Genomic DNA, 72,089 nt, shown 5'->3' on the forward strand with positions numbered 1-72,089 from the left:
GAAAATTACGTTAAATAAATTTATATTTATTCAACTTTTTAACTTAACTTAAATTAAGATAAGTTATAAAAAATAATTACAACTGTAGAAATTCGTTAATAAAGTAGTAATTTTTTAAACAATAAAATTATGTTACATTTATATTTATTGATTTATTCTGTTTTTTACATATATCTAAATATTAGTTTAGTATTGATATATTATTAGTTTAACTTAAATTAAGACAAGTTTAGAATGAGTTGCAGAACAAAAGAAGCTTTTTTCTAAATAAATTATATGAGTGTATAGTAGGGATATATATATATATATATATATATATATATATATATATATTCTGATTTTTTAATGTGTGATTTATATAATATTTGCTTAGTGTTACTGTTATGATATTAGTTTAAGTTAAATTGAGTTAAGATTGACTTATAAAACATAATAACTTTGTTAAGTGCATCAATAGAAATTCATTAAAATAGTCGTAATTATTTTAAACTACAAATTATATTAACTAATAGTAATAAAGGCTTGTTGATTTATTCTTGTTTTTAATGTGTGATATATACATAAACTTATGAAATAAAATAAGCTTTTTTCTAACTGTAACTGTAGAAATTTATTAATATAGTCGTAGTTGAACTAATAAAACTATGTCAAATAAATTATTATTCATTGATTTATTTTGTTTATTTAATACGTGACCCAAACATTACTTTAATATTACTATTTGTTATTAGTTGGTTAAATTAAAAGCTTCTTTCAGTTTTAAAACGTAGTTTGTTTACTCTTATATATTATAAAATATAACCTTTTGTCTAAATATTATATAATACTGATTTCGTAATGTTTATTAAAGAAATTGGGGATCATCATTAATCTTACTTACAAATTTATTACAGATATTAATTTTATTAAATACAAATTTCAAAAACTAATTATATAAAAATCCACAGTTATACGTCATCGAGGGAAAAATGTTAATGCCAGTGTTAACACGACGCAGGAAGTTTTTATTTGGTTCGAGAGCTCCTCTGGCCGCGGACAGATTTATGCGGTAGAAATTTTCAATTTATGGGCGAACGAAAAACTTTTTAGGCGGTTTTAATTCCGGCGTAGCCAGAGCCATATTTTAAATCCGCCAGAACACCATTCACAATTCGTTATGTTTTTGGTTGGAATTGAGTTATGAGCTTTTAAGAATATTATATCCCGTATAAATTCATTACCTCAAAGAAAAAAAAGAGAATTTTCGCTGTATTATCATAAAATGGATGAGGTTACTGTGGTATAAGGGGGGTGTTACCTCCTTTGTGAGTTATTGTACGGAGTAGCTTGTTTTATTATATTAATGGATTTGTACATGTCTAGGAATGGCTGTAAATATGTCGAGGCTGATTTGTGTTACGAAATTGCACAATTCCGTTTATTGCATTGCCAATTTTGCGTTAGATACTCTCTGTTAAATGCAGATTTTTGTCTCACATCATTAGATCTGTAGGTTAGAATCATATCTGAAATAAATAGATAACGGATTTAGTCACTATTAAAGGCAAATCAATGATATTGATAGATGTCCATTTAATGTATATAAAGGAGAAGATATTTTTGAGTTTCCCGTCTTTGGAGGAGATCTTCAAACAGTATTAACCATAAGCCATCCAAAAAAATGCCTGGGCAAATAAATTAGTCACAGCACAAATCCATGTGAACGGTAAAGGAAATTTTCGAGGTTCCGTGTTCCTTTCCGCTGGAAGAGACGGGTCTTTTCGCGGAAAATCAATTGTCGGAAAGTGGCGGACCGTAACCAAGGTGTGTCCAGTGTGGATTTGAGTGCAGCGCGTATACGTTCCGACGGTGGAACGAAACGGTCGACTCGAAAGGCTCAGACACACACACACACACACACACATACACACACCAGGCCGCCAGTTTTGTGAATCGATTGTTTCCCTCAGCTGAGCTATGCAAATCAGCCTAAGCCGTGCTCTGTATTTTATGCAGCGCCTATGCCTCGCCGCCACGGCCTCTCCTCTCCTCTCCTCTCCTCTCCTCTCCTCTCTTCTCCCTTTTTGTACATGGCGTAACACACGAACGCAGGAACGAACGAACGGACGAACGAACGAACCGCCGCCGCCGCTCACTCTCACGGTTACGGTTTCGCTTTTTATTTCGGAATCGACATATACCCCCCATTGATTGTGTTTCGATTCTAATTAGTGGGCGTCCTATTTGTTTTCGATTAGTTTATGTTCATTCGAAAAAATGCACTCTTTAACCGCTTTATTTACGTTACCAGTTCTGTGATTTATGTTCTTATATTTTAAATTGTTATTTGTGAAAATGTTTATTTATGTTTATATTTGGTTCTTATTAACTTGAATTAATTTTCTTGACGTATATTTAATCTATATTTTGTTAGAAAATAGAATTTACTATAATTGACAGTATTACGTCTTAAGGTTATTTGCTACATACAATGTATATGATTTTTTTATAAAACTGTAAGAGGAAATACAAAATTAATTATAAAATTATAATAAATAACTTTAATAATAGAAATTGTAATAATAAATGTTATTTATATATTTATAAGAATATATTATAATGATAGAAGTAGAATTTATTTATTTATTTTTGAAATATAAGATTTGTTCTATTTTAGACAGTTTATTTCATAGACTACTTTATTAAAATAATAAATTCAGAAGAAGAATATGATTTTTAATTTTTTCAAAGAATTATGAATATGCATATTTTTTTAAAAATTTGCTATATGCCTACTTCACAAGGTGCTTAATCTGTAGTGTTGTCAGATTTATATAAAAAATAAAGTAAAAATGAAAATTAATTTTAGAAATTCATGATAAATGTTGAAAGTAGATTGGAGTTAAAAATAAATTTTGAAAAACATTGTTACACATAAATTTTGAGTTTCAAGTTGATTTTTTACAAGTAAAAAAAGTAATTTTAGAATTTAATGATAAATATTGAAAAAAGATTGGAGTTAAAAATAAATTTTTTTAATAAGGAATAAAAGTAATCTTAGAAATTCATGATAAATGTTGAAAAAAGATTCGAATTAAAAATAAATTTTGAAAAAGTTTGTTATACAAAAATTTTAATTGTTTTCATGTAAAGAAATTAAAAGTAATTTTAGATATTCATGTTTAATTAATTAATATTAATATATAAAATTAAATTTATTAATTATTTAAAATTTTAGAGTCTGATAAATGGGAAAAGACTTTTAGTTTTTTAATTTAACAATGGATATAAAAATATTGAAAATTGAACTACATGATATATAATTTTGTTATCAAAATATTTTTGTATTTCAAGTTGATTTTTTACAAATAAAAAAATAAAAATTTATTAATTATTTATTATTTAATCAATTTATTTTTTTTTTTTTTTGGAAATGTTGTAATATATATATATATATATATATATATATATATATATATATATATATTTCTCAAAAGTAGAAAAAAGAAATATTGGATATTCATGATAAATATGAATTATTAATATATAAAATTAAATTTGTTAATTATTTAAAATTTTTGAGTTTGATAAATGGGAAAAGACTTTAATTTAACAATGGACATAAAAATATTGAAAATTAAACAGCATGAAATATATTTTTATTTATATTTTCTGTTAAAATTTAATTACTCTATTACAATTTAGAAATCAAAACAAACTTTCAATTTAACAATATATAATTTATTCAATATATATTTTGATTAGGTAAAATGTATAACAGGTTGATTAAAAATAAGTTTTAAGAATACATGCTTCGACCAAATTTACGACCAATAAATAAAATAATAATTGATTATCATAATTATCATATTTTTTAAATATATATATTTTTTCATATAATATATTATATTTTGTTAAATTTAAACAAAGTAATTTTAATTGAAGACAATACTACCAAAGGAATACGTAGTTTTCAAATTAATTACAAGTAAATGAAGATTATAAAATCTATTATTAAAATTCAAAATATTTTGCTATGCATGTGATTTTGTGTCAAACTATAATATAAGAGAAAGTACAAAGAATAAGCTATAAATTAATTATAGAAATTAAAAAATATAGTAAGTATATTAAATGTATGAAAATCAAATTTAAATTAAAAGTAAATTTTGAAAACAGTTAATAATACAAATATTATTAATAGTTGGTTTTCTTATAAATAACATAAAATAAAAATAATTTTAGATATCAGTTATAAATATTAATAATTTATTTTATTAATTACTTAATAATTTAACTATTTTTCAAAATGGGAATGTTTCTTTTAGAAAACAGGTATGCTAACTAATCAATTATTAGTCATAGAAATATTGAAAACTGATAACGTGAAGTAGAACTTTATTATTTAGAGATATTTGTTATAAAGATATATTTATTAATATTTAGTAAAACAGTATTTTGTCCAATAAGAATGCAAATTTTAGAAAAAAAATCAGACAGTTAAATTGTAACTTGAATTAAATTCATATATAAGTCTTTCAGCTTCTTTATTATTACTTAATTTATATGGTTACTTTCTTCGTATTTTGTAATAGCCTAATTAAGTTTCAAAATTCAAAATAAATATTTAGTCTTAAAATAATTTGGTAACAAAGCAATTTTTTACTACACCACCATAAGAGAGAAACAAAACAGGTTTACATTAATTACAAAATTATGTAAAATTGTGCAAATAACAAATTGTAATGAATATTATTGAGATACTTCCAAGAAAGTATCATTAAAATATGTTAGATGACTAATTTTAACTTATTAAATTCTTTGAAGTACTGTGAAAAGTTTTATCTTAAAATTCGATGTGAAATATATTAATTATCAACTGTTCCTATATTGGTAAAATTCACAAATACTTAAATATTTTTAATTTATATTAAATAATGACAATTAATTAAGTATTTGTGAATTTTACCAATATAGAAACAGTTTTTGTCAATTTAACTTTACTTGAATGTGAATCTTCAATAGAGTAAATTCCACTGTGTTAATATTATTTACTATTAGTAATAAAAATGTAAATTATGATTTATTAAAATATAGATAATAATTTCATATAAAAATAACTTTGTTCGGCCATAGTCAAGATCATAGATTTTTCAGATCCCCATGGCAAGCGGTTATAGGTATGGAATATTAAAATCAAATGGCATATTAAGTGTCAGTCAGACATTAGCAAAACGCGGATACGGTTTCACATCGTCGTATTACAGAATCCGCCGTCACCGGGGGGATGGGTACGTGTGCGGCCGGGTACAAATTGACTGTTTTGCCATTGCGAAGATGAAAGGTATAGGTCCATTAGAGGCGAATTTGCGCTCTGTGACGAGTCCCACATGTACACAACTTTAATTATAAAGTAAGAGAGACGTGTTGGTCCGGGGATACCATCAAAGGATCCACACACTGAACGCGACAAATTACATTAGCACACTTTGCCGCCCTCCAAAATGTATCCCAAAATGCATGTTCGACAACACAATTTACGGGACGAATGTGCGGGGCTAAAAATTGTGACCGGTGTCTTTGGACATCGAATTTAAACGAATAATGTGTTAATACCCACATCCCCAATCACTAGTGGATATTACTTAATTAAACAATCAAAGTTGCACTCATAATCTCTTTGGATTTGGTTTATAAAATAACAATAAAATATTCTACATAAACTTATGATATTTTAGAACTTTTATTACTATTTTCTAACTTTTTAAGCTACAATACAATCTGAGAAAACACCAATATTCTAACAAATTTAACGACATGTGTTTAAGCTAACTAAATCACGAAACACATTGGGAGAAGATCGGGCGGGTGATATAATATATGTAGAATTGTGGTTTTTGGAGTATTAGGTCGAGTTTTTAATGTATTAGGCCACATCGTATATAAAGAATTGTTAAATATTAAGTTTAGTATTTAATATTTAACTCAGATATAGTTTCTTAGCTCTGATGTATCCATGTGGTTAAAGCTATAAACATGAGAAACAATTAACATATAATTATAATATTATTATAACATTTTTATTTGTATAATAAGTAATTAAATCTTAATCTAATTAATCTAATTTATTATTTTTATTTTTAATGCACACTTCATATAAACAGCTGGCAAAAAATAGGAGAACTTCACCTCTTTAATCGAATATTTTTGAAAATTTTCTTGTTTAGTACAAAACGTATTTATTTGGCGATTTACCACTCGATAATAAAATTAAAAACAATTTCAACCAACGATCTTCTGATAATAAATCGTTAATTTAATAGATTAGTTTATTTATAAAAAAATACACATACCGAAATTTATCATGATACTTGTCCCATTTTAGAAGTAAGGTATTTTCAATTTAAATTATATTTTAATTTATTATTTTCAATATGATTTATGTAATTAATATAAAAAAAATAAATTGATTAGCATTATTACAATTAAATAATCATACAATTAAAGTTTAATACTTTTAACTAGAAAAAATTCTTATAGTTAAAATTGTTTATTTAAAGTAAAATCATAAACAAAAAAAAATGTGTGTGTTTAATTATTTTATTTTTTAGACTTTAAATATAATCATAATTAGATTTTTATAATAAAAATATGTTCTTATTTGAACTTTTCTACAATTTAGATTTTTAAATTTAACAGAAATAAAAATTTGGAAATTTATATTATATATGTTCATACATTTGTCTAAATATTTAAAAAAATATTTTAGTTTATTAATTAACTTCAGAAGCTACGTTAATTTGATTGTTTTTTAAAAAAGAAACCATACAAAACAAAACTAATTTAAATAAAAAACAGTTATATAAAAAATGAATTATTAAAATAAGAAAACAAAATACATTAAAATATTGATGAATTTTAAATAAATTAATGTTACTCCAAAATAATTAATATGATGTTAAGTAACTCTTTCAATTTGTAAAAAAGCGGCACATCATTTTTCAAGTGGAATGTTAATCATTACACAACACACTACATTACATCATAAATTATAATAAAAAATATATGGCAACCAAAAAAATTCGTGCGGTTTTTCTTTATTTTCTACTTTTATGAATTATATTCAATAAACAGGATGTAGTGGTGGGGTAATTTTGAATATAGATTGAAACTTATGTCAATGAGTATAATTCAGTGTATTTGAATTAAAGTGCAATTTTTTCTTACAAGAGTATGGCCGTTCTAACTTGGTACCAAGGCTGCAGAAGGTTGTCGTAAGATATGTGATGCTTTTGGAGAAGGTAGCTGTAGCTGAACGGACGGGTCAGAAATAGTTTAAGAATTTGAAAATAGAGAGGTTTTGGAAAACGAGGTGACAATTTTTCAATTCCCAAAAGTAAGATTTTTACAAAAATGGGATATATGATCTTGTGTCCAGATGGGAAAGGGTAATACTTGCTGAGGGTGACTATTAACTTTAATCTATTTTTTGTGTTACTTACCTTCAAAACTCCACGAACTTTTTTAGTTGCCTGATAAATAAATTATATATTTAAGCCAATAAAATATTATGATAAAAATTGCTAATTACTTATAAGTAATTCATACCCTAACTTGAATGAAAGTTAATTAAAAGGGGGGGGGAGTTGAGATTATAGGTTTTATTAAATTAATTATTAAAAAATTACAATCAAAATGTTATATTTTGCAAAAATTTATAAAAATATATAATTTTATATTTATTAAGTTTTGTCTAATTGTCAGTCAAAATTAGTTACGGTACTTTATTTAGTGTGAATAATAATACAGTTGACGAAATATATCTATCCAATAGGATAGACATATTGAATTTTCTAAATTTAAAAATTCTTTTTGTGCTCTTCCAAAATGGTTGTAATTAGTTTTAAGTAGCATCCATATTATCATCCCACCTAGCGACCGAAACCTAACTTTCCGCCATGATAATTCCTGTGTCTGCCGGTCGTGTATGGCGGAGATAATTGTCGAACAACATACCACTGGCACCACCGTCCCCGGATCCGTGGGGGCTGTTTCGGCGGTGTCTCTCGAAGCGTGAAGCCGCGAACAAACCCCTTCGCAGCCCCTTATCCCCGGCGTATCTCCCCTAAACGCGCCTCCCGCCCCGACCGCTCCCCTACGCCACCCGCGGGGGTCCGCCGCGCTATCAGTAAGTGCGAGTATATCACATGCAAATGCCTAGATCAAAGTGTGCCTCTGATACCGCTACCAGGATCTCTGCTGCTTTGCTGTTTGCTTGCTTGCTTTTCCTTTCCTCGCTCCACTCGTAAATCCATAACCACTCACTACTCATTCGCACTGCTTTGCCTTCACTCCCGGGATGCTGATAATCCTTCACTTGCCAATTGAGAATATTTATCAGGATTAATTTACGGATTATGGCGGCGGGTAGCGCCACAAAAGAAACTCGAAATCTAAAACAATGCAATAACTAGAAAACAAAGTTTAGGAGATAATTTTTCGACAACATAAAAGGTGCACATTTGCTGAAATATTTAATCAAGGAGAAACTAAGTTATGTAATATTTTCCTAGATGAGTTTAAAATTGTTTTAGGTTAGGTTAGTGTTAGTGTGAAATATGAAAAACAGCAATTTTTGTTAAAATTGAATGGGTACTGAAATAAAATCTATATTTTAGAAATAGTAGGGGTTGTTACTATTTGTATTAAATTGTTTAAAAAACAGCGATATGTCATTTGAATTTCTACTCGTGAATGTGCTAACTTAACCTTACTTTTCTAACATAACCTAATTTCCCTAGCCTCTTCTTAAATTTGAGAAGTCTGGAGTTAACTGTATATAAAGATTTAAAATTTTGAGTATAAAAATTGAAAATTTGATTGTTGCTGTTCTTAAATGACAAAACATGATGTGTCTTATTATATTATTTGTAGATTAAATGAAATATCGTTTGAAATGAAGTCGATACATGGATGTTTTGTTGTTTTGAACATCAATGTTTTTTATTAAATGTTTAAAAACTTCCATATATTGTATGAATCTGTACCCATGTTTCCTAATTTAACCAAATTATTCGTAGGAAAAGTAATTCAATTCTTCCCTTCTAACTTAAACTAATCTAGTTAACTCATTTTTAAGTTTGAGAATTTTGAATTTAGATAGAATATTATTGATTTGATGATGAATGATAAAGTGAAATATTTTTTAAAAACATATCGATCTCTTGCCGAACATATTTTTTACTAAATGTTTAAAAATATTGATTGGAGCATTGTAGAGTATTTTTCATTTATATATCTTTGTTAGTATTATATTTTCTTTAATTGAATCAACTGAATTAAATTTGCTAGAATTTATAGTTTTATTTTACTTGGATGAAATATATTATTAAGTAAAAGTAATTCATTGCTTCCAATTTAGCCTTACTTCTCCACCTAAATTCTTCTTAGCTTAAATTAAATTAATTCGAATTTATATTATAGTTTTTCTTTAATTTGATAAAGTTAATTATTATCAGGTAAGGTAAGTCAGCATCTATTAATCTAATTGTATCTTCCTAATCTAACATTTTTAAATTCAAGGAAAATATAAGGAATATTTAAAAATGTGTTAAAATTAATTTTATTTTAACATTAAATGAAATAAATTTAATTAAATGTTTTATTTGATTTAATTTGCTGCATTAAGTAAATCTTCGATATAAACGGTACCACCAAAAGTTTGTTTTTTAAAATAAAAATAAACAACACAAACCGCGATGCATAATTCATAAAAATGTTTATATACCTATATTTTATTTGTCATAAATATTTATGCAGTTGGAAGAAGAGAAATATTTTTCAATTCCATTTATCATATCTCTTTTTCCCAGTGATTTTATTTTATGTAGCGGCCATAGAAGCACTGTAGAGAGCATCGGCAATGAAGTCTAGTCTTGTAAGACTGGGAAAGTCAGTGCTGAGACTTTTTCCAACAGTCATAAAAGTTTATTTACGTTTCAATTTTCGTAAAAATATCATGGTCCATTACTTCCGTGCTTCACAACACACACACACACGGGAGGACGAAGGGAGGACATAAAGGCGTCGTAAAAAGATTGGCGAGGACGTCGACGTCGAATATGAAATACACACCCATCGAGGCCACGCTATGATTTCCACATCGGCAAATGGTCCGGAATGGATGGATGGACGACTCTCCTGGATCATGCACCGGATACTGCACCACGCCTTTCACCATCTTAATGTGTCATAAACTTATTTAACTATGTTTTACTATCAAAATCAATCTATCTATCTATATCAGTTTATTTTAGTAGTCTTTTATTAGTTTAATATTAATAGTTTATACAGGACAAATTCGAAATATATGTGAGTCAGTAGTAGTATTCACAGAAATATACAGTGTCATCAAAAATGTATGACCATACTGTTATATATAGAAATTTGAGAGAACTATAATGCAGATTCTAACATCAAATTATTTCCAACTATAAGAAGTTTGTCCTGCATATGAATTTTGCCAGGTTTTTAAAATATGATCAATATTTTGTGACCACAAGGTGAATAGAAAATGATCATCAAATTTCTTGTATTTTATTGATTTGTATTTGATTTTAGAATTTTTTGTACATTCTTCCTACATATGAATTTTACTAGGTTTTTAAAATATGAAAAAGGGTGTAATGCATTACACCTCAATATTTTGTGATCACAAGGTATGTTTTAACTAGATATGATCATTCAAAAATATATATAAGTAATTTTTATAAGTAATAAAAGTTTAGTAGCACTTTCTCTGTGACTTTAGAAGACTCTACACTTTTGATACAATTAAATACATTTTAATGATTTGTAATTGATTTTATAATTTTTTATACATTTCAAAATATAACATGTACAAGTTTTCTCTATAAAAATTCTTTGAGTCCAGTTTTTTAAAAAATAAAAAAACGGGTAATGCAGCGATTACATCTTCTTTGTCAATATTTTGTGTTCACAAGGTATTTTTATGACTAAAAAAAATAATTCAAAAATATATCTAAGGAATTTTTTTAAGTAATAAATTTATTAGTAGTTTCTCTGTGATTTTAGCAAACTTTTTAGATTTTGATGCAATTGAATACATTTTATTGAATTTATTGTATTTGATTTTAGAATTTTTTGTACATTTTAAAATATAATGTGTATAAGTTTCCCACATATGAATTTTACCAGGTTTTTAAAATATGTAAAAAGATGTAATGCATTGATTAGATCTCGTTAATATTAGGTGAAATGATTATTCAAAAATATATATTAGGAATTTTTATAAGTAGTAAAAGAAGATTCCTTAGAAAATAATTGTTTGATTTTACTAATTCTAATAGATTTTAAAATATGACGTATTGATTTAAAAATATGAAACATGGAAAATTTATGAGGGCAACATACAAATTATTATAAAAATAATTAATCAAACATATATATTATAAGCATGATTATTCAAAAACATATATTATATAAATATTTATTCAAAAATATATATAGAAATTTTAGTAAATGTTTAGTAGTAATTTTTCCATGATTTTAAATTATTCTTTATAATAATTATAATTTTATAACATTAAAAAATATGTATTTATTTTACAAATTTTTAAATATTAAATGAATGAAATACAATTAAAATATGGCGCATCCGCCATTTTTAAGACTAAACGTTTATAATATTTTCCATCGCCCTGTATGAACAGTAAGCGAAACACTTCGTCAGATTTGTGCCCGGACACAAAACTGTAAATGTTAGGAAATTAGTACATCATGCAGCGGCATTCGGTTCATTACCATAAAGTGTAGGGTAAGTCCCAATGGGTAAAATATGTAAATGTATGTACAATCGATAAAACTTAAACTGTAGTACACAAGGAGATATCAGACAATGGAATTCTGTCTTTCGTATTGCTCATTCAAACGTTTAGACACAGATTTTATGCAGAAATATAATTTACTGTTTGCAGTTAATTAGATACAAGTAAGTTTTACATGTGTGCAAATATGTACCTAATGTTAACTAGCATTACTACATGTTACAAATAAACCCCCTAACATGTGTACATAACCTATTAGTCAATTACAGATACAATTAGCATGAACATCAAGGATTATCATTTATTCGAAATAATTTTTAGCAGTAATTGCTCTGATTTAATGTTGTTAATTCAACGTATTTATTCGCCACAGAATTCAGTAGTAATTAGACATTTGTTTTTTCAAATTAGACCAGCTCCAGGATGATTTATACACCAGACGATTTAAATAACCACTCGACGTCGGTCAGCGACACTGGGTAAATTAAAAGTCGTGTCTGGCGTTGGCTAGGGACATTTTTTGCGAAGAAATATATCGCCTTCGTGCATCATAAGATGGCGTATATCAAAAATCGACGCCGCTAACGAGAGGTGCACGTGACGACGTGACCGACGCAAGCGCCCGCCGTCGCTATGACGACACCTCCGTTCGTCCTATGAGCGTCGATATCGTTGCCGGCCACATACACAGACACGGAGATATTCCTGTTGTAAGTAAGAACTCGGTTTTGTGAGAATATTGAAAGCGAGGGATTTTTTCTTGGACTGAATTATTCAGCAATCCGATTAACAAATTATACTTTTCTTGAAAGGAAAGTTGTTTCTGAAAAAGAATATTATACGCTTGAATCTCTTCAATTGAAAATTAATTTTTACTATTGTCATAAATTAATAAAAACAATTTACTGTACCTCTAACAATTTCTAAACAGAAATTTTTCTGAATGTTTGTAATATATATAAAAATGTAAGACTCGCTTAAGAATTGATAAAAAAGTTCCGCTTCTTCCACACCTTATACAAGATTATTCTAAAATTTACAACGAATAAGTTCAATTTTGATAGTTCCAGGTACACAAATTTTTACAATATCTTTATTAATAATAATAATAATTTCAATATTTTGTTTGCTATATTTAAAATTTGAGCAAAGTATCCACACATTAAATATTTGAATTAAAAAAATATATAATTAAGTTTGGTAATTAAAAAAAATTAAATTACACATAAATTTAAAATATTAAAATAAATGACAGTAAGTTAAATTAAAAAAAAATATATGTCAAGTTAAAGAAATATATTAAATTAAAAAACAACATTTTAAATGTTGACAGAAAAAAGAGTAAGAAATTGAAGTCCTATATCAGAAACATATTTTATTACACAGTATTTCATAAAATAAAAAAATATATTAGCTATTTTTTCAAGTTATTATACATTAAATGTACACATTAAAAAGTTAAAAAAAATTAGTAATCTAAATGCACTTTCTGACTCGTCAATCACAAAACCTAAAATATTATGTTTTACTTTAAAAAATACTGAAATGTTTAGTGACCTTTTCTTTTTCATCATATGTATGTATTTAAAATTGATAAGTAAAGAGAATTTTTGCTAAGAGTTATTTAAATAATTACTTATGACAATAACAATGCAAGAATTCATTATTTTTATCAATGTGTACTTAAAATTGCCTAAAATATCTAAAAATGTTTAAATTTAATTTAAAATTTTAAAATGCACTTTTTAATTCTGAATAATATTGATTCTAAATAAAAATGATAAGTAATATAATTAACCTTTTTATTATTTTACTTAAAAGAATTAAATTGAGTTATTTTTGCATTAATACCTATCGAAAATTTAATTAATCCTTACAAAAATTAGCTAATTAAGACACTCAGTTATTTCCTCGATAATAAGATTTATATGCTCTGAACAACAACCGTTTTCCCTGAAACTGCCATTTAATCGTTCCAACGAAATCTTTGCTTTGTTAAAGTTTTATAATTTTATGTCGAAAGCTGATGAGTGTGCTTGATCGCCCTGTACAAATGCAATTCCCTTTTTCGTCTCGTCCATCAAAACGGAACGTATTGTCAGCCTTCGCCGATAAAAACGAGATATGGCACGTCGTACACAACGGAACGGAGAGAAAATCGATGGCGGAAAATTTAAAATTATAATTTTATGGGAGATGGTCGCGCGTACGCCTGACCCAAGGGTGGATTTTTGTGCATGAAGGGCAGTGGTGCAGACACATAAAGAGAAAGTGAATAAGTCGGTCTGGGTGGAGGGCCGTAAGGCCACGTTAGGTTAGGTTAGGTCCAGCGGTATTCCTCATGTAAAATGCATAAGACGGGAACAACGTGGCACGGGCCCTGCATAGAAATTATATCTAAACAAACATACAGTGACTGTGCTACCGCGTGGAGTTGTGCCGATGCGACTTCCTCGATAAACCGACCCAGGATCTGAATGGAAATCCTACGTTAACCGGCAACTGTACCTTTGCTTGTACAGATTACAAGTCATATGTTACATACATAATACGCTATATTTACTTCTGGTAATAGATATCTGTTTTAAAAGTTTCAAAGAAGCTTACAAGTAAGTTTTTAACTAACAGTTACCAATATGATATTTTTAACTGCAGTAGATAAATTTTATGTTTATGAATGTAATTTAATCTCTAATTTATATCTAAATTATTGTTAACATTTTTCAGGGAAATAATTTCCTCAAAAATAATAAAAATAATAATCTAAAATTAATAGTTTTTTTACAATTATCCCAAATACTGCAAAAAGTTTAGTTTAGTTATTTATAATAGATTCATTTTACTTACCTGAATTTAACAGGATTTTATAATTTCTAATTTATATATTAATTACTATTAAAGATTTTACAGGAATTATTTCCCTCATATATATATATATATATATATATATATATATATATATATACATTTATTAATAATAATAATAAATTTCCAACAGAATTAAATAGACACAACAACAAACAAATAAATAAATAAATAAATAATATCATAGCAATATTTGATAGCATTCCTGCACATTTAAAAAACTGGATTTTTTAGTGAACATTGGTTCTATGTTTTGGTATGGTGAAAGAAACGTTGGTTCTTGAATTAAATCTTGGCACGTTAAATCCAAGGTTGGTTAGTATATATTAACAATCAATTTTGTCATGTAATATATTGACAAGAAATTTTGCTGATTTTTGTCTCTTCTAACTAGCAGTGAGTCCATAGAATGTTCTTTCAGCAATAGATTGTGATTGGTGTTACGAGCAGGGTATACATTGTTCTTACGAAAGTACTTAAGGTATCGTCGTTGAATAGATTCCAGGTTAATTTGATGGCAAGTATAAATATGATTCCAGACAATACTGCAATACTCCAATTTGCTCATTACTAGTCAAATCCCAAGATCTTGGAGGCTGATGTAGAAACTTCACAAAAGATTCGTTGTCGAATAAAACGCCCTGATCTTTACAGTAATTCTTCCTCACCAGCACGAATCCATTTATGTTGTATGAAAATTTGGTTTCTTCTTTCTTCACATTTAGCTGGAGGTTGTTACTCCATGCCACCAATGTGTCAATATCACATTATAGAGTGATAATATAGCTTCAGATCATCAGCCTAGGTTAGACTATGGCATAAACACAAATTCAACAAGTCATTGATAAATAAAAGGAATAACAAGGATCCCAAGAGGATGCAGTGTAAGTCTGAGATCTAAATCCGTTGTAGTTGACGTAATAAATTTTGTTTTACACACACACTATCACTAAGACTAAATGTATGAAGTTAGTTCAACAGAATAACATGGTCTAGTACAAACAACGCTATCATCCCTTATTACTGATATTCTAGTAATGGCTTGTTTTTAGTGAACGAAATTCCAGGAAGACTTGGGATCAGTAGCAATTGCAGTCTCAGAGTGAGTACAGAGTGATGAAGATAATGCTGGTAGGTTTATTCAATCATAAACTGTACAGTCTTACAGTCTTTCGTATTCTGCTAAATTTTTCATAAAAACATCGTCGGCGCGTACGTTTTCATTTTTTATGATAATATTTTTTCAATCGCAGATAATCTTTAACTTGTGCAGAAAGCCATAACGAGTAAGAAGGGGTAGATACACCGTTGGTTCGGTACGGATACCTCAAGTATAAAATTCTGTGGTACAATCTTCGGCAACTTCAAAATTGGCGAGGTAAGTCCAATACATTGCCAGAAAATCCTTATATAGGGATAAAAGGTTGGCCTTTCTAAAATTATAGTGGTTTTGGTTGCTAAAGGTAAATAATATGGAATAAATATTTTGCATAAAGTAACATTTAATTACTTTTCTTTAATTATATTATACTTTTTATCTTACACACAAAATTCATTATTTAAACAATTTAACCTTTTTTTAAATGAAGAGTAAAATTTTAAAAATGTCTACAATGTGTGTATTATGTGACGTGCGAAGCTAATTCTATTCGTGGCTGTCAGATTGGGTTTTGAGGCTTGCACCCAAAGTTATAAAGTTATTTCAACCAACAATATAAAATCTATTATAATTGACCACTTGTTCATCATCTCTATATATCTGCAAGTGAATGAGTGAGCGAAAACCTTGTTGTCAGACCCTTCCGTCTTTATGCAAATATATTACCCCCAAATTGAATTATAAATTTGAATAACAATAACGCGTGACGCAACGCTGGCTGCCTTGGGGTTTTATGACTTGTTACTTAACATTAAGTCCAACCGAGCGATATCAACATCTATCTATTTATCTATCTTAGTATCCAGAGCTGTTCCGCAGATTCGAAGATTCGTCCCAGTTCACATAGCCATGAACTGTGGGCTATATTTTCCAGTTTCTGACGGCATTACTGATGTTTATGGGAATACTAAATATATTTTGCCATAAACATGGCCTACAGCCTAAAATCAATTAATTTTTATGTATGTTATGCATTAATTAGATTTCACCAATTGCACATCTACATTCGTCAGTTTTTGACATAAAATTATAAAAAATTTCGTTAGGACGAAATAATTCAGTGTCATAATTTTGTGATAGCAAAGATTAGATCCATTATCTAGATCGAATTAGTTAATTTTTTCAGGAGATAGTTATATTTTTGATTCAAAGATTCATTGCCTGTTGAAATGATTCCTCTAATTATTTGACTATACCAATTGAAAAGCGCAGAATTTTGAGAGAGACATCATGCACGACAGAAGACACTAAAAGCCTGCAAATATGCTCCGCTATATGTCTCATCATTCTTGTAATATCTTAATTAAAGGGTGTTAGCGCAAAAATAAGTTAATCTTTTAAATAAAACAATAACAAATATAATTCTTATGTTTTTATTAGGGATCACTAATATTCAGAATTACTTACATTATTTTAATTCATAAACATTTTGAATATATTATATTTTAAGTTTTAGCTACCTTTTTTACATATTTTAAATTTTATTTATATATTGATAAAAATAACGGATTCTTAGATTGTTATTGACATATGTCTTTATTTATATAATTTTATTTCTGTTTAGTTTTGATAGTAGTATTGATTCTACATTTAATTGCAAATAAAATTCCAATAGCTTTTGAATTATAATTTCTTTCCTAAAATTTTGTCAGATTGATAGCTAAAATGTCTTTAAAACCACCAGTTTTGGTGATGGAAAGTTCATTTTTGGCATACACTCTAACGAAGAACCATCCTAAGGAGCTATTATTACTAAATTTAAATTTTAATTAATTATACATTTTTCGACTGTAGTGAGGGAAGCTGTTTTTGTTAATTTTTAAATGATGGAAAAAATTTCGTAACACGTAAAATTTTCTTTTTATCAAAAATAATTAAATTCATAGGGTTGTTACTAGGACTAAGTTATAAAGTAAACTCAGAAAGATCAATTTATTCCATGCCAAGCTAATGTGAAGCTAATTTGTTGATCCCAAAAAGTTTAGTTAGTTACCTCCATTACATATCAAACTTGGATTGGAGAAAATTTTTGATAAAGCACTAAATAGGGAGGGAGATGCATTTAAATATCTTAAACAAATTTTTCCTAAACTAAGCGATGCTAATCTTAAAGAAAGGATAAATAATTTGATCAAAAATAAAGCTATGTTGAGTTGGAATATTTGTTTCTGAGTTTTTATTACATAAAAAGTAGAAAATTACAAAAGAAAATCGGCTGCCGCATGTTTCTCAAAATTCACTTCTTGCACTCCCATTTAAATTTTTAGGACATCCTAACAATGGGGCAACGATACCAAGGCAATCGGAATACAGCAAGGATGGGCGATTATTGTTATATAAGAGAAAGTAATCAGCAGTACAAGCAAAAGTCAGTATTTGCCTACAAAACAAATATTTTATAAATGTCTATAAATGAGAAATGTTCTTTAAATTTCTTGACTTGAACTTGGAATTATAAATTATATAGAAAAATTTTAAAAAAATTAAAATATCTGATGTATTCCATAACTCAAAATTTATATGTTGTGGGTTAAGTTTTCCAACTTAAATTCGTAATTAGGATACTTTAAATACCCTCGTACACCTGTTACACCAGTCGCAATTTTTCACTTTAAATTTATTGATAATATAAAATAATATTATTCTCCAAGTTCAAGTTTCCATATTTCTAAATATTAATAATAATAATTTAAAGCATGATTCTGTAAGTATAAATTTTCAAATCAGATAAGTTTTTAAATTTTATCTATAAATCATTTGGTGAAATCTAAACAACATATGATTAAATTTTTTCAGAATAATATAATCAAAACGAAATTTTTTTAGGTTTTACTTGTCTTTGACCCAATTATAAAATTTAAATTAGTTCCCCGTGCCGGTTATTAAAAGTGTATATTGGATTTTCATTTAATGAAAATTGGAAATCGCCGCCGAAGTGAAAATCACGACTAACAACGCGCAATAAGAATCCGAACAAGGAGACAGAAAATTAATGAAACGTCACATGATTTCAATATCAAAGAGATTTTAATGCAGATAAAATGCGGGCATGCGTAAAAATTATTATAAGGAATAGACGGAAGGAAGTGCACGGAGGGGTTTGGTCTGAAAAATGGCACGTCTTGATAGGATTTCTGAATTGTACTGATGTTTTTCCTCTCGTCGAATCTATCACAGTCAACTTTTGCACTTGTTTTTTTTTTTCTACAAAAGTATAGAATATAGAATTTTGTGTAATATAGTTTTGAATTTATTTTCGAATTAATAGCATGAAGTAGCGGTTTGCGTAATACAATAAATAACTGAAATTGTTTTGCGGAACGACTGTGGCGAAAACATTCACAATATTAGACAACGTAAACTTCCTGCTTTAATATCGAACCGAACCGAAAATCCTTGACACGTTTCCTTCAACCGCCCCGCATCGAAGTTAAATTTCTGGGAAAAATCCCCTGAAACTGGAATGACGTTAGTCGTAAGCGTCTCGGACGTCGGTCTCATCATGCACGAGAGAGCTATTCGTGGCGGCGACGGCATGGAGCAGTAAATATATTTAAATGTATGCAGCATTAATTCAAAGCGAGGCACTCACAGCTGACTGCTTTCTGTTTGTAAACATTGAACGCTTGCACCGCTACGATTGTTGGCGATCATCATCGCACCGCCACCACATACACCATACCGTCACAATTCATCTCATCCCATCATTTACTCTTCCACCAGCACAATGCATCAGTCAATACCATCGCTTTGATTATGGACCTCATTATCAGGCTGACGCGAGTTTTGACGCTGGAACCATTCGTTTCCTGCACATTCACTTTATTATTTAGTGCACAACGGGCAAGTGGAGTCATTGTTAGTTTATGGTAAAATTCAAATAGCTAAAATAATTGACAACAAATCTAGAAATATAATTTTTTTCATTAGTTTAATATAATTTATGAGCATAGATATTCAGTTTTATGAGTTCTGGAAGGACATTTGTTTTTAATTAGTGCTTCAATTATTTACTAGGAGTATCCTTTATTTACTTATTAAATAAACTCATGTTCAAAATTTAAGAATATTAAATTTTCTGTTTGTATATATAGGCAGTGATTAAATTGCTAATTTTTATAAAATTCGACACAAAAAATATGAAAATAACTTTAAACGATTTTAAATAAGTTAATAAAATAAGTATTTGAATAATTTGATATAGTAGTTTTTGCACGGGTATTTGTTGATATGTATGTCTGGACGTAAATTAACTTGTATCTTGTAGACTTGTTGCAATTGTATGGTTTGTGTTACAGGCCCCCAGGACAGAATGGTAAAACAAATGAAATGTTATAATTTGGAGTCAATCAGGTAGACTAATTCTAGCTTGTGTAATGGATCAGGCTGACTCTATTTCACAAAGACCATGGAGTGGTAGACCAATGAAAACAATCATAAATTAATACTCATATGTTCTATTGAAAACTACTGACGATCCTACAGACACCTCCTGGCTGTTCAGCTAAAAAATGCAGGTTTTCGTTCTGGAGGACTATTTCAATTACATTGGACTTATGACCACAACGATTGGAATGGGCAACGTCTCATGTTCACGGGATAGAAGGATGGCAATCTGTACTTTTCACATATGAAAGTAGAATTGGGCTTTACAATGATTATCGTCGAGTCGAGTATACGTAGTCCAGGCGACGCGTTCCACGAAATCGTCGAAGAGTTCAAGAGATTTACCCATTTCAAAAGGGTTCCATTATGGTACGTAGATGATTTTGTTATAATTGTCGTATAGAATTCTACATCTATCTAAGGTACCATCATTTGTGCTCGAATGACTCAAAACGATGGGTATCGAGTACGAATAGGAAATGCGAACACGGCAGCTTTCGAACCATCAACTCTTTCAGAGCTTCAAACTATAATTTCGCAGAGATAGACCAATATACCTAAAGAAAAAATTGATTAACAACAAAGAAGACATGCAGAAATATAAAGTAGTCATCGATGCCTATGGAGAACAAAATTGCTTATTTTTATTAAGTTTATTAAATCATGTGTATTGTTACTAAATATTTTTAATTTTTTTATTATTTCACGAGAATTTACTTTGAATTAAAAAATTATACAAGATAAAATAACAAAAAGTCAATGATGTGATCTGATTTTATTTACTATTATAAAATTAAGCCTACGAATGTTGTTTCAAAAACTAAATTATAATAGCCATCGCTAATATATATGTCGCATAATGTTGGAATGAAACTATCTGGTAAATATTATTTTAAAAGATTTACTTTATACCGCAATGTGGTAAATCCAGAGACAGGTCTTGGCAATGACACGTTTTTCGCTTCTATTTACAGATGAAACGTACGAGTAGGTACGCAGTAATGTAGTGCATGTCCTGCAGTATGCATTATATGATGTAGGTGACAGTCTGCGTGAACGAGAAGGGCAAAACGACGGTGCACGCTGCGAAATGTGCATGACATGTCATAAACTTTGAACGACACTCAGTGCTTTCGACCAGTTTATATAATGCCTCGGCCTCCTCCTCTTCTGGACATGCTCCAATATTGCTATTTACGGCCATATTTACCACTTTTACTACTAACCGATTTATGGCCACAGCCAACCGCTAAATGTCGTGTCGACGACCAACATATATAATATTTACGATTAAATGTCCGGAATATTTACACGCCGCATACTGCCATAACCCACTATTTTTATGTGTTTTCTTTCTAAAACCGAACACTTGCTATTCAAACTAGTGGATAATTTTACGACTTTATTTTTCCAGTAATGACTCTTTGGGAGCTTTTACTATTACTATTTTTCTTAATGGAGTTTTGATTCTATGTTTTATGTTACACAATTAGTTTATGGCCATCCTAAAAAGTTCAAGAAGGATTATGATTTTGTCTAATTTATTCTTTGCGACTAACATTTTTAATACAATGTTCGTCAAGCATGGAGGCAAATGATAATAATGTTCAGGAGTATTTCAGCTGCAGATTTCTTTTTAAATGTACACTAAATATGAATTTAAGCTAAGGGCAATGGATGATCTCGAGGAGCAAATTTTGATGTGAATTTTTCTTCATATCTTTGATCTTAAAATTTTGGAACTCATCTTAAAATTTAAGTGATTTTCCTGAAATTGCAAATGATAAGGTGAAGTGCAAGTTTTAATGAACAATTAAGCTCACCAAATGTGAAGTACAGGCGAAGACTAGAAGATTTCTAGAAAGGAATGCTGTTGTTGATTTTTTTAAAGTCTTTACGAAATTTGTTGAATTTCTCTTTCTCTTGAAAGTTGAAAGATTTCTCCTAAAATTGTAAATAATGATAAATGAAAGCTGGGAATAGTTGTCGTTAATGGAAGATATTTCGGAAAAAATATTGTTGTAAATTTTTATTGATATCATTAGAATATCTCTTGAAAGTCTGTTAAAATATCATACGTGTCACTTAAATTTTGACGGATTGAAAATAATGATAAAATGAATGATATCGAAGAAAGAAGTTAAGCTGAAGACGACGAAGCAGTGTTGTCGTAGATTTCTTTTAAAACCTTAAACGATTTTCAAGAAAAACAAATAAAGCAATAGGACTACCAGGAAGGGTTGTTGAAATCTGTTGAATAAGTTAGAGGTGCAACGTCTCAGTAAACATATTAGTATTGATGATTAGAAGAACGTCTTCCCCATCATCAATTTCCTGTTTGTGCCCCTTCTAGTCAATTATCGCCCGACCTTAGAAGAAGACCACGCCAGAAATGCGTCCGATATGCGTGTTCGCTTGACGAGCAGGCCGGCAGGAACGACCGCGGTGGCTTCGGTGCTCCGGTTGTCATGCGGGGCGCGTAGTAACCCGTCGCGTCGTCGTTCGACCGAGGTTCCCGACGCTCGCCGCCATGCTGATTTGCATGCGACGCCATGCCAGCAGGACGGCGGCGGCGGCGGCCGCGAGGTGCGGGGGGCGTACAGAGCTCCGCCACGCCGCTGCTCACTTGTGCTGCTGCCTCCGCGCGGCCACAACTCTCCGGTCGCTCCTCGACTCGACAGTAATCGATACGTTACGGCCTGGCTAGGATCTAAACTTGCCCGTACGCTACCAACATCGGGAGCGTAATTTCCTTTTTTTTCCTCCAATTCAAGGATCACCGATGAGATATGTAAATGTGCTTTACTATTTGAAACAAGTTGTTTTGTAAATTTTAATTTAGCGCAATTAAAATGATTCATAACTTTAGGCTATGGTATTAATACATTATTATCTTATAAAATTAGCAGCTGTTATTTCTTATAAAAATTGCAGTTGTTAATATTAATTTATTTAAGAAATGTTTTATAAAATATAGATAGATAATTTGCTATAAGAAAGCCTTTAATGAAGTTATTAATCATATATCAAGTAAATACACCAAATATGAAGTCAAGCTGAATATGATGTATGCTCTCCAGAAAGAAATCTTGAGAACTTCCTTTATGTTCCTTTGAAAATTTGGAATTTCCTTAAAATTTTAAAAATTATGAATTTGATATTCTTAATTAAATATCAAGTACCTATATATATATATGGTAAAGTTGAACAGAATCTCAATAAAAAATATTCTTGAAATCTTTTTAAATCTTGAGATATCTTTTAAAATGTGTGTCTCTTGCGTTTCTCTTGAAAGTTTTACTTAAAATGGTCAAAAATGAAGTCTCTAATCAACGATTAGGGAAACCGTAATGTTACTTTCTTACATTAAATTCAAAGGAATTAATCTATAAGATAATAACTCTCGTTATCAACAACCATTTGCCATCTAAAATATCTTGAGATGGCATTTTAAATTTTTAATTTTTTTGCCATTAAAAAAATGTGTTAGGGATCGGAATAAGTGGAAAATTCAACAACGGTTGAATATAATGGTTGAGGCAGTACGATCCACCTCAATTCATTAATTTTTTGTGTGAAGTTGCATTGTCATATTGCAGAATGACCCCTTTTCTGTTGATAATCACTTGATCCAATTGTTTACAATAAAGGTTCAATTTGTCCAGGTTCCAGCACTTCAGAGTGAACAATTCCGCGAATACTCTACCAAACACACAGAAGCCTCTTTTTGGTGGTGATCCATTTGGAGAGAGCCATTATTCATCTTCAGAGATCAAACTATCAAAAAACGGTTTTTTATGGCGTCGTTGAAGCAATACGTTGGGGGATGCATCAGTTGGCTTTGTTCTCTTCGGACAAATTATAGGGTCCCCTATAAAACATCTCTGCTTATTTTTTTAAATATACTGTAAATGGTCGACAAAGGTTGGTTAAGGATTTTTAACAGTTCCTTCGATTGTTTGACTTGGATTTGTGATCACTTACCTTAGCATGTCGTCTAGTGTTCTTGGTCTTTCTGGTGGACAGGAATTAGAGAGATCAAAATTACCATATCTGAACTTGGAAAACGATCTTTGGCATTTACGAACATCTAATGCACTTGGATAAACATCGCAAATGTGTTTTGGTCGTACCTGTTATGACACTACCTTTACGAAATTTGAAAAGGATACAAGGGCGGATATGCTCTTTTGGTATTTGACTGGCCATTTCACTCCAAATTGAAAAAAAAAAAAATTAATTTTGAATTATTTAGAAGTGAACAAGTCACAATAACCTTAAAACGACTTTGGCACTTCGAGATACACAAAGAGTTGACAAATAACAATTAAATATTTTTGATATTTGAAAAAGAAAGGCCGGCAAAAATAAATTAAAAAAATAAGCATGAACTTACATCAAACCTAATTAATTACTTATTAATTGTAAATTTTTGTTTTTTAAAGCAAATTTTATTAATTGTTATAATATTATAATTTATAATAATAAATTTTCATATATTTTGTATATATATTTAAATTTGAGTTTATTGTAATTAATTCAAATAACAGAATATACAGTAATTAGAGTGGCCGACTTAGCAACAAACATAAATATTGTATAAATCCAATTAATTGAAAATAGTTGATAAATACATCGAAGTTATTTTTAAACAAATAAAACATACTACAGCATAAATCGTATAATAGTCGTACAGACATAATTAATTTTAAACGCTGGTAATATTTTAACTGGTTTGCAATAGGATTTGTTATTGTGATCATATCTTGGGCAATTAATAATTTCAAGGTGAAGGAAATAGCGATGTAATTACTCGATATTCTTTAAATCAATAAAATATTTTATAGTCACCCATTACGAAAGAGATCGTTATCGAATATCATAAAAGTATATAAATAAAAGTACCGGAACTCGTGCTACGTTGCATTTTTTTTCAAGCGATTTTCTTCAATGCGTTAATTCGCATCCAGCAAGGCAATAAATGGCATGCATTAAAAAGTAATAATCTGAAATTAAGGCAATACTTATTAATTATTAAATTCTATGTGCGAAGAATTTTATTATATGCGTAATTTATCGATACATAATTTACTATAATTAGTCGGTAGCATATTAAGCCTAACCCTACATAATTTACAAATGCGAATACGTTCATACACTGCACAAAACAATTTGTTTTATTAATATGCATATATTTCATTATTTTAATCATCCCGGTTCGAATAGCAGCCAACGTTGGCAAACATCGATACACGTCAAACATTGCAAAAGGGAAGCAATTAAAATAGAACATGAACCGGTAGTGAAAAAAACGAAAACTAGTCAAGTATTACAGCTATATTTGGTTTGTATCCAGCGTTCGATTTGTTCGTATATGTATCGGTAATAAATGGGAGTAATTAACATTTTCTCTAATGATAAAGTACTGATTAATGCTTTTATAATTACCACGATTAAATCTAGCTACTCTTATATATACCCACTCTATCAATTAGATCAATTAGGGTATTTTGCTAAAGTATTTTTAAGAAAGACACCTTTCTCCAAAGTTATTTATTGAAGGTAATAACGAAAATCTGTTCGATAGAATCAAATATGGTTTTCCTGGCAGAGAGGCATGACCAGAGTTTCTTCTTGTTTAATGTCGCAATTTTAACTGTTTAGTTTAGTAGCTGTACATCTTATGATCGATTTGAATTTTAAACTTGACAATTTCAAGATAAAATTTCACCAAAATGTTTTTTACACATCAGTTTATTGTCAAACTTTAGTTTATTGATATAGTTAGAAAGTTAGTGACCAGTAAATTTGATTTTTGTATGGCGTCAATAAATTATGTCATAAAAAATTGTACACAAGTTAGAGAGTGTAAAATAACTAATAATTAAAAATTCTACTAAAATTTCTCAAATTTAACTAAAAAATATTAAATATTTCAATTTTAATTTAAGTTTCGACATAATTTGAAAATTTTAATAAAAAGTCTTCCCATGATTAGACTATTTTAGGAAAAATGAGCAATCATAATGAAAAAAAAAAAAAAATAATAAGAAGAAATATACAAATGCCAAATTTATCCTACAAAATTTCATAGACATTTCATTTCAAGTTTTCTCAAATTTTACCCAAAAATATTGAATATTTAAAAAATTAGACAATCATTCCATTAAAAAATCATAAACTAGTTACGAGGAAAAAAAGATTTCAAGTTTCACCTAAAAATATTGAATATTTCAAAAATTAAACATTTTTTGTTAATCATAATAAAAATAAGCAATGCCTTTATAAGTTTTACTAAATAAGTAAATGTTGTCAAATTTATATCACAATATTTTAGAAATTACACTTTAGGAAAAACTTTAACAAGACTGACTTAATTAAAAATTTAGTTTTTATATGTACCCTACAGAAACAAACAGAAATCAGCTAAAATATCTCATTTTTTATTATATAAAAAAAATTGATTTAATTAAAAACTCATTTTTACTAAAATTTTTATCAAGACACATGATTTTCAAAAAGTTATCAATTTTTGTATGCTTTTGACCTTATTTGATAGTTCACTCGACGTTTCTTAATTTTTATAAAATAATATGAAAATTTGAGAATTTATAATAAATAATGAAGAAAATAACAACCAAGATTTTTCATAATTTTTCTAAAAAATAAATTTTGACAATTTTATGCTAAAATGTCTCAATTTTTATCATTTTTCTGACAATATATAATATATATAAATTTCTCAACTTTTACTTGAAGAATTGCTGATTAAAATTAAAATATCAACTGAGATTTTTCAATGTAAATAAATTAGAATTTAACAAATTTTAACATAACACTTACACTACATAATTTCAGAAATTATTCTTTAAGATAAAATTCTAACGAACTTAAACTAACCTTAATTAAAAGTTCAATTGTTCTCACAAATTATTGCCAAAAATATTGTATATCAATTAGATCAAAAATTAGATAATATTGCAAATTTTATCCGAGATTTCAAATATTACAAATTTTTACGGAAAAAAATAAGTTTTTCACAAATCTTGACAAAATTATATCACAATATGTCAGAAATCAGAATTTAAGATAAAATAAGAGAAATTTCTCAAATTTTACCACAAAATTCTGGAAATTACAAATAGCCTAATTTTATTTTTAAAAGAATTTTCTCATTTTTTATCAACAATTATGACATTGAGACTTTTAGAAATTAGACAAGTTCAAGACGTGACATTCATAATCAGTTAAGATGTCTCAATTTTTTCTAAAAAAATTCTAGTTTTTTAAATTTTGACAAACTTGTACCATAAAATTTTAAAATTAGATTTTACAAGAAATACAAAATATCAATAAAAATTGAAATGTAATTTTGTAAAAGTAATATTAATCCTTACTCCAAAATTAATTTTTGAAGGAAATAAAACTTCACTGTTCACTACAATCAAATATTTTTTGATAATTGATATTATTGAGTAACATTGTCATTTCAACTGTTTAGTACCTCTACAACTTGTGATTTTACTACATAAAATTGAAAATTTTACTATTACTATTACTAAAAATAAATACATATTTACATACCTATTGGAGTATATTAAATGCAGCTAGCTGTAGAAATATTAATCAGAATAGATTTAAAATTATAGAATTATTAAAAATTATAATATATATCCTAACTTAATCTAGGTTAAATTTTATAAAAAAATATATATAATTTTTATGGTATTTCCAAAATTTGAGAAGGGAAAGTAAGTATACCTATATATATTGGTTGGTTAAAAATATTTTTAGGATAGTTCTTTTAAAATATTTCATAAAAATAGATGTCATACTATAGCAGCAACTAACATTTCACATTGATGTCTCTTTTAGTTCCCTATAAACTTATGACAATAGAAAAATCTTGGAATATATATGGAATGACATAAATCAATTCGATATAAAAATGTATATTTTTTGAGGATCCACAGAGCTGACAATATTCTTTAGGACGGAATAATGGCGAAGCCAGTTCGGCATTTAGAAAGGAGACGGCAGTGATTGGCAGAGTAATGATAGGCGATGAACAAAGGCCTGTCTGGTGAATCTGTCGACAAACGGGGGCTAGAGGTAGTCTACGCCGTACAATGCGTATACACTTTGATTAACTGTTTCCGGGACAGAAAAACATTTATCACGGACGTCGCGATTCCCAGCTACAAGGCTTAAGCCGTGACTAAAGCTGTTTCACTCTACTCAACTTTTAGACTCTATGACTACAAGAAAAGTAATCATTTATCTTATTGATCTTGTATGTGTACAGTAAAAATAACCGTTTACGTTAGAAATTATTTTTTATTTATGGAAAAGTTGGTGTGATTCTCTTAGTTCGAAATCTGCATGCATATTTTATTTGACAAGGTTCCCGTTTGCTTCCTTGTATCATATTTCAATTTCTGTAAAACAGGGATATGCGGAATTTGTGATGATCGCAGATGTATCTGAGTCACCGCGATCGCCTGTGTCAGATGCGTGCCCTAGAAGGGCTCCACAACTACCGCACAACCACGGGAAGGCAACCGTTCGCCTGTATCAAGTCCGTCGCCGGGCTGATACATATTCATGAGGTGGCCGGCCCCGGAACGCCGGAACGGCCGGATAGATCCGTCCCCGCTTTCACTCTCACTATGCCAGATTTTATACATACAAATACGAACGATTCCACCACGTTGCAATACACCACCCGCCGCCCATGCAATCAATAACGACCAAATAGATATTTTAGAGCGGTGCTGGCGGATGATTCAATAAAAATTGGATCTATTGACAGGAATGGCGATTTAACTTTTATGAGTGTGCATCATCGTCGGATACGTGCCCAACAAAAAACAAGAAATAGTATCTGCTCATATTTTCAGGTCTGGAAAATGGGGAAACACTTTTTAGTAAACATTGTGAATGTAAATATATTGTATTGAAAGTATTTCTATCAATCTACCACTTTTCAGTGGTAAAAGTTAAGAATATTCACTGCTGAGAATTATATCAATTAAACTTTATTAAACATATTTCATTTGAAAATACTTTTTGTCATCTTTACCCCTAATATCGAACATAATTAGGTAAAATTATTAAACAAAATGAGTTCTAAAAACTGTGTTTAAAATTTTTAATTAGAAGAATAGGGAGATATACAATTAAAATAATTTTTAGTACTACAATATATAAATAAAAAATAGAGGGGGCACCCGGGTTTGAACCGGGGACCTCTCGATCTGCAGTCGAATGCTCTACCACTGAGCTATACCCCCATTTATTAATTAAAATGGCAAGATAATATTTAATTAATAAGTACGCCTACATAAATTAGATAATACATTTTTAATGTATTATAAATATTTATCTCATTGAAGTATCTTAGAGATAAACAAATGAAATGGGATAATAATGACAGTAAAAACGTTTTAAAATGTCGACAAAAATGTAAGCTGATTTATTTTATAAGAATAATTTTTAAGTAGTTTGGTCCACAGAAAACCGGAACTCAGTAATGGTTTAGGTATGGAAATTGAAGCAATTGAAATTTTTTAAGCACCCCCTGAAATGGGTATAGTAAATTTCATAAACAAAATTATGCGTAGGTATTCATAAATCTATGAAAATATTGAAAATGAAATTCGTTCTATGATTTATTTTTTTAACAAGTGGCTTATGTAATAGACTGTCAAAAATAGCATAAATTGTCTTATTTTTCAAAAATATTGGGATTTTTTTACACGCCGACTTATTGTAGAACTGTTACATCAATAAATTGGTTCAATATTGTGCCAATTAATTGCATCATAAAATGAAGGAAATTGTACAATAAATTCTTGTGCGTAAAATAACTTATTAATTAAAAATTCCACTAAGATTTCTGAAATTAATGAATACTGAATATTTGAAAAATTAATCAATATTTTTTTGCTTATTTTATATAAAATTTGAGAATACAATAAATAATGAAAAAAAAAAAAAAAAAAAAATAACAAACATTTTTTATAATTTTTCAAAAAAAATGTTTTGACAATAAATTTCAAACGGAATTGACTTAATTAAAAATTCTCCTTTCTGAAATTTCTCTTAAAAATATTGAACATTAGAAAAATTAAAAAGCAGTAGTAAAAGTTACACAAGTTTTTCAATTTCTTAAATAAATTTAGAATTTGTTAATCATAATTTAAGAAAATAAGCAATATTTTCTCCATTTCTAATAAAAAAATAAAATTTCCCAATTTTTGTTCAAAAATCGTTAAAGATGAGAATTTATTAATCATTATATTAAAAAGAATTATTTGAAATTTTCATTTTGACTAAAAAAAATCTCTTCACAAATTTATACTACAAAATAGATGTTTGAATAAAATTTCAACAGGACTTAATAATTTAGATACGTTTTCTAATTTTTAATAAAAAATAAAAAAATTGAGAATTTGTTAGTTATATTAAAAAAATCAGATTTCATAATTTTTACTAAAAAAATATTTTCACAGTTTTTAGTAAATTTATATAAGAGAAAATTTCAGAAATTAGTCAGTTTTACAATAAATTGACAATTACAAAAAAAAATCAGTTCCTCAGTTTTTACACAAAAATAAGAATAAAAAAATGGACACATTTATTCTTTGACTTATCTTAGTTTTGTGTAGTTTTCTTAAATTTTATCAAAAAATTAAAAATTTCTAAATTTTTGAAAAACTAAAAATAAAAAAAAAATTTTAATCATAATGAAACAAAGAATCAGCAAAGATGTTTAAAACTTATTTTTCAATTTTTACAAAAATTGACGAATTTATTTTCCAGAATTTCAAAAAACATGAAAATTAGACTATTTTAGAAAGATTTGTCAATTTTTTCAATTCTTGAACCATAAAAATTAATAAATTTGTTTGTTACGATGAAGAATTTCACATTTTTAGTAAAAAAAACACACGTCACAATTTTGGTAAATTTATACTACAAAGTGAATCTGGGCTGTGTCGGATGATATATATAAGCATAGTATAAAAATAATTATTGTTGAGGATGTTTCATTATTATTTTGACTATTAATAAGATCATTAAATCAAAAACGTCTTGAACATTTGTAACGCAAACCTATATCCATTTCAACGTAACGGTACTTCGCCGGCCGCGCTTTGAAATTCATCGGTTTTTTTTTCGCGGTGCAGTCCTGTCCGTCTGGGCAGATGAGATGTGCCGAGCGAACTGGGAGCAGCATCTTGATGCATGCAGATGTCTGGCAGCAGATAGCGGACCGGGCCCCATTGTTTTATGAGGACCACATCCGACGCCGCGACCACTTTTTTCATAATCCGACTCTAAATTTTAACGACAATGGACCAACGTCCATCCGTCGCGGCCGATCTTTCTTTCCTGCCTGTGCAGCGGCCCCGCAACGTCCTGCGAGTGAGCGGAATATTCAATTCATGGGAACGACGGCCCTCCTTACGTACGTGCCATTCATGGATTCAATTAGGAGTTTTTACTTGAACAGTCAATTAGACTCGGCATATTGTTGGGCGTATGATAGATCTAGTTCTGCTACTGACTTACGATTATAAATCAGTAATTGGCAATTCATTTTATATTTTCTTCTTATCAATTAATTAATATTTTTTAAACGGTTAGACCTATTTTCGAAAACAATATTATTTGAGAAAACTAATTAGGTTATTAGTATTTTAGATATGAAACTAAGTAAAACAATTAGTTCAAACATAAATAGACTTTTCTAGTTTTCAATATGTTTCTAAATGAAGGTCCAAACTTCAATCTTAAGCAGAATGCTGCACCCCTTTATTTCATTAAACTAATGGAGCTCAATAGGAATATTTATACTTCTCTTAATTATTATTTAAATGTTGCTTTCATTATGCAAATACACATAGAACAATTAATTTTCAGATATTTTGTATACTTTTTTTTATTATCCACCCTGAGTCACATTTAATAGAAATATCCATAAGTTATTTCAAAAATAAATAGATATTAGATTCTTCCAGTTCCCATATGCCTTTAAATGATGTTCAAATTTAGATCCAAACTTGATTCTTAAGCACAACGTTGAATTCTTCATCTCTTCTTCTGTGTCTTATAATGGAACTCAATGAGTACATTTATGTTTTTTTAAAACATTATTTAAATGTTGCCTTCAAAAAATAAGTACACACAAAAGATTTTATTTACACATGTTTTGAATATCTCTTTTAGTATCTACTTTATCATATTTAAAAAGAATACTCATAAGTAGATAAAACAATTATTTGGAACATAAATAGATGTTAGATTCTGCCAGTTTCCACATGCTCTCCACATGAAATTCAAATTTATATTCAGACTTAATTTAAAAAAATCATTTTTAAATATATGGTATACTAATTTATGTTATCTACTCAAATGATATCCTGAACACAAAAAAATTAATATAGTACCTTATAAATATTATATATATATATTAATATTACCTACCTTTAGTTCATTTCATCTGTAACAGAGACCAAATAACTTTTTAAAATTTGAAGAAACAATGATTTATTATATTAAATGAATATAAAACAGGTGACAAAACATAAAACTGTTGACTTATATGTATGTATCTGTATAATTTAGAAAAAATAATATCTTACAAACAACTTCTACTTAATTAAATTTAAGGCATGTAAAACATTCGACCGGGACGGTCGGCGTAGAAAAAAGCTTCCTAATACATAATTTATTCCCTGATACCGTTGGTATGCTGTTGGGAATGATTTGTGAGCGCCTAAACAAGTCTGTTTTCTATTTCGCGATTCTTTATATCCCTTAGTGGTCTATTCCAGGTCGCTTCTCCACTCGAACCCGGCCCATAAATCAGGTCCAGACAGCATACGTTATGCGGGTCGTACGTCATTCGCAGAAAGTCATATAAAAACTATCATTCTCTACAGAAATCCTTATCCTTTTTGTCACTAAACATCATTTTTAATATTTGCTCACTTCACTGGTCTTTGTTTTTGTTAGTAAAAATTGTCGTCACATTTGTATTATCTGAAACTTTGTCTTAGTTGAAAAAGTGCCATTATATTTTCGTACATATTTATCGCAATTTATACAGTGATGAATTCAGTGCCATGATAGACTGTGGGTAATAACTGCGATCCCTTCGAAATGAAAGGTCTGGAATGGGTTGAATGATATGAAATGAAGTATTAGAGTGCATATCCCATCCCGGCGTATTCCAATGATTAAGTTTCCCCGCAGAGCAGCGCATAACTCAGGCGATGACGAGGCGAGAGGGTTAACGCGGATTAAATGATTATCAACTGATACGGACCATTTGTCATACTGTCTACTCCTCCGAATGTGACCGACTCCCAGTATTCCAATAACCACCTTCCCGCAACCCCTGCATCGATGAGCATGTTTAATTGTAAACTGTTTTTCAAATTGAACGTCAACATGATGTTGTGCAGTTACTGGATGTAAATAAACGTAAATACAAATAAGCATTTGCATTTCCATTCACTGAAACATGAAACAGATAAATGAATGAACGCGATAATCAGTCGAGAGTCCTGGAGTTTGTTAAAGAGTGCGGAAGACGGGAGAAGAGACGACAACGGCTGAAAGCCAAAGTTAATTTACGACGGAGACTACGTTGGACATGTGCTCGCAGCTGAATCAATCAGTTGTCGGTGGATTGTTGAGCCCCCCGTACACTAGATTCCAGGAGAACGGACAAGCTTAATTGGGATTTACATTTGCCCAGGCTCATTCCTCAGTCACGGCCATACCAAGATGGACAATGACAGGGACCACACTAACGACATTTAATATGAGTACCTGCCTGGATGTGTTCGGCAAAATTTACACATACCTGTTGGGCTCATGTTGGAAATGTCCAACTTGTTAAATTTTAATTAATATGGTTTTATTGTGGGTTTTATTTAAAAAACTTATGGAACTGGTTATTGTTAATATTGCATAGTTAATAGAAATATTTATGTTCAAAGACTATGGGATCAGTAAAAATAAACTTATGTTCAAAAGTTAAGGATGTTAAGCTTTTATGAATTAAAAAAGGTTGACAAATTTTATAAATATTTTTTTTTATTTTAAAATGACATTTAAAAAGTGTGTAAAAATGTTTACAGGATGTTTCGTTTTTCTGTTATTTGAAATATACCAAGTTTGGTAAATTAGGATAACTGATTAAACTATTGACGCAACGCGCCGTTTCGTTACAACTCATTTATCATCCCCTTTTTTTAATTTCCGCTATTTGTTAATATGCAACGGCAATCTAGACAAAGGTTAGAGTTACCGCGTAATAGTCGAAAGATTTGGCGTATCCCATACATCCATTTCTCGTATGTGTCAACGGTATATGGAGCCTGGTGACCACACTAGTAGACCAGGTCCGGGTAGAAATCGTACTACAACTCCTGTTTAAGATCGTTTATTGGGACTTTTAAGTTTACAATCTCAGAAAACGTAGATGGAGTACGAAAAAATATTTAAACTATTCGACAACGGCTTAGGGAAGATAATTTGCAACCCCGTGGTGATGTTCGAGGCTCGACGTGAACCGTGATCCATCGCAGAGCCCGGCAAAAAATTGATAGAGAGCACGTCAATTGGGTAGAAACGAATTTGAAACGAGTTCTGTTTACAGATGAATCTAGATTTTGCCTGAACACGTGCGATAGACGCGTTCGTGTGTTTTGATGGCCAAATAAAAGATATGCTCAATGTAACTAATACCATATTATTTGGTGGGGACTCAATTATGATGTGTTATGGGAGGCACACCTTTAACAGCACGTACCAACTTGGTGGTGATGAATAATAGAAACCTTCGCGTTACATTTTGGACATTCTAGAAGAGCATGTCGTGTCATATGCGGAAAAATGCAAGACTACATACCAAACCGAAATAATCTTGCTGGCGTTGGGATTAATCCTATGGCATCACCAGTTCGCAGTCCAGTCCTTAACCCAATAGAACCATCTGGGACATTCTTAGGAGAGGCACAATCTTAAACGTCCGAGGATGTGGAGCGTCTTCTACTCGAAATTTGGGAAAATTTGAACCAAAATGAAATTCTAACACAGATTTTGAGTATGAACAGAATAAGTCAGGCTGTCATTTATAATTGAGATGGAAACACTGCATATTAAGTTCAAATTTTTATTTTTTATAAATATCAAATTTGATATGATTTTTTTGTAACAATTATAAAGAAAAACCTACTTTTTAAATAAATAAATACAATACGTCTACAATAAAAATTATAGATTTTATACTACAAAAATTGAAAACCAGTATTTTATTTATCAAATATAATATGTTGACTTTTATAAAAGTTACTAACAAACAGATTTCTTCAGTCGATTCAGTTTTAAGTCTTTTCTCTGAATTTTCATTAAATTATCTTAAAAATTGTTGATTTTGTACTAAAAGTACTGATAGCTTCCAATATTTTATTCAACAAACAAAACAACATCCATACTGTTTTTATACCAACAAAGAAGGTTCAACACAGTCTCAGATTTGCCAAAGATAGGAGAGACCATCAAACAGCTTCTGGGATATACCGCATACCATGCTCTTGAGGCAAAAAATACATCGGTACCACAAAACGTTCAATAGGGACTAGGATTAAGGAGCACAAACGAAACTGCATCTTAGGACAATCAGACAAGTCTGCTGTAGATGAACATGCACTGTTAGAAGAAAATCACAAGATAAAATTCCAAGATACACAATTGCTTGCCTCGACAACCAGATAATATAAGAAAGTGATTAGGGAAGCAATTGAAATCCATAAACACGGAAACAATTTCAACAGAGAAGAAGAAACATTGAAGCTGGATAAAATATGGACACCAAAATCACTAAGCAGATAAGAACGGCCAACGTACATAACGAAATTTCTAGAACATCAAGTTGTCATTTAGTTGACAATCAGATGTTAAAGTGATACGAATCAAATCAGAAGATGCTAGTCACTCGTGCTAGCGAAACTTTAGGAAAAATTCCAACAAACATCAGCCAATAAACCCGAACAAATATATATATATGGAAACATAATATGTTTATTTTTATAACACATTATGAAAAATCTGGAAAAGTTACTAGCATGCAGGTCCTATCAGTCGATTCAGTAACATTTTAAGTTTTTTTTTCTGAAAAAATCATTAAATTATATTAAAAAATGTAAATGTTATACTAGAAAAACTGAAAGCTTCCAGTATTTTATTCATCAAACATAATATGTCGACTTTTATAACACATTGTGAGAAATATGGAAAAGTTACTAACATGTAGATTCCATCAGTCGATTCAGTAACATTTTCAGTCTTTGCTCTGAAAATTTCACTAAATTATCATAAAAATTGAAATATAATATGTTGACTTTTATAAAAGATACTAACAAGCAGATTTCATCGTCGATTCAGTAACATTTTAAGTCTTTTCTCTGAATTTTCATTAAATTTTCTTAAAAATTGATGATTTTATACTAGACGTACTGAAAGCTTCCAATATTTTATTCAACAAATATATGTTGATTGTGAAAAATGTGGAAAAGTTACTAACATGCAGATGCAATCAGTCGATTCAGACACATTTTTAGTCTTTACTCTTAAAGTTTCATTAAATTATACTGTAAATTGTAGGTTAAGTACTAGAAAAATTGAAAACTTTCACCAATTTATTCATAAAATATATGTATACAGTTATGTCTCCTGTTCTTAGAAAATATTAATATTAATCAATTATTATTGATGTGGTGCATTTATTTCTTGGAGCAGAGTATATATTAGGTAGTGATATAATATACATTTAATTCGTAATTGATTACAGTAGTGTTTGTATGAGTATTTATTTGTCGAAACTAGAGTAATTGGTATATTGATATCTGGAGTCAATCAGATCGGAATCGCAGGTAGACTCAATGATGCACAAAGTGTTATTTCTCGTTTGTGTACTCTTGTTTATCAAATTGGCTCTATTTCAGAAAGACCAAGAAATGGTAACACAAGGAAAACTATAACCTCATAGAGGCATTGAGGGGAGGTATCAAGAAGTCACCGATACCCATCTGTCCATGGAGGATATACAATGTACATACATTATGTATGTATAAATTTTATGAAAAATAAAAATTGTTGATTTATATTAAATTTATTAAGTACATTTAGTCAATAATTTTTTTTGATTTATTCATGGAAACATTTATTAAAAAATTCTAAAAGATAAAAAACAAAAGTCAATGACCAGGCGTTTACATTATTTTTTTCAATATCCCTTTTGAACATGAGTTTATAAGGAAATCGTACCGAACAATAGTATCTATTGTCACTGCTTATACTGCTTATTTACGTAGTTAAAATAATGAATCGTTTTTTAGATCGCCAAATAAATCACGCGCGACGGGAAATCCCCCACGTATGACGCAATTTATATATTTAAACGACGTTCCTTCGCCATTATTGGCGCCTTAATGGCAGGATTTGTCCTTCCGTGGTGGGACGCCGCCTCGCACACGCACACACATCCGACTGTTTGCAAACACCGAGATAATAACGCGACCACCCCCTCCGACGTTCTCATTTTTTCCGATGACGTTGTTTGATCAGCCAACGTTGATCCTCTTTTTATTGCCTACGGTCCCCGTGCCGTTTGACAGCTACGAGATTAATTAAACTCAAATTCATCCGAACTATGCCATTTAGATTTAGTGGTAGTGTGTGCGTGTGTATGCTTTGTGAATGCGCGGCGACGATCTTTTATAAAATTTAAACCGTCCTGGATGAACCGATTGGTGGGATTATTGCGTCGGAGACGTGAGAGTTTATTGGGAATCGGGATTATGGGGAAATATTTTAGATTTTTAATTTTCTGAAAGGGACGTATAGAGTTGATGTGTGATTTATGGTACTGAGTAATACGAATGATTTACCACTGTTTTATATATTTTGAAGAACCACGATACTTCAGCCATTTTCCCATACTGAAGTAGTCCTTAAAACCCACTTGAAAACAATGTAGCATGTATTAGCATAAGTTCTATACTGATTAGCATCGATTGTGACCATAGGGGTAATTGATTTTTCACGCCCGGGTACAAGTAAAAAAGTGAAGTGGTTATTTATTCAGAACAAGGAATCGCACCACCCTTCGACTTGATGCCGTATGGTCACAACAGGTAGGATCGCATAGCCTCAGGCTCTCTCTAAACCCATGAGGCCGTTTGTACGCCCATTATGATTGCGCCAAGTGCATATTTAATATATCGGATCAAGTACACTTCATGAATCTTTTCAATCAAACAATTACCCTGGGTGGGAAGGGTTCGTTTTAGTTTCTAACACAAAAGGAAACAGTTATTTTACGTATGAACAAATAAATAGTTGTATTATAGATACAATTTTAAAATCATCTGTTTTTAATTTTGGCAATATGTATCAATTTATTGCGAATTTTAACATTCATATTGTAGTATAAAGGCCAAAACTTGTTAAAACTTGGACTTCGGTACCTAAAAACAAAAAAATTGCTAAGCACACAAGAACGACCACCAAGCGCAACAAAATTATTCAGACATTAGTTGTCTAAATTGTCATTCACACTAGAGCAGACCTCTGAAGATGTAATCCACTCGTGCTATCAAAACGTTAGGCATTAATTCCTTTCGAGAACGACCTACAAGGCTGAACACATAAATTTTATAACTAAGTCCTGTTTTTCGTTCCATTTTACCTGATAACTCCTCTAGTTTCGAGGTTCTGATCTTAGTTCTTCTCCCCATAATTGTTTCTGCATTTTCAATAAAAATCAAGTAAGAATTATTCAAATGATTCAAAGATTTTGGAGCATAACATCTTCATCACGGTTGATAATTATTACAATTTGGTAATAATTATAACAATTCAATTTGGTGACAATTATAATATATAGTATATTCAACTGTTAGAAGTTTGGAACATATATCATATATTCCGAATGCATGAAGAATAATCATTTATTTATATGCGACATATTTTGAAAATAAAGATACTTTAAAAGTTGATTCTATGAAAATAATTGCTCAGCATTAGATTTATAAGGAAATTAAATGTGCCTCTTTCATATTTTTCAGAATATCCGGTTTATCCGGCTACATAATTTTCATAACCAGAACAAATATTTACATTGTTTTCCTAAGTGTTAAGTTATTACTACAACCACGCTATAGATAAAATATAAATGTATTAAAGGCCTAGATTTCTTCATATATTCTGTCCAAACTTGGATGAAGGTATCCTTGTAAAGTTCATGCATTTGATAAAGTCCGACAAACCGGAACGATAAAATAGTTAATGCTATTTAGCACATTCATAAACTTTAAAATTGCAAAACTGGGGGTAATTAAGTCATAATTAATGATGTAAGGTGTAATTACATTTTTACCACAGCTATAAATGTCAACATACCAGCATAACGTTGGGTTAAATTCACACTAAAAACTTTATTACATTATATTAATAAATTTACTTACCTGTATAACACTTATGCACATGGTGATTATTGTTGCAATTAATTATTTTGTTTTTAAAACATAATATGAACGCATCTAACATTAATCTTTACTTACTAGTAGGTACTAGTATTAACTACAATCTGCCGTAGCACCATTTTAAAGATTAAAACCGCTTACTAATACGTTTAATCTTAATAAACAAGTAAAATGTATAATAAATAAGAACTTACATTTTAAGCTTTGGTTATTTTTTGGCCTTTTGAAATAAATGAGATTCCCCAAAATCTATTTATTTACCTTTCTACGAAGAAGGAGTAAGTAAAGTTTGAAATACAGTAAAAGCTCTTTATTTGCGGAGTATATGTTTCGTAAATATGCCGCGAATACAGAAATTGTTCGTTCCTAGGTGACAAAATAAAGAACAATTTACTTGAGGTTTTTAACCATACTGATTAATTATTATAATAATACTGAATAATTAATTATATTCAGGTTTAGGCAATGGCTTAAAGAATTTTGTAATTTTTCCTTGCTTGGTAATTTTTAGAAGCTCTTTCAATTCAGACTGATATTCAGCAGAAGCATTAGCAATTTGCCTCTTAAAAATAAGACTTTGTTCCATACACGAATCAATTTTCATTTCATTTTTTGGTTGCGGTCTTCGTTTCATAATGATAACGCCACTTCCATTTTTTTCTCTTGCTGGATTACGAACAATTTTAGCTGAGAGTGAAGTTGAAGCTACAGACGACCTTATTTTATCTTCGGATTTTTTTATTGAGCAATTACTCAATCACAATTTTTGTAACGAATGGAAAGATAAAACTATAAATGCATATGCAATGCGGCTCTTACCAAAAGATGGAACTGTTTATTTGAATTCTCATAAACAACCGAACGCGGCGAAGGCGGCTTATGTCAAAGGCCGAAAAAATACAGCATCGATATTATTTAAAAACATACTTTTGGCATAGTTGTAATAAGGTCTATTTTATTAGTCCATTTGACGGTGCGTTTACAAAGGATATTGTACCGATGTTCAGATTTAGATCCGCGAATAAAGATATCTTTAGTCGCGAATAATTGAAGCCTATTACAGTATATTAGATTATGTTAAAAATATCTATTAAATCTATTTAATCCTAAAAAGGAAAGTAAAATATGTAATAAATACGTATAACTAAACTCCATTGTTGAGAAGTAAAACACCTATATAATATATAAGTATGATGTAAATTATAGGGTTTAGTTAAGTTTGACCTCGGAAAATAAATTTAATTCTCCATACTCCATTTTAAAAATAATATTGTCCAACAGGTTAGGCTGACTACTGATATAAATATATTTATATCTTCTATTAATATGTTTAATCTTAAAAAAGGAAGATACATTTTTTTAGTGGTTTAATAGTATATTTAATTTGTTAATAAGTTTAATAAAATTCATTATTTACTTTTTCTATTGTTTGCAAATAGATATTTCAATTTTAGACGTTAGAGTTTTTTCTAGAAAATATTTAGAATAAAAAGGGACTTTGAACCAAAGGCCTTTGATACACACTAAAGAACAAACTAATTGTTTGCAAAATAACAGAGTAAAACACATGGACCAAAATAATAGAGTTAGACGCTATCAAGTGGTCTCGTTAGAATTACGACACCCCGAGGACACAAGGGCAGAATATATCGGACGGGCGCGTTATCTCGCCATCCATCAAAATTTAAAAGTAATTTTCATTGGGAATTAAAAAGGTGTCATCTTTCCGTCAACATTAGCTTTGATGCGAGTCTACGTGCCCGGGGACATCTCACTTCAAAGGCCGGGAGGGGCCCCAAGGCGTTAGACCGGAATGAGAGGTCCTTTTGAAGAACGTTTGTATCCCTCTCCCTGTTTCCGACACCTCGTCTCTCCTTCATCCCGCTCGCTCGGCTTGCACTGATCCGCTGGGACAGTCGCCGCAGCTCACTTAGTTTGTCATGTTTTAGTTATAAACATATTTAGATGTGCACGGCCACTAGATACATTAAAGGACTCATGTATCACACACTAGTCCGATTCAATTCCAAACTCCATACTCATTTATATGTTAATGTACACAATTTTAATCTCTAGTGAAGTAAGATTGGGTCCAGATACGTTCGTTATATGCGATATCAACTCATAGTCAGAAATGGAACCCCTCTGCATAATCTCCAACAATACCCATTAGTGAAACCAATTAACACCAATTAAGAGTCCAAAATGAATTTGTTTATTTTTAAACTGACAAAAATTAATAAGCAATCCCCAGTTCAATTTGTCCATTCCTTTGTTCCCGTTTAGTGATTTCACGTCTGGTTTATCAGATGGTATTTGGCGATAATTTAAAACCCCCTGATCGAAGTGTGACCAACCAGGTCCGATACAATGGATTTAGTGGGACAACGGGCATAAAAAAGTGTCACATAAGGAAGGTACGGGCCCATATGCCAGCGGAAAGTAAAAACCGGTCGCACCCCCGAATAATCCGCTTACGTTGCGGCCTTTTGTGATGGTACATCGCGCGGTTTTATATCAATATAACCTTATCTGATACAATCACTGTGTTCGAGTTTCACTTCATGGTACGGAGTCCATCTGTTCGGGAAATGTCGCTTTAAAAATATGTGGGCACAGCGAAACATCATTTGAGGAATGTCGTACTATATAATTTATTAATTGTCATATTAGTTAGGCTTTTTTCTAAATGTTTATGTGTGATGGGAAAACAGATGTTTTGCATGCAGTAGTCTTGTTGATTATATTCTAAAGATTTTAAAAAATTATTAACTAAATCCTAATTAGGACCTAATTGCAAAATCTTTTGTAATTTTTTGATAAAATGTAATAACCAATTATAAATCTAGATTTTAATATCAGTTTCGTAGCTTTTAAAGGTTATTTGGACAAGTTATGAAAACTTCACAAACATCAATGTTATTTTCTTTCGAATAAAATCCAGAACTTCAGAAGATCATTACCATCATCTTCTTGAGTATTAATCCCGCATACTCAACTCCGCTCTTATACTTTTCCAAAGTTTTCAGCTATAATTCAGTCATGAGTCAATATACCCCAATAATTGAATAACCTTAAAAAATGTAGAGGAGGTGCTAAGCAGTCAATAATATCCATAAAGAACATACAATGATCTAAATATTATGTATTTTTAAATTTGATCAAAAATAATTGCAGATTTATAACAATTTTAAGTCGTGAATATTTTACTTTCTAATATTTTTCACGAGAATTTACTTATAAATATATTATAAATTCTAATACTAAGATTAACTTGATGAATTGTATAGAGTGTTTGTATAACTTAATGGATGATATGAACTAGAATTAAAAGAAAATTCAAGTATAGTGTACAAACTTGGTGAAGACAACTTCAAAATAACCTGAGTGTCGTTAATCGAACGACGTCTAGAAAAAAAAAAAGAAAGACCAGAAAAAGTAAGAAGAAGGAGGACCAGAAGCTATTGTGACAAGAAGAGTTAAGGCCAGAAGCTGAAGGCAAGAAGATCGACGTGATTTGATTTGTCTGTGCTTAATTCAATACTGAAGTAGATATTTCAGTAAAAAACTTAGCATATGCAATAATAGAGAAAACAGAGCACTAGTTACAAATTAAGATTCAAAACAAAATATTGTGTTAAGTGTTAACTGTTAAAAAATCGACAATTGCTTTTAAACTGCTTGAAAATCGGCTTCCGTTAAGCAGGTTAAAACTTAATCCCAATTATCCGTCAGTCGTCGGTCTCAATCACGACCGAAACGGGCGGATATTAGAGGGTAGAACATAAAACGTGCATGTACCACGGCTGGTGTAACTGTCCATGAAAAACTAACAGCTGCCGCACTCCGCATAAGCCATATTCAAATCCAATCAGCAAAGTGTCGCAAAAAGCGTACGAACAATAGGGTCTCGGTGCACTTATCCGGGACTACCCGCGGCTCAAATTAGCCGTATATATCGGCACCCTGCACCCCGCTGGGTGCCCTGAGGCACACGCGACACCTAGTCTATTAGCCGTTTTTATTGTTACGTTTCAATCCCCCTGGTGGGGCTCGATCACTCTGTATGTGTGTGTGCAGTTATTATTGCAGACAATATTTTTTCCGTAATGACGTTTGTGCGTTTCCAAATATGTGGAATTTTGCGAGGGGAAATCCGAGACTCGAACCGGTAATGAGATATTTTCGCACACTTTCTGGATATTGTTCCGGGTTACGGTTCGTTGCACATCGACCGTTATTATTGGGGACAAATTAACGTCCTGGGACATAAATCATAATTTTATATTTGAGACGTAGGTCTTATTGCGATTTCTAAAGCCGTGCTTTTATTGTCAACATTAATGTAACGTAGCTTAATTTTTTAAATTTATTGTTTTCCTACACTAACATACTTCAGAAGAAACAGAAATTTTCTTCTACATATTTTAGGGGTTAAATCATATTCCTTTTATTTAGTTTTTATTTCATTTTTAACAACATCAAACAAATTCAAATCCCAATTTTAGATAGATAATATATTATATTACAAAACATTTCAAGCCTTGGAAAACCAAGATTGGATAAAAAAGTAAAAGAGTGAAAATAGTGAAAAGAGGGAATGTACATTAATTGTGTTAAATTGTGTAAACAATTTCAAGTTTGAACGATTTACTCATCTTTGAAAGTACGATCTTCTTCCTGTTTCAGATATCTTTTGGTGAAATCGTTTACCCTGTTCATCTTTTAGAACTCCTAGAAATAGGAGTAAAAGTAAAAGGTTTGAATCCAATTTGAATTGATGAGAATCAATTAAAATTGTCACATAGGGACGATAGGACACATAAATAATCCTTAATCATCAACATACGAACATTGCCCCTAGTGCGATTATTGCTTTCGCATAATGTCTTGATTGGCATTGTCAGCACCAACACATTCCGCTGACTTGCCAAGACTCAGCGGTATATCTGGGTCACGCTTTACTAGTGTCAATAAACTATTGTAATGTTTTGTAATAACAGACTATAAATAAAAGCGCGTCAAAGATGACAGGGGACAGAAGTGTGTGAACTAGAACAGAGGTCACGAGTCGCCCGGTGGATACCAGTGAACCCCAAGAGCAGCCCTGAAGATGGTCCCTTACTTATTACTGTAAGTTAGATAATTCGTAATGTGTTTTTTTTTATATATAAACTATGAATAAAATTGTATTTACTCTGTACTGGTGTTTATCTGAGCTACTCCCCAACCCCCAATAAGTCACGGGTGTGACAAAATATTTCTTGGAATGCTTCTGAGTCAGTTATGTTCATCCGTTGTTACATTTAAACACCATCGAAAATATTTGTTTCATAAGCTGAACTATTTTTAGAAGTATTCAGTCATTTCCATCTATTATAAATAATTACAATATCCCAACATATACGTTTATCCCATTATAAACATTTGAAGCCTTGAAGGACCAAGATTGAAAAAAAAAACCGAAAGAATTATAATGGAAAGAAGGAATTTATATCCTTCACTCATTAGAAAAGCGTCAAGTATGAACGTTTATTATCGGTGATATCTTCTAATATAAAAAACGATCAATGGTGCCCCATCATTTGCTTCTTCTTGAAACTACGATCGTCTTTCTGTTTCAGTCATGTCTTCTGTCGCTTTGAACGTTTACATAGAAAATCAAAATGAACAGGAAATAACTGTAAAATGTATTATATGAATATTTCGATTTTTAGAAAGAATAAGCATTATATAATTAAATATAATCCACTAGAAGGCTTCTAAGTCGATTCATTTTAAATTACATTCATTTTTATCTTAAAAAATATTCACTTTATCAGTAGAGTTTTTTTATTAATATCAAAAATTTCATTCAATTTTTAGCGATATTTATCTACATAAAGAACAAATAATTCCAATTTCTACAATTTTACATTTTAGATGCATATATGTATTTTATTCATTACGAATATTTCAAGACTTGAATACCAAGATATATAAAGATATAATAGGAAGAAAATTGGGAAAATTTATATTTTCCATGTAATTGAACAGTGTAAAGAAATATGAACATTTACTGTCGACAGTATTGTTTGTCTTTGAAGCTACGACTTTCTTTCTGCTTCAGCTATGTCTTGAGGGAACCTTTTGCCCAGTATATCACTTTGAAAGTCTAGTTAGAAAAAGTGAAAGAAAATAAAATGGGTGGAGAGAAAGTGCATATTAACTGTCTAATTTGAATCTGGTAAGATATTAATATTTCTTAACTTAAATGGGAATAGTTGAAATACTGTGACACTTGCATAATAATTACGATTTCCTTTTAAAGTAATAATTTAAGGATGATGACAAAAGATTTTTTTATTGAAACTATCGATGCTCGCTTTCAACATATTTTGTCCATCTCTCCGGCAATATATGGGTACTACTCCAAACAAAAACTCCATCTTTCACTAAAATCCATTCATCGAGCTAATTTCGTACATCTTCTAAAGTATTGCTCAGTCATTCTAGTCGATTTTTGATCAATACATGGTTCAAATTGATCACTTGTTGTCGGGACTTAGTACACTACTCGTTTCTGATCACCCCACACACAGCATCTTCATCTTTCCTAATCGATACGGTTTTCAAAATATACCCATTTTTTAACGCCAGTTACTATCCGATACGAGAAGCTGTTTCTATTTGGCGTAAAAATGTCATTTCACATACAGCTTTTCGCATTTTCATCTGTCGTTCCTTCAGTTCATCGAATCTCATGGCATTCAAGAGATCAGAAATGGCAACATCTTTGGTTGATTTTCACGTTCTTTATCAATAACATGGAAATCGCCACTTGGCGTAAGTCTCTAGAAGAATTTGACTTACCGATGCGTTTTTCTTTTGATTAAACGGGACAATTATCAAATGCTATTTATTTGACTTCACATTCGAAATATTTACAATGTAAAAAATACTAATTAGTAAACATCTAAATGAATATGACATTTTGTAGCGCTTTGGGTTTTTCAAATACTTCAATAGGTTTTATGTACTAACTCTCAATAATAAAACGATATTTTAAATTACTTTACTTTTTCCTTCCATCAAAATATTTCCATTTTTCTATCTTGGTTTACCAGTGCTAGAACAATGTAAATGAACAAATTATCCATTAAAATTGTAAAACTTGAGGTACTGAAACGTTTATCACAGAAAAAACTAAAATTTATCTCGAGGTGGCTTGACATAGCTTTGAGTAAAGTGATAAAATAAAAAACACAAATTTACTATTATCTAGGTGGATTGCCCAAATGAAAAAGAAAAATGTTATCTTCGTATCACAAATTTCCTTAAAAATAACTAATAGAAAATCTCAACATTTTAAAATTGAAATTTGTATACTAAATTATTCATATTTTGTATTAATTAACCTCTACAAATTTTCATAGTTTTATAGCAAAATTTAATAATTTTTTATTTATATTTTTTCAGTAGTTATTTAAAAATGAGTAAAATGTATACTAAAATAATTCCAATTTATTTTTGTACAATAAGTAAAAAATATTTTCCAATCATAAGTTTTAGACTGAATCATCCTCGGAACGAACAGAGCTTTATTGTCTCTGTTGTGTGTACACGTGGTTACGTCGCTGTTGTGTATCGATTGGGGAGCGCATCTAATTAAAAGTCGGGACACGTCCCTCTTTGGATTCCGGTGACACTGTTCCTTCTTCTTCTTTAGCCTGCTGCCTCCCACGCCGCCCGGCCCTTTCAGCCGGATTTCGGTGCACTGCATCCGGACACACTAATTTCGGCTGCCTCGCTCGTCACACTTTAATATAATTGTGAATTAGAGCCAGTGGAACTCTCTACACTACAAGTACCCGCCCTAAATCTAATTGGGGTTTTTATTTTGGAGAAAGGCGTTGTTGAAAATACGGTAGAAGTGTTTCCTGAGTAACTGTTTTATCCACTTCGAATTTGTCCTCTTGTTCGTTTGAAATGGCTAGGAGCTGCAAGGTAATTCATAAAATAATGAGTTAAAAGTTTTTTGAATTGAATCTCTTTTCTTTTTATTTTGTACTAATACAATCTAAGTAACATTATTTTTTTTTTGACTTGAATTACTGATAATTTTTAGTTTCAAATCTTAGAAACATTGTTTTCATTTAACACGAAACAAAAGGACACGAAAATTACAAGGACCTTAAAAATAATAAGTGAAATTTGAATATTTATTCAATCTATATAAAATTGATGATATTACTAAACAATTAATTTAATTTTTTTATATTCCAATTAATAGCAATAGCTATTCAATAATAACTTCTTTGGTCTCTTAGTTATTTGATAGTGATATGTATAATTTTAAAAGTAGAATAAAAGAAAGTAATCTCGGTTAAGGTTGACTGATGTTTACTTATTAGTGTAAAATGCTCCGTTTAAACTTTTCATTTAACCCATATGTTTAGACGTTGAGGAAAAGTTCATTCACTTTCCCTACCCTATTGAATAATTCATATATCGATCTAGCTCAGTCTGACCTTTCTGCCTTGCTCATATTAAGTAGCTTGCCGACACTTTTGGGCCTAAAATTCAAGGTCGAAAACACGAAATAATTTCTACGCGAAAATTCATCATCGAAGATAGACCAAGATGTGCGTAGTAGGGCCCAAGGAACAGCTTTATTTCGATTAGCAGGCGACATTAAAAGGGGTGGAGGCAACGTTTGTGTTCGCAGTGTCCGCGAATAACGATCCGGAGACTCCAGAGAACTCCGGGCCGGTCATATGGAGTAGTCCTGAGTCGGCGCTCTCCTACCTGGAACCGAATGGGGCAGGTATCGGATTCGCATGCGCAACGGGACCGTCCTTGGAAACGGTGCCTCCAGCCGAGTGCATCGGCCTATCTGCCTTGCAAATGAGAGCCTGAGCTTATTTATGGGATTTATGAACTTCAAACTCCACTTTCTGCATTTGTATTATTTACATGCCACACTTTAGCACGTGCTCACTGGGCTTTTGCTTCTTTTCTGGGCGATACTCCTGCATTAATTTTGATGCTCTTTATAGTTTTTGTCCCCATATTGTTTAGACACAATACGTTCATTTAAATATCCTTTAAATGTACTCCTAAAATTCCAGTTCATGGTTTATGTCTTATGTGTTAATCATACTTTTGCAGATTGGACAATCCATTGTTTTACTACCTTTGATCATGTGACAAAACTTCTCAATTTTATTATAAAATGTCCGGATAAATTTATAGATAAAGATTTTTTATTGATATTATTATGTCCATTATGATTTTCTATAAATGGTTTTGATAAAAATGAAATTTGTTCATAAATACAGAAAAAAATGATATTTAATAAGAAAACACAATGTTATTAAAAATTTATAATAAATTTAAAATCTAATAGCTAATTTGAATAAAATAAGTTTTATTAGAATGTATGTTAAGCAATATTAATGTTGAACTAGCATATTGTGCATTAATTTCTTAAGCAAAAATTGATTATTAAAAATTATTAAATAGTATAATATGATTAGGATTTTTTAAAATCATTTTTACAAAAATGTCTCAATTCTCAATATTTCAATTTTATATACAAATATACATTGTAATATAAAATAAAATATATAAAATATTAAAAAAAAATGTATAAATAAAAGTTTATAAATTCTAGGATACTTAATTAAAATAAATTAGTTTTAATTTAAAATATCACAAAAATGTACAACCTGAAGTATGAATTGTATAAATCTGTCAAAATTAAAATTAAAAATAAAATAAATTTATATAAAAAATATGAGAAAATTTAATGTAAAATAAAAGAAAATTTTAAGAATAATAAAATTTAGAAATGTTAGAATATTTAACTGAAATAAAATAATTTTAATTTAAAATATCATTTGAATTTGATATTCAAAAATATAAAGATTTATAGAAAAAGTATTTTTATAATTGTAGAATGTGTAAAATTTATAATAAAAACATTAAAAATCCATTAAAATGTTTAAGTAAAATAACAAATCAATTTTGTAAAAAAATGTAGAAAATAAAATGACACAACAATATGTATAAACTGAATTTCTAAATTTAAAATTGTTTAAATTTTGTTTAAGAATTCACGGAAATTAGTTAAATTATATAAATATTTGTTTCTAAACTTTTTAACTTTAAATTTATGCAAATATTTTCGTGACCATTGTTTCCATATCTATAGTTGTTCTGGTTTAAATAAACACGAACAACTACAGATATAAATATTTAAAATTGCAAAATTTCTATAAAAACTGAAATAAACACATTGTTATTAAAAGTTATAAATAATATTTAAAAAATTAAATTTTATTAGAATACATGTAAGAAATATCAATGTTATATGAGTTTGTTGACAAATGTAAATAATCAAAAATAAACAATTTCGCATCAACTCCCTATATAAATATAAAATGTGATCTGTTTTTTTATGAATACAATCTACGAAGACGTAGATAAATGTATATTTGTCTTTACTGTAATATTGACATTAACTCAGTATACAAAATTGATTAAATAATATAATATAATATTATTAAGATTTTTTGCAAAAAAAGTGATTTGATATTCTTAAACACAAAATTAATTTTTAATTTAAGGAAACATTTTTTTATTAAAAATTCGTAATAATTTAATAACTTTAAAATTAAATTAAAAAATAAAATGTATGAGCACGTTGAATAAATATTTTTATAACAATAAACAAAAATAAATAAATAGTTCGGCATTAACCCCGTATATAAAATTGGATATGGCTTAGTTGGAACGAAGGCTGCATCGGGGGTTCCGACAATACTCCTCCAGTTAAGTGTATTCGTCGCCCGAAGGCATCATTTCCATGACAAGGACTCAGGAGGCAACCCGCCTCGAATGTTTCTAAAAAGTTAAATCAACGTGAAACATTCAATAGAATATACGCCGATGGCCGAAGCAGAATTACAACGGATTTTGCACCGCGTTTAACAAATTATTGTCTTTGTTCTTTTCCTAGTTTCCAGTCGATTCAAGTTGTAAAGGAAATTTAAAATATGTGAGATTGTACTATTGAAACTTTATAAAGTTGTCACTCACAGGGCATGCTTTATACTAGTTCATATTTTCGTAAAAGTATTACCTTTTATAGAACACATGATTTAGTTAGACCAACTGAAATAATGTTCATGAAAATACGTTACACCATAAAACTATGGTAGTAGTATAAGTACAGAAATTATACTATCATAAAAATAGATAAAACAATTAAGATTTAAAAGTGAACCAGTATAATAAGCTTTCAGTTTTTCATAATCTTAGAAATGTCAAACTATAAGAATCTAATGAGTACAGTTATTATTAGTAGTTGTAATGTAAACTTTTTCTATTAGTTCCAGTTCTTGTCTAGTCATGTGTGATGAGTTTATTAATAAACAAACTAAATATTAAAATATAAAATGATGTTGATGTTGATAGTACAGATTTTTATCTAAGAGTAACAATTTGATAACATTGAATATTCCCCATAGTGATCTAAATGAAGTTCCTTACCACAGCATTAATCATTTTCCACGCCAACAGTCTGTCTAAATAGATTTAAATTTGTCGAAATGTATAATTAGACAACGACAATGAGTGGGTTTATCGCGATGACACCGCCGTTCGTCGATTCATCTTGATGGTTGAACGAGGGGCCGCGACACAGTCATATCCTGGGGGCAGAGAACAAGCCTCTGCCCCACGATGGGGAATTATAAATTGCTAGGGGATTTTTGACTTGAAACCGCATCGCGTTGCGGCTGACAGCTGCTGCCACGCCACCACCGCCACTCATGAAAACCTTCTAACGAAGTTGATTTTTTTAAAATTCGTTATGTCCCACGTCACTGCTCCATTATGGCATTGTGATGTACGCCTCCGGCGAAATTTTAAATTGCGTAGGTATAGAGTTGCGTGTGTCGTGAGTCAATTCGGTTTTCTTGGGGGGGGGGGAGGGGGTTGCAAAATGTCGACATTAAAATACACTTCAAAGCTCAGTTTCGATATTGTCAATATTCGGACATCAATCAAAATTTACGGGACTTTAAGAAAAACTATTAATATAAATGGTTCAACATTTTTAATAGAAATTTCAGTTGAAAACTTCTTAATTGATCCCTTAGCCCATATGAGAATTACAAAGTTTACCTTTAAAGCCACTATTACCGAAGTTCCTTAATGTCCCTTTACTGCTTCTGGAGATCGATTAAATTTAATGTTGGCGATTACAATTGAAGTGAGATCTGTAATTGTTGAGAAGTCGTTGTCAGTCAGTAAAGGACAGACCCTTGCCTTGGTCTTACTGCCTTCTAATCTGTACGTTTAATGGCCACAATGGCTACATTATTATACCCTTCCGCCCTCGCGCATTTCAGGATTTACACACTTAGTTACTACTTACCCTGACCGAATAGACCACCGTTTCCCCCTTTTGCCACACTTGCTTTCATCATCCTTTAATTATACGGTCTTAGTTCGAAAAATTGCCAAATATTGCAATTAAGATTATTTCATCCAATTAAGGAAACAAGAGGTAATATGTTTAAATTATTGACCATTCATAAGGACTAAAACTGGGAATCAAATTGAGTATTGATCACCACCAAAGTAAGGAAATGTTTGACGTTTCATCTAATTAACTTTTAAGGGGAAGAACTCGTTGATGGCTTTATCAAAGAAACATTAGTTCACTGAGATACTCGACAATAAAATAGTTACTGTATTTTAGACTCGCCGCCTGCTCCGTGTGACAATAAGAATCCTTTAATCTCGCAAGTTTGGAAATAATATTACGATGGTATGGGGAACGGGCGTCCAACATCCAGTGGTCCATAAGGGTGTCGTAAAGCAGTGAGCGGCAGAAAGGATGGCGGAGAGAGAGCACAGGGAAGCAGAGCAGGGCCGGTGGAATCGGTGAAGTTGCGGCAATCAATACAAGGTGAAGACGACCACTGAATGCTAAACAGGCCCAGTCGCCGACTTGGCACAAAACTGGGGCGAATCGCCAACACTTTGCACTTTCTGCCCTGGCTCGTACGTACTAATGCCTCCGGTGCCTTTAGAAAATCTATTTGATAAGGAATATGAGTCGAAATTACTTTTTCTATGGCATTAAAATTTAAGGGTATTATTTAATTCTTTGTCAGCCTCTAGTTATAATTTTATTTCGGTTGATACATGACCAGACCTTCCATTCATAAGGAATATTGATAAAAATGTTTGAATGATCAATTTTTTGATGCGCCTTGGTTAGGTATGTCGTTTGTTGCAGTAAATGGTTTTTGCACGCGTTCACGATGACAACGGAGCAAGAGGACGGTAGCCAAGACAGTGGAGGATGCAGCGGAATTATATAACATTCCATGCGAAGTTTCTTCACCGTGGCTATAAATTTTCTCGCAGCCACGGACAATCGATTGTAATGTAATTCGACTGTGGAATTTGCTTTAAACTGCCTTTTATATGCTACTACGTGTCCTTTCGTTTTAAACTACGAAATTGATGTCGACGCTGCGGCTGACAAGTTTTTCCGCCATCCATTGTGAATTTTTTAATTGGATTGTTGATAATTTCGCAATCATTTATGAATTATGCATTTATAGGAACTAATTTAAATATTTAGAAGTGATTGTTGATAGACCTCCATCTCTACTATAGTATTGTAACTAGATAAAACTTAGGTGGTACCTACAAGTACTCTAACTAAGAACGTTAATTAACAGTAAATTTACTTTCGCCATATTTATTAATGGTTAAGCACTTTTTACTTATGTCAATATTTTGTGAATTTGAAGATTTATTGGATACATGTTACTGTAGTACTGGAAGTAAACATTCTCAACTTGAATGAAACTCGAAGCATGCATAACAACAAGGACATATCTAAACATTTTTCATTCTTACCTAAGCACGTGGTTTCTCCCCACTCCAAATTTATCGCGTTCAGCAATTGTCTGACATCTTGAATCTGACTGTTTTCTCTTCCATAAACACACTGTTGCTCATGTTCTGATACACGTTAACTTTGATTTTCGACGAATGCTGCCTGGATGAGTCCATGACAACTAAACCAGGCCATTAACCATCGATACAAAGACACTCGCGTACGTGACGCCACTGAAAATACGCACTGCAACGGCGCAATTTTCCCTCGATTGTTTTTTCCCTTGTTTTTCTTAATTTTGATCAAATTAGAAGTGTTGAAAGACGACCCGACTCCCCGACAGACTTGAGAACACTGGATATATGGTAACTACAATGATTTTCCCTTGCCCCGCAGAAATTCTCTGGAACATGAGACAGAGTTTGCATGTTAACGTGGCCGGGCGATCTCTCTCCCGCCCGTCGACACTCCGATTCGTCCTGTCTCCCTCGTACATACAAAATATCTACTTTCTATGCAAAAGTATGAATGAGATACGCGCGGCGCGGCAACGGGTACGTATACATGCCATGTGCCCCTGTTACCCATATACAGGGCGTTATTCTACTTTAATTTTTTCGTTCGTTCAATCATATTATTTTAGGTACTCTTCTTACGATCATATTCTTCATCAACCTGAATTATTCTGTAGACCTAGAAGTGGTTATGTCTCTTTATGTATCTGGTACTTCATCATTGAAGTAAAAGTGAAATAACTGATTTCACCAAACTACTTTTTTACTATTTGTACAATATGAGCACAAATATTCATCATTCACTAACAGTTTTAATATTAAATGTTAAATTTAATTATTTTATTATAATGTTATTGCTTGAGAAACTAGAATAAACAGTTTGTGAATATATTTTTAACGCCCAGTATAGAAGTTGTGTCCCACAAGAAGGCGGGTGCAAGTATATTAGCAATTGTAATCAGCACACTAACTCCCTCAACGAGTCTGCTCAGATGGGTCCGCTTTGAAAAACATTTATGATTATTTTATGCAGCATTTCGTTATTAGCGATTTTGATTCATAATGTATTAGTCTTTAGTCAGCGTCCGACGACGGCATCGTGAATTCCTACTTTACCCCGTTTTGGGCCACCCTCCATTAATAATGCATGGCTCTAAACAATCGACACACTTACTGTTGACTTCTAGTATATTGCCTAAGATGTTGGATAAGGTTAGTTCCTAGAAATATTGTTTTGCTACCTAAAATGGACACTAACATTATACAATACAATTTGATAATTAAATTATGGATACATTTCATACATGTGAGTCATTTGTACAAAGAAAATTTTTTTTATTAAGTTTATAATAATTATTTGGTAACAAATCATCAGTCTCGATCATAAAACTATTAATTTGAGACCAATATTATTGTCCAAAATGTTTTCTAACATTTCTATTCACATTGAGAAGCTTTTATTTGATGAATTTTAAAAATTAAATAAATAGAGTAAACGTAAAAACCTTATGTTGCAGGTATTTTTTTATACTAGATTCATTATATGCTTTCTATACTAATATTTATAATATTATATATGCGTTTTATAGTAATTTTCTACATCTTAAAGATTTGAACTTCCTTAAAATGCAAAAAGTGTTAGAATTGTTTTACTTTAAAGTTGATTGTTGGTTAAATTAAATGCTTGTAGTTGTTATTATAGATATGGGCACTTATTTCTTTTAAGTCAACTTAAAACATTCTATACAAGAAAGATGTAAAACTTTTGACTTAATATCTATAGACGTAATTTGAAAAAGTCCATCTATCCAATCTAGTGAAAATATATATTATTTCCACATTTTTCTAAAATAAACTAAGAAATGCATTTAAACTTGTAACAAATAAAAAACATATTTTTTGAAAGTCTAAGGTAGGTATTATAAACATCATTCTCATCTCTTAAATGTTTTGTCACATTTTTCTATTCGAAGAAAACTACGTATTTTTACCAGCGATATCTTGAACATTTAAAATTAGAATATTATTACTAGTACAATATAATTTTTCAAGAAAGTAAGAGTTAAACTTTTGAACATGCAGTATTTTAAGCATTTTTTCGAGACTGTTTTCTTACATTTATTACCACATATGGAAAAATCTATTTATAATTTGAATGAATTGTTATGATACTTATTTCTGTAAAACTCAATTTTAAAATTCAAAAAACACATTTTACATTTAAATATGTTCTGCACTCTACTACATATTCACATAATAAATATTCATGTATAATTTTAAATATTATTACACACTAATACTGTAAAAGTAATAACAATTTTTTACTTGTGGTATTTTTGCTGTGCCTTTTGAACTTTAAAGAAAAATTTAATAGGCCATAAACTGGCATAAAATTTAACAAACCCACTTCAGAAATCGTAAAATAGTGCAGTTGAATTTTATTCGCCATTTTCAAGGAAATAGCCAATAAATCTAAAACTTGTCATTTACTTCATTTGACATCGAGAAAACCGTATGTGAAATTTTATTATGTTTTGGGATTTTTATAGACCGAGTTCAACGCAATAAAGTAAAGATCATCATTCTAATATTTTTAAATTCAGATTTAAAATGTTAGTATTATTAATTTAATAATTTTGAGATATTTTACATTTTTTACATCTATTATAGAGATATTATTAACAGCTATAATATATAATTATAGTTGATCTATTAATTAAATTAGTGAGATATTCAGAGTAGTTTATTTAAGTTGGAAACTCCTTCGTATATTTTAATAAATAATTCTAATAAGTAAAAATATGTATTTTACTTCTGTTGCATATAAAAAATGAAGTAATTGATAAAAGTATTTTCTATAATGTTTGATTTAGTCCTTATCAATATTTTGAAATATATCTAATCTAACAGGTCGTATTTTTCTGATATATTTTTATTTTGTGGTCAACCTCTATAATATATGAATAATGACTTAACTTACAAATACTTGTTTCTGTAATTACTACTAATACGATTACAACTTTAATTTTGTCAGTGTATATTCAGTAAGACACCAATTAGTCGTGCACTCTTATAAGCGCTGTATTAATAATAAAAGTGTGTCCAATTTTAATGGGCCATAATGTTGTTGTATATTTCATAAGGAACATTATCATTTAATAAAGTTTCATATTTTACAATGTTTATAAGAAGATTATTTAAATTTTTTGTGAGTAACAACTTATTTTAGAACTAATTATTTAGTTCAATTTTTTCAGTTTGTATTCAGATTTCAGATTCTGTATCACCATACTTTATTAGATACTATAACAAGCACTTAATTATCTCTATTTTATATTTTAGAAAATTTTTAAATATAAAAATTCTTATACTATACAATTGGATAATAAAAAAAAGTTTTATGGCATCAATATATTCATTTATTGTCAAATTTTTCAGTTATTTTTCATTAATGTAATTGTAGAAAGCTATTTTTTTTAATATGAGAATTTGCATATATAAACGCATAATATTTAATGTTTGGAAACAAAATTACAAATAATAATAATATACATTCAAATTGATATTAAATAGTCAAACTGTTAAATAGGTTTGAAAATGCATGCAAATTATATAAACTAGACAAACAAAGAATTTATAATCGAGTTATTGAAATAGTGCAAAACTGAGATTATGTGAACGTGAGATGAATTCAAATCATGTACTGATTGATCGAGTGTGGTTGCATTTATCTGAGAGGGTTGAGAAGTGCTTTGTTTTAGAAGAAAACCCTTCATAATTTGCATATTGATTGTTTATCTTAGTCTTTATATTAATAATAGAATATTTCTCTAAGAATAAAAAAAAGTGAAATGAAAAATAAATGAATTGAATAACCATGAGTTCTATACCATAGATTAAGCAATTAGAAGTATTTGCATACATTCCTTTTGCACCAACAAATGATCTGTTTAAATTCAATGAATCACTACATAAAAGAGGAATTTTAATAGGATATTTTTTAGGCTTAGCAGATGGCATTAATGTTATTGGTTCCGCGATTTTTGCCATTCTCTTTCTTGAATCGTTTGGAATTTTACATATTCGCGACATAAGTGTCAAAGGAATTTATACTAATACGACATTGATGGGATTTGACTAGATTCGTGACGTGTTTGTTTAAAAAACATGGATCGTCAAATCGTTTAATGTATTACATTCTTTCACTTTAATTTAATTAAGAGTTTAAACGACTATAAAAATACACCCAATTACGGTTGGATTATTGTGGAAAAATATAATTTAATTTGAACTGTATTCGGTATTATCTAGAAAAACCAGTAGTTTGTTAATAACATTTGCCTATATTAGTTTAGACGATGTTTTTTATTTGATGATTAAATGAAAAAGTTACTAAACTTAAGAAAAAGACATGATTATGCATGCAACCATGAACAATAAAAAACGTGCTTTACTAAAACAGGTATTCATTTAATAGAGTTAGTAAAATTTTTCGTCCATGCTTTGTTTAAAATAGACATTTAGGATTCTGCTGATGCCCTAAACTTCGATAATAAACTCGCAATAATTAAGTCTGCACTCAACCCTTCCCCGGCAATAAAATAACCAAGTTCACCCCGTTGACAGATGAATTTGCGAATAGCCAACCTACATCTGTTTTGGTCCACATCGTTTTGCGGCACTAAATTAAAAGAGTCTTAAGGGTTCCGGATTAACATTTCTGTAAAGTATTTACGGCATAATTTATTTGCAATAAATATTCGAAATAAATTGAAGGACCGGTCGAACACTTTCAGTTTAATTGAACGGAAGGCTTGACTGTCCCTTGATTAATCCTTTTATTATTCCCGTTATGGCCCCATGCAGTGCACAGATTCCCCGGGGCATTATTTCGAACTAAGTGAACTTCGGGATGAGTTCCTCGAGCAATCCATATTTGTACAAACTGGTCGTTGTTTTTTGGTTGATGAATCATAAAAAAATGTCTTCGTAGCGGTCTCGGATATCATTTTTAATTGGGGGGTAAACGAAGCTGCGTTCAAATAAATGAATAATCCCGCGTACATGAAACGAATGTTTGGCTTTAGGGCGGCAAAACTATCGGCAATCGAAATTAAAGTATAATGGAATTACTGGTTTTAAAGCAAACTTTCAACGAACCAGGCCTTGATTGCGTATTGTGCCATGGCCAACAGTCTCATTCTCCTTTATAATTATCTTGATTTTCATCAGGATCCCTTGCCACAACCTAATTGACGTCTCTATTAGCCATTTGTCACTTTGTGTACATGTGAGCGCGAATGTGGGGGATATTTTTACAGCTCATTTGTGCTGAATGGACAGCCGGCTAAATTTATAATTTACCACAAGATTTAGGGTCTCGAAATTTGCATGTTTAATTTGACTCCATAAGAAATTACCGACTTCTGACTGTTCAATTTTTACATATAATTTAATATTCGTTTTCTTTTTTTTACAGTAACGATACAAAAAGAAATATGTGGGACAAAAAAAAACTAAATTTTATTGTTTCGTGTAACATAGTCTCAGACTTTCAAAAGGAACTCGTACAATTTCTACAATAAAACTGTCGTAAACGACTCTATTAAATTCTTGTTTCTTCTTGCATATTAAACAAGAATCACTAATTCATGTTTCTTTATTGTATACACGATTTTAGTTACGTTTTATAGCTTTCAAAAGTATTTAGTTGTGTATTATTGATATGTAACTTTGTGAAAGTTAATAAAAATGTTTAATTTAATTATTTATTAATGCTGAAAAACAACTAGAATTATATTTTTATAGTTTTTATATTTCCAAATTTTCCTAAAGAAAAATTTGTAAAGAAATGTACACTGGAAAATTTCAAAAAATATATTTTTATCTAATACCTTTAAGAAAGTAAATATGAATCTTGACTGAAGGATAATATTTGATATTAACTTCTGCGTTCTTGAAAACTTCAAAAATTTAGTTTTATCTATTACTTAAATATGAGTATGAATATAAGTAATGTGTAATAATCGTCTGTTTATTTTTTTTTATTTAACACAAAAATATGTTTTTTTAATATACTGTGACATATGTATAAGACATTCCAGACGAGAATAAGTATTGTGAATGATAATCAAAAAATTTATTATAACTATTTTCACTTTTTAATGTTGCAAAAATAAATAGATTTATATTTTTGTAGTTTTTATATTTCCATATAATAATTAATAAGAATTAAAGAAAATGTGGAAAGAAACGTGCACACTGGAAGATTTTAAAAATTGTCTTTATCTATTATCTTTAAGAAAGTAAATATTAAAAGAATGTATGAGAATAAATTTGAGTATGTGCATGAGCATGAGTAATGTGGCCTCTAATAAATCGTCTATTTCCTTTTTCTATTTGACACGAAAATATTTTATGTTACATTGTTACATATGGATAATAAGACATTTCTGAATATTTAGTAATCTTAACTCTAAGATCATATTTTGTAACTTGTGCACTCTAGAAATGTTTACAATTGAGTTTTTTGTATTACTTTTAAGAAAGTAAATAGTATGATAGTATCAGAGAATGAGTATGAGCATACAAGAGTACAAGTATGAATACTAATAGTAATAGATATTGTTATATAGGAAAAAGATTTATTAATATTGACTGATTTATCATATTTGACATTGACTTGTGCACTCTGGAAAAATTGAAAAATTAAGGTTTATCAATTAGGTTTAAGAAAATAAATAAAATCTGTATAACCATGAACACAAATATGAGTATTAATAGAAGTGTGAGTAGGAATATGAGTTTGTTATGTTACAATGTTAATTGTAAGATCATATTTGTCTTTGTCCTGTTACTTATGAATGATAAGGTATTCCAGAATATTTATTAATGTTTACCATAAAGTCATATTTGACCTTAATATAATGAAGGGTACTTCAATCAGAATGGTTGAATTACCGGGGTCATATTTTCAAAACAAACATGTGCATTTATTATTATGAAATGAAATATAAAAGAAAAACACTAATTAGAATGGGGGAAGGCGGACAGAATGATTGATCATCAGCGAACGCAATCATTTAAGTGTGGGTGCCATCCCCACCCTCCTTAGTGTAAGATTATAATTATAATCATTGCTTGTTTCCTTAAATTAAAAAATGTACACAAGAGAATACCGTTCATAATTTTTTTTTATCAAAATAATTTTTTGAAGATGTTAATATAAATACACTTCTTAGACCCTTCAACCAAGTAAACACATTAATATGAACTACATTATTAATTATAATTAAAATACAAACATTTTTCTAAACATTAATACCAAAAATATTTTCCTCTCTTAAACCTCATATAGCCAATAAACAACATTAATGATAAATAAGAACAAAGTCATGTAAATAGTAGTGTTGAAATCGCGAGCATCAGTGAAACATAAATTATAATTAATAGTGGGCGAGCTTCTTGCCGGCAAATTTATTCTCGCACAGCACTGATTACTAATATTTTATGACGAACATCGTTTCTTGCTTCTTGGTGCACGCCAGAAAGGGAATACGAGTAAATGATGTCTTGCTTGCGTTTGATTTATGCTATCCAAACATCAGATACTGTTGCAAATAAAACTGTCTAGTGAATGGGCATACATCAAATTACTGCATTTCATTGTGAGTTATTTACAAACAATCCAGCTATGGCCTTAGCCAAGTTTATTTTGCTAAATATAATTGTGCGGAGGAAAAAACGTTACGGTTTTTATCTATAGATAACACACATCCGATAAATTTACGTTTAATCCGGACCTGCCAATAATTCCGAGAGCTTCTGTTTCGAGGATTGTTCAGTCGTTCTTTTTTAATCGGTTCGGGTGCGTCTCGAGTTCTTTTTTTTTGGTACTCATTCATTACACCCGTTTGACGTTGAACAGGATTCAGGAACAGCCCCATGCTCAGGGATGGAATGCACGCCGTTGATCCGATATTTATGGCCCATCGCGAGAGATCTTCGGCCCGTCTATAAAAGATAAATTGACACACTGACCGCCGGAAAAATAAATTAATGAAGGCGGCCTTCCATTCAAAGAATTGACCGGTGAATAGATTGGGTACTAGTGGACAGCGGTAAAACGAGAATTTCCTTGTAGATATGCTTCTTACATCAATCACCCAAAAACATAAAAAAATCAGTTTAAGGATAGTTGCAAAATGAAATGCTTGATGATATTGTTTATGTTATATCAGTTTTATTAAATTTCATACAAATAAACACATGTTCAATAGTTGAGTTTAGATTTTGTTTAATTTTTATGAAATCAGTACACTGCGATTTCGATATGATATATGATATTTGATTTTATCAAATTGTCTCAACTAAAGTAAATCAAGAAAAACAATACAATACAATACAATACATTGTTCTCCTTGTAACTGGCTGGTCATATAGAAAAAGCTACAGGAACTCGTATCACTCAAATTACAATAAGGAGGTGATGCAACTTTATGTTCACGAAGACCATAACGAAGCTGTCACACGAGCATAAGCAATAACGAGTGGTACGGCCTCATGTTCATTGGATGGGAGAAAGGAAATCTGTACACAAATGAAAGTACAATTGAGCTATATATTGATGATATGTATCTGGTCCTGACGAGGTGTTCCATAAAATCATCAAGGAGTTTAAGAATTTTTCCAATTTCAAGGAGGTTCCATTATGTTACGAAGATGTATTTGTTATAATTACCCTACAGAATTGTACATATCTCAAAGTACCATGACCTGTCCGATATACGCAAAATTAATGGTATACTACAAAATTTTCAAGCTGCTATCGGCGAGAACTTCTTTTTTGATGATGATAACTGTTTGGAATACTGGGTATTGAGATCATCATCATAAGATGATGGTGATTTTCGATTCACCAACTCCGTCTTAATACTCTTCCTGTGCCTCGTGATTATAATTCTCCCGATATGGGCCCGTATACCTCAAGAAGAATTGAATAAACTCATAAAAAGCATGTAAAGGAGGATCCAATAAGTCATTAATGCCCATAGAGGCCACATAATGTTTTAAATTTTATGTATGTATGACTTTGATCATTTGCCGATGACGATTTGTGTTAAATTTATCAAATTGCGTACATTTTTACAAAATAAATTTTATTATTTTATTTTTTTTACGAGAACTTACTTTAATTTAAAAATTCTAAATATAAAATAGCAACAAGTCAATGACAGCACACATTTTTATCAATATCTTTTTTGATGTATATCATCTATCATACACTAAAAATAAAAACATTGTATAATAAGTATCTATAATCATTAAATGCATAAATTGTTGATTGAATTATAAGGCAAACTTGAATGTTGTAGTTCTAAATGGCCGGATGTTGATCCGTATTTGGGATGGTCGTACCTGAAGCCACCGAGATGAAGCAGTCCGCTCCATCGGTCAGTTAATTAATTTTGATTGTCTCTTTGAAAACAGTGTCGTGTACGGTGTGCGAGCCGGTAGACCTAATTAACCCGAAAAGTGATAAATCTGGCCGTGATTAACTCAGTGGCCGCGACATAATTAGAGACAGAGTCTGAGCTGTCTTCCCAGGCAACAGCTACCATCCTCGGCCCGAGTAAATGGTGTAGTGCGGTGGGCGATAAGATCGACACATTATTAGAGACAAGTGATCGCAATCACACCTGAACTACCCCGGTAATGGCTGCCATCACTCTCCTATGCCTTAATCAAGTGAGTGCAGCGCGACAACCGGTAGCCTGGTGCAGAAAGCACCATGCTGACGATGCTCGGCCGTGCCGTGCTCTCCTCCATACTTTTTCTTCTTCGTTTCGAAGCTTATCGCCCAACGATCCGTCCTTGTTATTAGCGTTCACGTTCGCTCGCCGCGAAGTTGCACCACCACCAATTAATACGCCGAATCCTCTAATAAGTTGTCTTCGTGACGTAATATAATCAGATGTTTTATTTACACTTTGGAAAGTTCTACTGTTTTACTTTATTAATTTGAACCAGTCTATCTCGAACGAAGATAGAAATTGTGCTGCTGGAAGTACCTTGAAATTTAATAATTTACATGAATTTAAAGCAATTAAGTGCAAGAATGTTCTATATATTAATAAAACCATTTAAAATATGCAAATACATCTGTTTCAATTTATCATCTTGTTTATGGAGAGTAGGTACTACATTAGTTTAAGTTGACCGATAAGTAAATGCTTGTAAAGACAGGATTTGTTTCAGTACCATTATAAATATTAGTAGTATTAAGTAAGCTATAACACAACAACGTTCTTTTTTTAAATTAAAAGTACCTATGTAATGGATATTATTTTTTTGAAATATAAACTATAAGCCGAGTATGAAGAGTTTGATCTCTAATGTAACAAGTTGTAACTAGTGTAAAATAGTTAGACACCCAGTGTGTAATTGAATGCAGCAGTTGTTGTGCACATAAAAAGGCAATAACAATTTCCTGCAACTAAACTGTAGCTGAATATATTGGATGGCAATAGGGAGGAGGTATATTCGAAATTGATTGCCGTAATAATATTCTAGTAAGTAATTAAAGTGGTCAGCTACCGAGCGACGCCCAGTGTATCTTTTTTTCAATCTGTCCATGTGTGTGTGTTCTCGGGACAGGCCACTCGGATAATAAATTAAAAGAGTGGGCGCTCTGGAATTTGTGTAACGTGTAATTACAATTAAGACGCGACGCGCCTATACAGTAGCTCTCTGCTCCACTCTCCTCTCTCCATCTCGTGCAAGGCGATCTGCTCCTCGCGCTCGTATTTCCTTCCACGCTGATGGGACAGGTAAACTTAATTAGTTTTTGTGTTCATAGAACAAGAAATAAAATCAAACTGTTTTATTCACTCTTCACGAACATTGTAAAGGTACGAAATTAAATCTGTACAATCGTGGTTAAATAAGGTTTATTACTTATAACTTATTTTGTTATTGTTTATTGAAATTTTCTTCCTATTGTTTAGTACATTACTTATATTAAGCTACGCAGTGTAATATGTGCAATATATTACTACAGGTTGGATTAATTTTAAAATATCTATGGCAAGTACATTTATTGCCCATTTAATATATCACAAAATTGAAAAAAGGCTTACGTGGGTGTCAAGAATTGTTTGGCTTCTGACTCATTAAATGTCTAGTTTGTATAAGATCATCTCTTCCTGAAAAAAATATACTATCCCTATAACATGTAATGTTGGAGGATGAAGTGAATTGTATTGTTCTTACTAGGGTATTTGATGAGGGAAATATTAATAAATTAAAGATATTTTTGACATATATACACATATACCTTTTATATTATTTTATATTTTACAGTTTATTATTGACTTGGTCCCATATTCTGTATGGTTCAGTTAACTGCGTCTTTTAACTTTTTTTTAAAACAACTGTATTATTTTATCAAATATATAAACAGTAAAAAAATAATTTGAATGGAAGAAGGCGAAGAAAGTAATTGATCATCAACGAGTTGAATCATGTAAAAGATGTTCCTTAGCGTAAGATTTGAATAATTATAATTATTGTCTGTTTATTTAATGGGAAAATATTAATAATTACATAGTAAAGTATTTCGCATATATTTTTTCTCTGAATCTTTGTTTATCTGAGCTACACGACAAAAACATTAAATTACCAGTTTGTACAAGGATATCACCTCTTCTTGTAAGAAATTAACTTTCATCACTACATGTAATGTTAAAGGGTCAAGTGATTTTTTTACTACTAACTGTTAGTATTAAAATATTACGTTCCCAAAAGTATAAAACAAATTAAACTGATTTATTAAATAAAATATTCAATAAAAATATTAATTAGAATGTGGAAAGTAGACAGTATAATTGATCATCATGGAATGTAAGAGTATTTATTATCCTCATCATCAAAGATATTCCTTAGCATAAAATAAGATATATTTATATTTATTGTTAACTTACTTAATAGCAAAATATTTATTATCAATGAGTAAAGTATTTCGTATGTATTTTGTTAAGTCTTACAAATCATTTAATTAACACTTTCTACAAGCAGATCATCACTTTTTGTAAAAAATTCACTTTCATCACATGAAATGTTAAATGATGAAGTTATTTTTTCTTTACTATTTATTAGGTAAAATATTAATAAATTAAAAATATTTTGACACGTATACCTTACTCCTCTTATTATATTTGTTAATTTTGTCGAAATATTATTGACTTGGACTACATTCTAAGTGGTTAAATTACGGGTCATATTTTGGAAATAAGTATCTACTATTTTATTATATGCAATTTACAATATAAACAATAATTAAAATGGGAGAAAGTAGACTATAATCGAATATCAACGAACGTAATTCTGCAAGAGTAGGTGTCACCCTCATCCTCAAATATATTCCTTAGTGTAAGATTTGAATAATTATAATTATTATTTATTTCTTTAATGGAAAAATATTTATAAATATTTAATAATTATAAATAATATTTAATTATTTATAATTATTTAGTTGAATCTTTGTTTATCTTAGCTATTTCACAAATCATTGAATTACTTGTTGTACAAGGAGATCTCTTCTTGTAAGAAATTCATTTTTATCACCATTTATAATTTTAGAGAATGATGTGAATTTTTTACTTCTTACCATTAGGTAATGTAAAATATTACTAAATATTTTTGTTACCTATTCCATATTCGCCTATTTATATTAGTTAATTGTTTCCAATTTTTTATTGACTTGAATGGTATTATTGTACATTCTCAGTTGTTGAAATACCGGAGTCATATGGTAAAATCAGATATAGCATATACTGTTTTATTAAATAAAATGTACATTAAAACAATAATTAGAATGGAGGAAGGCGCATAGAATAATTAATTATCAGCGAGTGCAATCATGTATGATAAGTGCCATAGTCATAATTTCCCAAATTTGAATAGTTTGTTTCCTTAATGGAAAAATATACATAAATATTTAATAAAGTATTTCGTATATATATATATATATATATATATATATATATATATATATATATATATATATATATATATATATATATATATATATATATATAAGAAATTCACTTTTAAAATTAAAGATATATTTGACGTATATATAGTTCATATCTTTCAATCTTTTATTGAAACATTTTATAATTAAGCAATATATTATATGTAATTTTACGGATCGCATTGACTTATTTATGGCATGACGGTAAATGATATAAATTTATTGCCCATTTAATGTGATATGCTATAATAAAATAAAATAAAAATCTAATGTGGGTAAGTAGAATTGTTTAGCTTCTGGCTTATTAGGTCACATGTAACTACGTATTGCAATGGGCTATTACAACGTTTGCGGCATTGTAGGGATCTGGGGCAGATGCTTACACATAATGAGATCATTAATATTATAGTAATGTATCAGGGGGTATATGATATTCAGGTGTCTAATAGGAAAGGAGGCTATTACCTATTTAATTAGAATGCCACATTTCATATTAGCGTGCGTATTAATAAGTACTTTGAAAAAACTTAGATTGTACCGCGTTGAATAAAGATGACCCATATGCACCTCGTGTTTACATACTACATCTTTAGATGGTTGTGTAGGATCGTTAAAACTAATACGACGTTAACGACTAATACTAGAATAACCCATACTACCTGCATGGAGGTTTTGGATTTTTAATATTTATCATAGAAATTCGCAATTTGCATTAGGATAAATTTCCTCGTATGCAGGTGCCAGAGTGTTTCTAACAGCCTGTGCATTTTTTCTAATACTTCAAGAGTACCGCAGTGGTGGTGCCACGACTTCTTATCCCTATTAAGCTGTACTATTAAACAACCAATTAATGACCTGTGCAATTACTAATTACAATTACTCCTAATTTATTCTATGCCTCTGTTGCACTATTGCACACGGAACAGGAATCATAAGACGTGTTAAGTGGCGAGCATGTAGTGTGTATCTAGATTGCGATCCTTGGGGACCAGATCTTTGGTCCTTTGCTCCCCAAGTCATAATGTCACAGGCTATCGCCTTAATGGTATCCTAGATGTACTGTTTACTGTCTCTAAAGGATCCACTCTCTTAACCCTCCTCTATCTGCTACTATCACTATTACGATTCTCCAACGAATAAAACAAAACCAACAAGGATGATTGGTTACTGTCGACTAGTTTACATTTCATTTAAAAGATTAAAGGTAAATTTAATAAATTATTAATTAATAATTTTTTTTCAAAACGATAACGAGCTTTATAACTACACTACATGGCTCATATGAAAAGCAAATTAAAAAGCATAGTCATTTTATTAAAAGAGGAATTCTTTTTAATTTAAATTAATTTTATAATTATTAAGTGTCTAAATATTTCGTACTTCAATTTATATACGGATATCTTTATTTACATAGTTTTTATACAACATTTTATTTCGGGCAGGGTTCATAAGTAAAGCAACATCGTCCCTTAAAGATAAAAATGCCTAGAATTGTCCACTTATCCATACAAATTAACCAATAAATTGTAGGAAAGTTCCGGGAGGGAGGAAAGCAGAGTAATATTTCAGTACATTTAAATTTAAACTAATCTATCATTTCGAGGACGATTTACAATTTTAACAGAAGGAATACATTGGAAAGAGTTCCCTAAAGTGGTAGAAAACGCAAGACTATCAGAGCTGTGGACAGGACAACGCTTGTTGTTTGAGACATTTTTGTCAGAGCATCCTGCATAAATCAAGAAATAAACGAACTCAAGGTATTGGTATCATAAAGTCTAAAAGAACCTGGTCTCTATGGTTGAAAACCAGCAAAGAAACCCTTCATTTCTGCAAACTATAGAGCAGCACTTTTTGCAAGAGAAGATTTGAATTACGGCTCCAATTATTCAAATCTGATTGCATTTCATAGGTAAGGGGACCAATTAATGAAAAGTATAATCCCAAGTACACTAGACCCATTGTGAAGTATGGTGGAGGAGGCGTTATGGTTTGGGGATCTTTTTCTGGGTTCGGCATGGACCCACTGGTTAAGTTAGGCGGGATAATGGATCATTTTGTTTATCATGACCTTCTGTAGAATCATATGCTTCCATTTACAGAAGTTAACATGTTAACAGTTAAGGTGAACTTTCTAGCACGACAATGATTCGAAACACAAATCTAAGTTAGTTAAAGAATGGTTCGCTTCTCAAGAAGTACGTGTAATGTCTTGGACAGCCCAAAGCCCAGACCTCAATCCAGTTGGAAACCTTTATAATGAAAAATCCATGCAAAAACACTGTCAAATTTGAATAAACTCTACGAAGAAATTCAAAATCATTCGAAAGAAATTTCGAAAGAAAAGGTACTAAAATTAATGAAGAAATGTGATTAATGAAAATAATGGATATGTTACTAGATATTAAATAAAAGTATGTATTATTGAGAACTTTAATATTTAGTAACATATGTCAATTTTAATGTTTTTTAAAGGATTTGTTTAAATTTGTATTTCCTTAGGAAAATCAACTTTTATATAAATGATACATTAAAAATATAATAAATTGTACTACCGGCATTAAAACCTTCTATGTTAAATTTATATGCAAATACTAGTTTTAATACTAAACATAACAATAATTTCTTATGTAAAATACCCATAACTTGGTTATTGAAATTAAACGAGGCACATCTATCAAAATCAACACCTGCATTTATCATTCGCGACATTAACTATTTGCAATATTTACATAATTAGCATGGATATTAAACCGAATAAATTCCTTTCCAACCCTTATATTATGTATAATCAATATTAATGAGCAAAGTAATAAAATAGTATCATATAGGTAATTAATCAAGTGAAACGTAAAATTATTTCCTTAATCTCCGTAGAAAGGTGTACCCTTCAGAAACGCAATCTCTCATTAAAAAATGATCAGTGATAGATAAAACACTAATGTTTAAAAGTACCTCTTTTAATGGTAAGTATGCACACATGTCTAGGAACTGCTAGGCTAATAATTAAAATATTCATCACCAGCATGCCTCATTTCTTAATAATACTACAAAATATCTGGGTTATTGTAATTCAATTATGCGCCCTTATGGCTCTATATGACACATTTTACCTACTCATAGATACACATTATTTCTAATATAATAAAATACGTATATATTACGAAGGTCCAGCTGCAATTCCAATTGCAATTTTTTCTATTCGATGCCTAGATAATGGTTTTTTAAGAACGTACCGGCATGTACGATCTAAATTTATTATAAGCTACTTAATTTACTATTAAATGTATTAAAATGTACATAATTATTTTTGAGACACCTTTATTTTTAATTTGAATAAAATGTGCTAGCAATAAATTTTGCAATTATGTAATTATTTGTTGCCTCTATGGAGGTATATTTATAAATATAAGTTTTGTTTAATATTTTATATTATAATATAATTTTTATTAATTTACAAGTACCTGGAAGTAAGACGAGTTTTAAAAAAAATATATACATTAGTTTTAAGCAATGAAATATTTTAATAGTTTTAAAATATTGTTTACTGTAATTTTAAGAAACCAATTTAAAAATAGGATAGACATTTTGTATAAAAAAATAATTTAAAATAAAAATTAAATAATAAAGAAAACTATTCATATGCACGCTGCAGTTTGTAGCCAAATTAATTATTATATTCAATATTTTAAGGATAAACGTTAATTAAAACATAATTAATTAGTACACATTGGCCACCAGTTGAAAAAGCTGCTGGCGGCAACCTCTATGTGTTTGGTTCATTACATCAGTTAGCTACTTACTTCGAACTTCCTTTTTTTATTACACCGATAACAAACTACCGTATTATTGTATGAGGGTATCGGAGTATAAATATCTTTATTAACATCTAATTATTGTCTCATATCATAAGCATACACCGTCCTACAATTACCGCCTTCATAATTCTTTTATTGTTAATTTGAAATATTCACCTGGTGTATCATTTTAATCTAATAAAAAAGAAAATTAGCCGACAGATTGTAGCTCACACGGTTAATGATATTCCAGCAAAGACATCGTAGGTATCGTTCTTGTTGATTCAACTGAACTACAGACATTTTTTTATTAAGGAACATCCAAGTCCATCGAGTGACACGGGCGAACACATCCGAAGAATGCGAGGAATTTTGCAGGATCTCACTTGTCCTGCAGCCACGATTTTGCATGTTGGGAGAATGTGTCCAACAGCCCTAAGGCCCACGAGGAATTCGTTGCTCGTTGCTCATGCCGAAATTGCCAATATCCAATTCAAACATTTCCAATAATCTTTATTTGAATACGTGGACAATTATTTCTGTCATGTTCCATCGATAAATTTATTTTCATTAGTTCAGTCCGAGCACAATTATTTTTATAAATATTTCGGTTAAATTATTCGGGTATATTAAACAAATTGAATTGCACGCGCAAAACAATTTTATGAAACCGTACCGGATATAATAAAATGAAAAACTGAAATAAAATAATATCGTACGTACGGATAGGCTAAGCGGCTCCAAATTTTACGTGATACGAATGGATAAAAATACAATGTTTAAGTGAAGCCACTACGTGTCAAAAGTGGCCTTTGACTTCGGTATCCGGTAATGTATTTGGTTTTGACACAAAATCATTATTAAATTTATTTTACTTTACTTTCAAATATCGTTATTTATAAAAATTATTACAGTTGTTATGACATAACACAAATTTGGCAAACGTTTACCTCCGGCAACATGGCCAGTAAGAACGAAAAATCTCAGTGTGGTACCGGCTCCGTATCTACAATTCCCATGAAATATAACCTCATAAATTTTACTCCGGTTGACAGAGTTGGTTATCTTAATTTACAAAGCTTGAATACATGATATAGGATGTGTAATTTGGTGTAATTAACGAAATAATTTTTGTCTTAAATTTAAATTAATGTGTGACACTTCTGTCCCATTTTATGCGATAAGATCAAATCTTCTATTAGTAACCTTAATGCTGCGGAAATTAGGAATTTATGAATGAAATTGTTTGTTAGAAATTTGTTTCATAACTTAATAAATCATTTTTAATTACTATATGTCCTAATTTAGTAATAAATTTTATTAATGGACAACTTGTAAAATATATATATATTATAATATTGTAAATTAAATAGATTTTTTATAATAAATCATCTGGTTATTAATTAAAATGTTAATTAAATGTTATTGCCAATTTATTTATTTATTTATTTATTTGAGATTAGAAAAATTTGGTGATTTCTATTACTTGGCTTACATCATTGTTCAAGAATGGGAAAGTGACAGTAATTTTTTTCTTAA

At 30.1% G+C, this 72,089-nt stretch overlaps 2 long non-coding RNA genes and 1 other non-coding gene across 3 annotated transcripts; 1 reads left to right on the forward strand and 2 right to left on the reverse strand.

The window, feature by feature from the left end:
• Window positions 1–29,456: 29,456 nt before the first annotated feature.
• Trnac-gca (transfer RNA cysteine (anticodon GCA)) lies at window positions 29,457–29,528 on the reverse strand. Its single transcript has one exon. It is a non-coding gene; the product is annotated as a tRNA-Cys (tRNA).
• A 17,755-nt stretch (window positions 29,529–47,283) lies between these two features.
• Window positions 47,284–51,571, reverse strand: LOC126265231 (uncharacterized). The gene is made up of 2 exons (XR_007547772.1): window positions 51,336–51,571; window positions 47,284–47,779 (listed from the first exon to the last, which is right to left on the reverse strand). It is a non-coding gene; the product is annotated as an uncharacterized LOC126265231 (long non-coding RNA).
• A 93-nt stretch (window positions 51,572–51,664) lies between these two features.
• On the forward strand, window positions 51,665–53,235 carry LOC109596528 (uncharacterized). Its single transcript, XR_002191371.1, has 3 exons — window positions 51,665–51,721; window positions 52,552–52,761; window positions 53,095–53,235. It is a non-coding gene; the product is annotated as an uncharacterized LOC109596528 (long non-coding RNA).
• Window positions 53,236–72,089: the final 18,854 nt, after the last annotated feature.

This window comes from Aethina tumida, chromosome 4, assembly GCF_024364675.1.
Source record: "Aethina tumida isolate Nest 87 chromosome 4, icAetTumi1.1, whole genome shotgun sequence".
Lineage (NCBI taxonomy): Eukaryota > Metazoa > Arthropoda > Insecta > Coleoptera > Nitidulidae > Aethina > Aethina tumida.